We start from the raw sequence: 69,992 nt of genomic DNA, 5'->3' as shown, positions 1-69,992 counted from the left end.
GCAAGTTGATCTTGGTGACAAAGTGTTAGCTGCTCCTGAATATTGTCAAGCAAATTTCACAACTTATTTCACAGACACATTTTGGGATGATTCTGAATTAGCTAAAACATTTCATGGTAGAAAGCCATGTTATTTTAACACAGGTGTTATGATTGTTGATGTTGATAAATGGAGATGTGGAAATTACACACAAAAGGTTGAAGATTGGATGGTTATACAAAAGCAAAAAAGGATATATCACTTAGGTTCTTTACCACCTTTTTTGTTAACCCTAGCTGGGGATATTACCCCTGTTGATCATAGATGGAATCAACATGGATTAGGTGGTGATAATATTGAAGGAAAGTGTAGGAGTTTGCATCCTGGTCCTATTAGTTTATTACATTGGAGTGGTAAAGGTAAACCATGGTTAAGATTGGATTCAAGAAAACCATGTACTGTTGATCATTTATGGGCTCCTTACGATCTCTATCGTTCATCGAGGCATTCATTCGACGAATAATGCATGCTGAAGAAGCAGTTTAATATTTTATCTTCTTGTTACTATCGAACAACAAATTGTATGAACGGGGTTCATAATTTATTATTTATTGAAATTTTTAGTGATCTTGGGGTTAAAAATGATTATCCGATCCAATTGAACTTAAATTAACCGATATGACTTGGGTAATAAATCTAGAGGGGTGTAACTGAACTTATTTCTTTTGATATGAATTATGTAAATACATCATAGAAATATTAAAATGTGTATATATGTATAAGATCACCCACATTATCGATGAACTCACACTGTAAATATAAAATTTACCTCCAAAATTAGAGATACATGGTGATGTATCTATAAGGATTGGGGTTTAGATTAAATACGCCAATTTAATTATGAATTTAGGCATAAATAAAGTGGACGGTGGATTGATGCTTTCTTTCTTTATTTATCTAACGAGGAGAGCCAAATTACTCAAAAATTACATACTTGGTGATATATCTATGAGAGCCAACAAAGTGAATGACAAATTGTAAAATTGTGATAAGAAAAAGATGAAGAAGCAAAAATCGGAAGGAAAATAAGAGAGGGGTGGGGGGTGGGACATGAAGATGGAGAATAAAGGGCGCGGGATTAAAAAAACTATTATTTTCGACTCTGGCACACTTATTTTACTTTTATAATGATATGAATTAGATCGATTAGTAAATTTACCTAAATCATATCATGATCAAAGAGTTCATAATTTTCGAGGTTCAAAATAGAAGAATTCTAACTATACTCTATCTTTTTTAATGACCGTAATATCTTATGTAATAAAAAGAATTTCTAAAGAACTTAACGTATCGAACTTCGTTTTTTAATTTCCATTTTAAGGAAGAAACATAAATGACCTAACCTTGGTTAAAGTCGGCTAACCCACAGTTCCATTGCGACTCCAAGCCGCACTATCAGAGGAGCATAGCAAAAGAGCCAAATACACACTGATACACAGTATTCTGCACTCAATAGCCTCTCAAACAGCAAAAGAAGTAGAAAAGAATTCACCGCATTTGCGATTTTCGTTAGGAACAACATCTCTGTGAGTGATCTTTCTGATTAAAGTTGTTTTTTGGGGGTGTGGGGGTGGGGGAACACCACAAAACATGCAGAAAAATGTGTTTTCTTGGATACCCTTTTTGATTTTAGGTTGAATTTATGCTGTATCTAGCTTTGTTCTTACATGGGTTTATGAGAAATGTTGTTTTTTTTGGGCATTTTACTTCATTGTGGCCATTTTTGCTGTTGTTGTTTGATTGTATTTCTACGCCGAGTAACTTTGGGTTTTGGATTTTTTATTGGGTTCTGTGAAAGATTTTGAGCTGAGGGTTTTAGTGGGTTTAACGTTTGATTTGTTTCTTGGATGCCTTATTTGTAGATTCATCATTTATGGGTGTTTTCCCCTTTGATTGTTTTGAGCTTTTCTTGTTGCTGAAAATTTGATTCGTTGAAATTTTCACTTGTACTGTGTAATAGAGGTATGCTTGTTTTGAGAACTTTCAGTTCAGTAGATAATTTTGAGTAGTGTATAAAGAATGATGATTAAGAAGATACATAGGATGCTGGGTTTAGAAGGGGAGTCTTAACGTAATTGGTAAAGTTTCTCTGCATGTGACTTGGAGGTTACATTTTGAGCTGTGCAAACAGCCTCTTGCAGGAATGCAAGGTAATTCTGCATGCAATAGACCGTTATGCTCTCGTGCTTTCTTGGACCTGGTGCATAGCGGGAGCTTAATGCATTGGGCTGCCTTTTTTTCTATGTAGGATGCTGGCTTTGGTGCTAGTGAAGATGAAATGTAATTGATCTTATTCAGGCATGAATTTTGTGAAATTAATTGGCATGGACTATAAATGTGTAGGACAATGAGGTGAGTAAGTGGAGATAAAATCAAAATGTTGGCTATTATGGCTCTACGAGAGATTTTTTATTCCAGAGTCGCAAATACGATACCTCTAGCTAAGGGAAGAAGGATTTCATCCATCCCATCATATACAATAATTAACATTAAAAACTCATACACTATGATTCGACGTGAACTTTTGAACTTCAAGCTATTATTGTAGTAACTTATTAAAATAAGTTGGAAGAAGAAAAGGGTGACTTGACTAATCAGCAATGCCTTAAAAACACTGAGATTAGCATCATATAGTTAAGTGATAAATGATTGAAGGATACCAGAAAATACGCAAAAGAATGTATTTTTTGGATACCCTTTTTATTATAGATTGAATTTTTGCTGTATCTAGCTTTGTCTTACATTGGTGTATGAAAAATCTTTTTTTTTTCCTTTTCATTTTATTTCACTGTGGCCATTTTCCTCTTGTTCCTTGATTGTATTTCTCAGCTAAGTTACTTTGGGTTTCTAAGTAGTGGATCTTTATTGGGTTCTGTGCAAGATTTTGATGTGAGGGTTTATTAGGTTTTATATTTGGTTTGCTTGTTGGTTGACTGCTGCTTGATTTGTTGCCTCATTTGCACATTCTTGAGTTATGGTATTTTCCCCTCTGATTATTTTGAGCTTTTTGTTGCAGAAAATTGTTTCTTTGGCAGCTTCACCTGTACTGTGTTACAGAGGTATGCCTGTTCTTCATTTATTTGTTTCTGAACAAGTTTTTTTTTTTCTCGTTATTGTTATTTTTTTCTAGAATCAGATCATCTGATGAGAATCTTTAAAATAGATAACCCGTAGTTTGTCTTAAAAGAGCAAATGTTGAGTATTGAAATAGCAGAATGAATATAGAGGATTTTGTAGACCTCCACTAATTTTGGGATGAGGTGTAGTTGTATTTTGATAATCTAGTATTGTTCAGTCAATGCAAAAATCTATCTCTTTGTTTTCTCTCTCTGTCTTATTTGTTATGAAATGAGCTTAAATGAAGATGTGGTGATTCATCTAGCCAACCCCAACTTGTCGGGACCTGAGCTGTTGATGTCTATTATTCTATAGTCTCTATCTTGTTGCTGCTACATTTTCTTTTTTTGTTTGTTTCCCCTGCGCCTACCACATTATTTCTGAATGGTCTTTCGCTGCAACTTCTGGAACTGCAGATAAAGATACGAGCAATAGGATTTGTGCAAAAAATTTCATTATCATTGAAAAGATAATGAATGTAGGTGATCATAACAGCAGTGATGGTGCCAATGAGAAGTCATTGGTGATTTCAGCCCAGGAAAAAGGTAGTAGGAACAAGAGGAAGTTCTTATCTGAGTTTCCTCTAGACGTTCCTATTGATACACCTGTTCTGTCCCTTACAGAATTCCCAAGGTATGAGCTATTAGAAGAAAAACTCTTAAGCACCCCTAATGAGGCCAGTTCACTTGAGGGCAGGTGTCATCAGTCCAATGAGAAACAAGGAGTTGAAACTTTACAACAAGCCGACTGGGATGATACAATAGCGTGTCAGCTAATGGAACTTTTATTTCATAACTTGTCCGGAACTTTTCAGAGCGCAATCAAGAGGATTGTTGAATGTGGATATAATGAGGAAACAGCTGAATGGGTCCTTTTGAGGAGTGGCCTTTATCATGGTAGCAAGGATGCTGTCTCAACTATCGTGGATGGTGCCTTGGCTTTACTAAGCAGGGAAAAAGAATTGGATACTTCGACGTATCTCATATTTGAGGATTTGAATAGCCTGGTAGAGTACACGATGTTGGAGATGATATGTGTGCTGAGGGAGGTTAAGCCAGATTTTACCGTGGCAGAAGCAATGTGGTGTCTGTTAATATGTGATTTGAACCTGTTACATGCATGTTCCATAGAAAGAGATCTCTCGGTTGACTCATGCAGTTTGGAAAGTCCGAGAAAAAGCTCATCTGGTTCAAAACCTGCCCAACCAAAGGATGCTTTTGTAGTGAGTCAATTGGGCCTGGATAAACTACAATTGTCAAAACCTTCAATGCCAATTGCTAAAGGTTTGCAGTCTGAAATTCCTTGTGATGATCCAGTCGCTCTATTGTCTAATTCTATATACTCACATCTTCATGGAGTGGACATTACAGCAAACAGAAGTTCAGCTCGTTTTCCAGCAGCGAAGAGCAACTCTGCAGGGGTTAGCGGAGAGAGTGTACTGTCTATAACGAAAGCAGCAATTTTAGAAGAAAAAAATGGAACTGGGAGAAGGGGGTCTTCTATGATCTCCAAGAAAGATATGCTTAGACAAAAGACATTTCATTTTGAGAAAAGCTATAAAGGTCGTATGGGTAAGGGTTCCTTTAAAGCAAAACTCACCACCTGGAGCAGTATGGTTTTGGACAAGACGCTGAACTCTGAATCTTGTTCTTCTGGTCTCGCAATGAAGAGTACTAACTCTAAGGTAACTACTACAGTTAAATGCAATGGCCCTTTAGAAGTAGGCAGTTCTCATAGTTCAAGCACCTACCCCTCCATTGCACCTTCAAGTGAAACGGCTAGTGTGCCAGCGACCCAAGATACTGTTTGTGCATTGCCTGCTGTAAACACAAATATTTCTGTACCACTGACTCCGGACCCCAAGTCTTCCTCAAATACCCCAGGCAGCACTCCTGCCCCTCCTAAAGTTCTAGACTATTATGCTGGTATCCCATACGATGAGTCTTTGGGGAAATATGTCCCACAAAATGAGAAAGACAAAATTGTTTTGTTGCGAATTGCCCGTATACAAACACTGCAGAAAGAGCTCCAAGGGTGGACTGATTGGGCCAATGAGAAGGTTATGCAGGCTGCTCGGAGGCTTGGCAAGGACCAGGGGGAGCTTAAAATGCTGAAGCAAGAGAAAGAAGAGGCCGAGAAATTGCAGAAGGAAAAGCAAATGGTGGAAGAAAACACCATGAAGAGGCTTTCTGAAATGGAGTGTGCGTTGTCAAATGCCAGTGGCCAGAGTAAGATGGCTGACTCTACTCTTCACCGACTTAAGGAGGAGAATGTTTCACTAAAGAAGGAGATGGATGCTGCGACGCTGGCTGCTCTGGAGTCTGCTACAAACGTCCACCAAGCAGTTGCGAGGGAGCAGGAGATGCTGAAGAATTGTCAAGCATTGGAGATGGAGAACGGCTCTCTGCAGCATAATTTCTCAACCCTGAAACGAGAAGCAGTTCATTTTGAGCAGGAACTAGAGAGAGCCAAAACGCGCCAGAACCAGTTGAAGGTATGCTTCTGTATGAATAAATTTATTTGCCTGCTTGATTGAGGTTGTAACTCTTAACAAATATTGTTACCCCCGCCGTTTCAATTTGTTTGTTATACTTTCTTTTTAGTATGTTCCAAAAAGAATGCCTCTTTCCTTTTTCAGTAACTTTTTAATTTCAATTTTTAAAAGACCTCAAGATTAAAGGATATTTTGGTACATTCTATATATTTTTAATTTAAGATCTCAAAATTCAAAAGTTCTCTTACTTTCTTAAATTTTTCACAAGACCTCAAGTCTTAAATCTTACTTTCTTAAATTTTTCACAAGACCTCAAGATTAAAGGATATTTTGGTACATTCTATATATTTTTAATTTAAGATCTCAAAATTCAAAAGTTCTCTTACTTTCTTAAATTTCGTGCCCAGTCAAAATCAGGAAACAAATTGAAACGGAGGGAGTAGTATATATGACATACCTTTTGTTCAAAATCTAGTAGAACATCTGCTGATTTACAATTCGAAGTATTATTAATTTTCTTGATCTGAGGGTCTATCATAAACAACCTCTCTACCCCACAAAGGTAGGGGTAGGGTCTGTGTACAACCCTTCCCAGACCCCACTTGTGGGATTATACAGGGTGTGTTGTTGTCTGCTGATTTACTTATAACTTCCGGTAATAGTTGCTCTAGCATGTATCAAGCAGTTTGGCTTTTGATTTGCAATCTGATGTTCTTTCTTGTATAAGCTATAACATAAAAAGAAACCTGGTAGGGTTTTATTTGAAATGATTTAATTCAGTTTCAAGTGATTTTTACCATACTGTGCTGCATGCTTTCAACTTGCACTATAAAAAAACATGAATTGCAGGTTCTGTTGGAGCAGGAGGAGAGGGAGAAACGAAGGGTTCTTCAGCAGGCTGATTCCCTTAAAGCTGAAAGGGAGAAACGGGGAGTTCAGAGTAAAATGGAGGAGGATAATATTAGAGAAACGACAGAGAGAAACATGCAAAAATGCAAAGAAGATATCAAGAAGCTTGAAAGTGAAATCTCTCTATTAAGATATCAGTCTGAAGGTTCAAAAATAGAAGCTCTCAGAAGAGGTATCAACCACACGAGGCCTCAATCTCCTAAACTCACAAAGAGCTTGGCAGTCTTCGAGGAAAATCTTGGCTCTGCTAGTGTGGAAATCGAGAGGGAGTGTGTTATGTGTTTGAGTGAGGAAATGACAGTGGTTTTCCTCCCATGCGCTCATCAGGTTCTTTGTGCACAATGCAGCGTGCTTCACGAAAAGCAAGGAATGAATGACTGTCCTTCTTGTAGGACGCCAATTAAGAAGCGCATTAACGTTCAATTTGCTCGTTCATCTAGAAGTTAACACCAGAATCATCTTAAGAATGATGTCAAGGGACAGACAAGACAACTTATCGTTTCATATTGTCCCCTTTTTTGGCCTTCACATCTTACCTTAGCTGAAATAGTTGATACAAAAAGGTATAGACAGGTAGTATTACAAGATTGTAAATTTTTAGTCAAAAAGTCCAAGTATCAAGTGTTAGACCTTATTGTACTTAACAAGAGAACTTGGTTCAATGTCTTTTGTATAATGGTTTCTTTTTGCTTGCTGATTCCAGTTTCCTAGTGCTATTAGTACATATTATTTTTGCTTTGCTTTGGTTATTATAAAACATGTTGTTACTTTTTTCATTATTTCTACTTGATTTCATTTTCACACTATTTTTTATACGTTTTGCTTGAGCTGAGGGTCGATCCCTCTACCGTCACAAGGTAGGAGGATTAAGGTGTTTGTGTACATATCACCCTCCATATCGATGCCATTTCTGCGATTAGTCTAAGTATGCTGTTGTAAAATATTTTTTATCTTATTATATTCGAAATTTATTCGTTGGTGTTTATTTTGGCAATCTAATATTAGGAAATGACTTGTTTTATTTTCTTTCAAAATATACATTATGAAAAAATATTTTCCTTTCATAGTAAATAGTTTTCACGAAAATGTTTTACTTTAAAAAGCTATTTCTTGATCATTTCATTTTTTTTTCCTTTCATAGTAAACTGTCCATTCTTTTGCTTCTTTAAATGTTGATATCAAATTGCTTATTAAAGTTTTTTTGCGTACACCCTTGAAGTCTACGTATAATGTTTAAGAGTTATGAAATCATTATTTAATTGTATATATCATGTAAAAGGCTTTTGTAACGAGAATTACGTCAATTGTAGTTGATGTAAATGATAAGTCGGGACCGTAAGAAATGAAATTTTTATTTTTTTAAGAAATGTAATGCTTTTCATATTATTTATCTTGGCTTCTTTACTTAATATATTAATATATATATATATATATATATATATATGATTGCTTCAATTTTTCTTTTTGAGACGATGATCTTTCGGAAATAATCTCTTCATCTCCACAAGTTAATGATAATATACGTGTACATACACACCACTCCTCAAATCGCGCTTGCGGAAATTTATTTCTAAAGGATATAAATATTAAATGAAAATACAAAAATAGGCTTCAACAGGTCGATATGTCCGAGTGGTTAAGGAGACAGACTTGAAATCTGTTGGGCTTCGCCCGCGCAGGTTCGAACCCTGCTGTCGACGACTTTTTTATTTTTTCCCCTACATAATCGATGTTTTTCGTAAAGCTTATTATTAAATGCATCGTTATGGAAAGGTGTTTCCGTCATTGATACAATAAATAGATAATATATAGGTTAGTATGATCCAACCTGACGTTATATGTATAGCTCGAGCTTAAATCAACCTTCTAGATGCATCCATCCATTAAAATCGATTTCTACAGTCTAATTTAGTGGATGTTTTGATGGTGTTCAACTAGTAGAGAGGTGGATTTGGGTGTTACTTTTAAGATTATCGATATTTACTCATTGCATGTTGAGATTATGAACACAAATTTTGATATGAATCAATATATTTCTATTTCATGTCGAAAAACCTATATTTAGAGAAGTTCATAGTAAAAAAGCTACATTCATCTCTTTTCACGAGCATGAAAGGTGTTCAATTGGAACAATATTCACAATCTCCGTGAGATAAAAGTTCCTCGTTATAAACATCTCAACCTTCGACTAAGATCTTAGTAAAGTTTGTTGGATGTGTTATGTCCTAAAAACAATATATGGGCCTCATGAAGATTACTCGTGTATTACGTAAATAATTTTGGCTAAGTACAATCACTCTATTGTCTATTTCTAATAAACACAATAAATCTAATTTCGGATCTTAGTAATGAAGTACTAACTATTAGTAGCGACTACCATTAAGGATGGATTAAATAAGTATAATTAGTTGCCTTAGAAAGGCGGGAGAATCCGGAATCATTAGTATCAAGCAAAACTCTTTTCCACGACTTTCTCCATTTACCAAAACCTAATTCACTAAGCTTCAGCTATGCGCGGGATACAGTAAGCAACCCATTTCTGCAAACAACTATTGATAACTCAAACTAGTGACTTCCTGATCACATGACAACAATTTTACCAATTACGTGAAGACTCATGTTCATCACCTTTCTTCTATATTTGGTTAAATTGGTTGATTAAGTTCAAACATTACATGTTGACAATGACAAATATTTTCCTACAATATTATTTTTATAGTATAGTATTAAAAGGTTAATTTTATGATAAATAAATTTATGCAACAAAATGTCGATATGTCCGAGTGGTTAAGGAGACAGACTTGAAATCTGTTGGGCTTCGCCCGCGCAGGTTCGAACCCTGCTGTCGACGATTGTTATTTCCCCCGCTACTTTTCGACGTTTTACTTGTTTCTTCGATTTCTATTACTATTTTCATCTTATTTTTTTGTTGTAGTTACTATTCTTTTTTCATATTATTTAGGATTTGGCCTTTGATTTCTTTATTCCTATTATTTTCTTTAAGCCAAGGGAAAAGCGAAATCAGTTTCTCTACCTCCCGTAATAAGGGTAACATCGACATACACAATCCCCTCCCCACTCCTCACTTTATTGGACGATGCATCTAGAAGTCAACAATACAATCATGTCATTTTAAGCTTGAGTTATATATCGGAATCAGTTTCTCTACTTCCAAGATAAGGGTAACGTCGACATATTGTCGAAAAATAGGGAAAAAAATAAAAAGAAGTCGTCGACAGCTTTATTGGATGATGCATCTAGAAGTCAACAATACAATCATATCATTTTAAGCTTGAGCTATTTATCAGAACCAGTTTCTCTACCTCCAAGATAAGGATAACATCGACATACACAATCCTCACTTTATCGGACGATGCATCTAGAAGTCAACCATACAATCATGTCATTTTAAGCTTGAGCTACATATCGGAATCAATTTCTCTACCTCCAAGATAAGGGTAACGTCGACATACTGTCGAAAAAATAGGGAAAAAAAATAAAAAAGTCGTCGACAGCAGGGTTCGAACCTGCGCGGGCGAAGCCCAACAGATTTCAAGTCTGTCTCCTTAACCACTCGGACATATCGACATTTTGTTGCTTAACTATTGTTTAAATATTATTATTAATTCATTCTTTTTTATAAAATAATATAATATTAATCAACTAACACATTTAATCAAATGATGAAAAATAATAACTGAAAAGAATGAGTAGTAGCGATGACTGAAATAATACCCTATTAATAATATAATATTACATATTTGATGAGATGTCGTTAATTCAAATACTCATTATTACTTTTTAGAAAATGCATAATGCCACAAGTCAACAAGAATAAACTTGCAAGCATGTTAGTACAACCAAAACGAAATATAGTTATTTATTATTCCATTCTAGTTAATTCATTTTTTTTAAAAAAAATAATAATTCAAAACTATACTAAAAAATCATAAAAGATAGGTTAGATTTAGTCTTTTATATTCAATCTGAATAAAAATAAAACGATTAGTTCGATTATATATAATGATTTTTCTTCACGTGTATATTGAACTAGTTGACGTAAATATTTTTGCTTGTGCAATAAATTGAGCAGGTCATGTTTGACAGAGTGAAGATGATGGATGCCACATCCAAATGACAATTTTAGTTGCAAAAGTCAAAAAAATAAATACCACTATGGGGTAGGGGTGGAAAAAACTATTTAGTGACGGATTTAATTGAATTTATTACTTTTGACGGTAGTTCACTTAAAGTAACAACAAATAGTAGGCCTTAATATGTCACTTTAATCTGTTCAATGCTTTAAAAGGTGAAAAATGTTAACAAAAAATTCAAACGGTATATGAATTTTTTTTAAACCAAAACGGTAAAATCGCTCATTAAGTAGCGATTTTGTTCGCTGAAAAAAGTAAAATTGAGTTGTTGAAGTTGATTTTTTTAAGAAAGAAAATTTTTAAAAAAGGAGCGATTTTCAAAATAATTTTTTTATAATATTTTTAATATGTCGCTGCCTCAGCAACCACTAAAGTTCAATTTTTTTTAAAATTATTTTTTGCTTTTTTTTTTTTTTTTAAAAAAGCTTAAGTCAAAAAAATTTTAAAATCAAATCGCAGCGACTTTTAATTAAATTTTTTTATTTGTTTTTTAAAATCAAATCGCTGCCAAGGCAGCGATTTTAAATCAAAATCTATTTAGCGATTTGATTTTAAAATAAAAAAAGAAGCAAAAAATAATTTTAAAAAAATAATTAAACTTGAGTCTCTGCCTCAGCAGCGACATATTAAAAATAAATTAAAAAAGAGAAAATTTTATTTTGGAAATCGCTCCTTTGTCAACGATTTTATTTAAAAATATTATTTTAAAAAAAGAAAAAATTAAATTTAACAAATCGCTGCTATTGCAACGATTTTACTTTTTTCAGCGGACAAAATCGCTACTTCGTGAGAGATTTTGCCGATTTGATTAAAAAAAAATTTCATATACCGTTTTGAAATTTTTGTTAACATTTTTTACTTTTCAAATTCCGAACTCTTGAATTCATAAAGCTCAAATCTCGAACCTGTCTCCAATATTAAAGAGTAAAAGTAGATATGTAACAAAATATTATAGTATTAGACCTACCAAATTATTATTTCACCCGTTATTGAGTTCCTATACTATCTTGTCCACGCTCTACTTTTCTTACCCTGTGTGGGGGTGAGGGTAGAGTGTTACTCAAGTCAACTCTAATTAATTTGAACATGTATGCCTTATAATCCATGAATAATCTATGTATATCGATTGGGAAAAGTATACATGGATATCCCAAAAAAAGCAATCAAAACTAAAAGAAGTAAAAAGATATATAGACCTATATATTTTGGTGTAAACCAAAGCAAATTCTTACATTTGAATTTGAGTAATCGATCGAGAAACAATCAAACCAATTGATATAGAAAAATTTAACAGACATAGATACTACCTCCCCGAGAGGATAGACATTGTATAAGAGCGAAGCGAATTAGTATCAGTAGATCTAGCCATGGCTGCAGCAACCCTAGGTAACCCGGGATGATGATCAACACCCTCGTCCAATAGATCAAGGATCATCATTGTTGTTTGTGTAGGCGCTTCTACTAGCACACGACCTTCTAACATTTCCACGACTCGTGCCATTGTTGGCCTAAGGCTAGGCCGTTCTTGGATGCAAGACAACGCCACACACGCCAGTCTTTTCACTTGCATTTCAACAGCTACACCTCCTGTAGCTGCTTCGTGGACGAGCCTCTCGTCCACGACTTCCATGATCTTCCCCTGCTCCAATTTCTCACTCACAATTTTAGGGAAGTAACTAAACTTACTCTTTGAATTAGTACTCTTTCCATTTTCAGCTAAAGTGATGTTTCTCCTCCCTCCGATCAACTCCAATAACACCATTCCGTAGCTATAAACATCACTTTTCTCAGAAATCCCGTTCTCCAGGAGCCACTCGGGGGCTAAATACCCTCGAGTACCTCTAATCGTTGTAACAACTCTACTCTCATCTTTCCCCATCAACTTAGACAACCCGAAATCAGCTAGAATAGCACGATGATTCTCGTCTAGAAGTATATTCTCAGGCTTTACATCGAGATGTAAAATACACGATCTACAATCATGATGCAAATACGAAAGTGCTTTAGCCACATCTAGACTAACTCTACACCTCAAATCCAACGACAAACACCCACGAATTCCCCTCTTTCGAAAAATCCAATTATCAAGTGATCCATTAACTATATACTCGTAAACTAAAAATCGAGGTCCTGATGGAGGAACACTACAATATCCAAGTAAACGTACAAGATTCACATGTTGAACACTAGCAATAGCTGCAACTTCTGATTTGAATTCCTTATCGCCACGCTCTTCTCCATCGATCCTTTTAACAGCTACTGATGCACCATCACTAAGCACACCTTTGAAAACACAAGCTGATGATCCACGACCTATCAACGATCCAAAGTTATCGGTTGCTTCTTCGAGCTCTTTAAGCTTAAATCTTGTTGGAACACCTGCTACTTTCCTTAAGAAACTATACTCGATCCTCAGCTCGCGTCCATCAGAGTCTAACTGATTTTCTAACAATAACTTCCTGTTGTTTAACTTCCTTCTTATCAAAACACCAGCAAGAACACCAATAATCAACGCGATATCAGCTCCGAAAATAAGGAAAAATGCCTCGGAATATTTCAACGTTATACGTGCGATAACGATTAGTGTGATCAATAATATCACAAGTGAAATAGCTAAGGAATAAGCTTTTTTGTCCTCCATCAATTCATCATCATAAAAATTGAAATCAAACTAAAATTTCAAAAATATAAGTCAAAAACTATGAATTTATTTCTGGTCCCATAAGTCCCTATCTGTATTTATTTATTTTCTAAAGCCACTTGATAAACTATTAAATTGTTTTGAAGGTGTTCTCTACACGGTTTGAATATGTTCACCAACTATTACTCTTCTACATTAATGTCTTTCACTTTACTTTTATTGTTTTGGGCTGACTAATTTAAATTCGTATTCAGGGTTCGAACCTGATACGCTTAGTAAACAGAGGTCTCTAACTAATTGAATTTGTATTCAGGGTTTGAACTTGATACGTTTAGTTTAGTTAAGGATGAAAGAGAACTTACCACCTGATCTAGACCTGATTTGAAGTTGTTCACCTACTATTACTCTTCTACGTTAATGTCCTCGTTTTTTTTTCCTATTTGGTATTGAATATGTTCTGGGGTTGACTAATTTAGATTCGCGTTGTAAAATCTCGTATTTTGAGGGTAAAGGAATTTATAATTTGGGTTGGAATATGAGATATTTAGTTAAGGATGAAAGAGAACTTACCACTCGATCTGTACATGATTTGAAGATGTTTACCTACTATTACTTTTCCATATGACTTTCGTTTTGGGGTTGACTAATCCAAATTCGCATAGTAAAATCTTATTTTTGGGGGTAAAGTAGCAATTATTATTAAAGGGGACTCATTTTTCGTGGTTCAAACTTGAGATCTTTATTTAAGAATGAAAAGGTACTTACTCTTTTAAATTAATGTCTTTTCCATATGGTATTTGGTGTGCGAATAACTTTGATTCGTACAACGAAGTCCCACTTTTGAGGGTAAAGCGAACATTATCAAAGGCGTTTCTATTCTCAAATCTCGAATCATGGACTTACAATTAAGAATGAAAAAAGACTTACCACCGAATCATCGCAAAGGTGAGCTAGGATCTGAACTTTACACGTTTTAAATTCTAGGACAACAACAGTAGATGTTAGTAGCAACGAAATTCAATTTTTGGGGTAAAACGTTCAATATCAAAGGTAAGACTCGAACAGTTAAACTTGAGATCTCTAGTTAAAAACGTAGAGTACTTACCATGACATTAGATGCTAGTAAATGGAATCTAAATTTAGTTTATTATATGTACAATTTTCTTCTCTTTCCATTGACTTCCTCAATTCTTTTATCAGTCGACATCTACTATGGATATTTGACTAATCAGTAATAACAAATCTTAAGAATATTTCAATTTTTTTTTAATCATAAAGTATTCAACCGTATCAACATTTCTTTTTTCTATTTATAAGAATATGAATTAGTCAAGGAAATAGAACAAGAATTATTTATAAAAACTTCAAGAAACATAGTACATATATTCAAAATATTGATATTTTTTAACCTTTTAAATGTATTTTAGTCGTACATAAGAGTTTGTAAATTCAACTCTTAGGCAATGAATCGGATTCATCTGAACACAATACTTGTACTTCAAACCATACATAAGTGCAAATACTCTCTAAAAAGGCACGATATATACAATGCTAAAAACCGTATAGGCTAAGACCATCAGATTTAAATCCTGAATTCGAAACAGAAGGTACCATCAAGTCAAGCTAACATGAATTCATACTTTTATTTGAGCTTGAATTTATTTGTATGTAAGAAGTCGTTGCGTCTTAGCACATCCCTTTTCTTACAGAAGTGCTAATGCACGACCTTACATTTTCTTCCGCTTATCCTGCAGTACGAGCCATGCATACAGATCACACGATTCCCAAACGATCCGAGTACTATTTACAAAATGCAATGTACATGCTCGCCTTTATTTATGTACAATATATGTAAATCAAAATATCGATCGTGTTTCAGCTAAAATTCGCGTTCAAACAGTTACTATACATGTTGGTGTAACATCGTGAAGTTCTTACCGTGTTTTTTCTTTGATAACCGAGAAATCTCCGAGGGCAGATAGCATTTAAAAGAAATGCCTTCTTCTGATCTGCTTCCTTTTTGGAGGGAGTGGTGCTTCACCATTTCCAGGGAATTCCCATTTGACAACATCTCCATCCCAAGAAGAGCTAACAAGCATTGGATAAGTAGGGTGCCAGCTACAATCTCTAATGGTCGACCGGTGGTGCTGCAATTTCGCGACTTGCTCTCCACTTACCTAGAAACCAAGAGCATCGTTACATAACACGTATTGATAAGAAGAATCCTTGTCATTTGGTATGGGGGATAAGGATAATAATCCCGAGATAAAATGTAGGATAACTTTCCCGAGTTTAGTTATAGGTATTAATTAGTCCTAGGATTATATTATCACACTAAAATGATGGAATTAGTTATCCTATACAGAAGGTGGGATATCCTTGTCTATCCCACGCCGCGTAGGAAATGACCCTTTATAGTATAATTGCAGGAAAATCATTGAACTACTCTTTCTAACCACAAAATCACTCAAGTTTCATTAAATATCCTAGGATATCATTTAGACAAGAAAAAGGTTTAAGGATTGGCCGGAAATCATCCTACTCTAGAATGGCTCGAATTATACAATCCCTCCGTCGATGAAAGGGGTGATCTCGTAAGAAATTCCTTTTTAGAGATAACTAAGTTAATGTATAGCCTCATACTTACCAAATCATAGATGTATACGCAGGCATCATGGGATCCTGTGTAAATGTATCTCTGCCCAGTGCTGTAAAACATAACACAAGAAATATTTAAGCACGTATTACGCTAAAATAAGGGTAATTGAAAGTTGTCATAGACAAGAAACGGAGAGTCAATGCAGCATATTTTCTAGCACTAACCTATATTCTGGTGAGAAGTAGCAGCGAATTAGAGTACGCAAGACAGAATGACCCTTATAAGTGGATATTGACTGATCATAAGGGTGCTTCACGTCTCTAGCTTGAGCAGGGTAGTCCATCCATCTATAGTCCCACTCATAATTCCTGAACCAGATATTGCTGAAAACAACAGTGTATGTGTCTCGTTTAGTCATATAAGTAAGAAAGTGAAACAACAACATATCCAATGTAATCCCCACAAGCGGGGTTCGGAAGGACCTTGTGTATGCAGACCTTACCCCTACCTTGGGAGGTAGAGAGGCTGTTTCCGATAGACCCTCAGCTCAAGGAAAAACAGTCTTGAAAAAAAAGCAGCGCAAGTACAAAAAACAGTAGATAAGAAGTTGATTTCGGTCAAAGTACCCAAAATCAGTTGACCAAATCCAGTATGGATCCCACACCCATGTCATGTCGACACTGGTGCGACACCAAAAGCGAAGAGGCCGAGCAACTTAGCTGGTTTTCGTGAATTCAATCTGCTTCATGTATTAATAATAAAGCTCATTGGATCTCATGTATTGTACTAGGTTCATACCCCCCCTAATCTTATAAGTAAACCAAAAACAATAGACATAGACCATCACGAAGAAGAATCATAGAGGAGATGCATAGCCAGAGAATAAGCATACCGAGCAGCATGAGAAGACATTTTGCGGATATCCCAGAGCTTGATGGACTGATCTTTACTGTTAGAAATGAAATAACGACCATCCCCCCGACTATCAAGGAACGTAACGCCTTCTAGGTGTCCCATCAAGACTCCGGCTGGCTTTTCTTTGGCCCTAAAACAACGTCTATCCCAGACCTACACAGAGCAACAACCTCGTTACTCCTAAAAAAAGATCTGAACTCATGAAATAAATTAATATCATGGAGGCATACATGTACATATATCAATTCATCCAGACTCAAATTATTTGGTCCTTGGAGGATCAAGAATAGCTATGCATTTTGTTATGAAAAACAGCATATGCAATGTAATCCCACAAGTGGGGTCTGGGGAGGGTAAGGCGTACACAAACCTTATCCCTACCTTGGTGGAGTAGAGAATATGTTTCCAATAGACCCTCGGTTCAAAGTAAGTGTAATCAAAGCAGGATTGAAAGAAAAATAACAATAACAAAATTGCAAGATAAACAAAGCAAATGAAGCAGCTGGTAACAGTACAAATGAAGAGTGAGATACCATGCAATTTGCGAATACCAAATTAGGAGAAGATGAAAAAGGAGACTAGCCCCCTGCCTCTCCTACATAAAAGTACGACAACACTCGACTACCTACCATTCTTCTACCCTAATCATGGACCTCCAAACCTTCATACAGAGGTCAAGTGTTACACAAAATGAATCAAGATAGCAATCAGCAGAATATGAGAAGATTTAGCATCAGTTCCTCGACCTTAAATCACTCAGAGCCGCAATGATTATTCCACAACCCCCCCCCCCCAACCAACCTAGCTCTTCCATCGACAAAAAAAGAGTAAGTGGAAATATTTTCTAATGTACATAAATATGGTATCAAAAGGAGTATGGATAATGACTCTTCCCATAGTTTTATAGTCCATTAATACCCCTCTGTTTTGTCAATTTATCATTAATTCAACAAGTATCTTCGCTTAGCATCTTTCAGAAAGAGACCTTGATTCTTAAGCATTTCTTCCAAAGTAAGATAGGATGATGATCACCTTACACAGATTGTCATCACTTCCAGAATAAATGAGATGGCCACTTTCGTCAGCAAAACATACAGAATTGACATCAGACTGCAACAGAAAATTATTTCAGCTCATCAACAGAAAGAGATTTGTGACACGCATCTTTAATAAGTATATTCATACATTGTGTGCGGATATTCGAAGAGAGAGTTTGTTTGCTTCAAGATCATAAACATAGATCGCATCATCACTACTTCCAGCAACAACTTCCCGACCTTCAGTAGAAAATTTCACAGAGAAAATTCCAAAATCATCATTGTCAGTAGACAAAAGCAAACCATCATGAATTTCCTGCATTTAAGTGAGCTAGCATTAAGTTTTCATCAAAAAAAAGATAATAGTGAATTAGTGTTAAATTGCCACTATAACAGACTAATATATAACCCAGACAGCAATCATGGTAGTTGCATATGTTACTCCTATCGAATTTCCAATAATCCTTTTTGGACTTAATCTTTATGCCAAATATTAATGGTAGTAGCATATAACAATGCAATCAAAACTCCAGCAAGCTCCTTAACTTACAGGATCTAAGATATTAAGTAAGGTATGTCTGAATTCATCTAAATCCCACAGCTTTATGGAGCTGTCATTTGCAAACTAATGCCATAGGATAAATACTCAATGCGTTAATTTTAATCAAAAGATAGATTAGCCACACAAAACTTCATATCAAACAGCTTTAATGTACAAACAACATCTTATAACAAGTCAAACTCTCTGAAATAAGTTACTTGTTCGGAATCCATTTCCAGAAAAAGAAGACGATGTTCTTTCATACTTGACTTAGTTCCTGTTTTCAGAGTTGAGTCCAGTTTTTTTAATAGTTCATAAAGAGAGATGTAAAAAAAATGAGTATCATTTCAAAGTCAAATACAAAACTTGGTTAAACTGCGCCTCAAGTATTAAACGAGTCATTCTTTAAATAATTGAAACCTTTAACAACACGGATGTGCAACTACTGCTACCTTGCTGGAGTTATAATTATCCACTAGACGAACAGAACTGTGGATTTCTGCTCCTAGGCCTAAAAGGGCTTAGAAATGATACTTCTAAGTGATAACTGCTAGATATTGCAGTCCCATGAAGTTGTTATGCATATGATGATAAGAAATCCAAAGGAAGAGAGATAGATAGTCATACTGTGATGTTGGCTACAGATTCAGAGGCAGCAGATCCTACATCTACAATATGTACGATGGGTGACATAGTAGCATAGACCTGCAAAAGCAACACAAGAGTTACTCTACAACACAAATTTAAAGATGTTCTGTGATAAAGTGTAAATTTATCATTTTCAACAACAACAACATACCCAATAAAATCCAACAAGTGGGGTCTCAGGAGGGTGGTGTGTACGCAACCTTACCCTAACCTAATGAGGGTAGAGAGGCTTTTTACATAGATCATTGGCTCAAGTAAAGCATAATAGAACAAGAACGAAAGAAGAACACAGTAGAGAATACTAGTAGCATCAACAAATAATATGATAGCCGAAGTGAAGGAAACAAGAGGTAATAATAAGTAGAAGAAAATAGGAGGAAAAAAAGTACTATTACCACTGATAAGAAAAACTAGACAGCGCAACTACCTACTAACCTTCTACCCTGATCCTCAACCTCCATATCCTCCTATCTAGGGTTATGTCCTCAGTAAGGTGTTTCAGATCCTGTCTAATCACCTCTCCCAAATACTATGCCGTCCTACCTCTAGGCTCTACCTCTACTCAAACCCACCATAGCCGACCTCTCACATCTCCGCACTTGGGCATCTGGATATCTCGTCTTCACATGCCCAAACATCTCAGTCTCACTTCCTTCATCTTGCTCACACAAAGACCCTCTCCCACCTTATGCCCAATATCTTTGTTCTTAATCCTATCTCGCCTAGTAATGCAAATCTAGAAGTAATATCTTAACTTAGATTCTTTTAGTTGAAGTAATATCTTAGCTTAGATTCTATTAGTCAGAAGTTACTGGTCATGGTCAATGTCCATTGCTATCACCTAATGTTGCAGTGGTCCCGGTCTACCTTTCGATCTAATGTGCAACTTAAGATTTTTTAAAGTTGGTTTCACTTTGGAGTTCCATGAATTTCATGTAATGCTCTCGATTTCCAATAGCCTTATATTCTAAATGACTAACAGAATTAGCAACACCAGAACAGATTGAGATAACAACAGTGATGAAGCTCCTTCAACAACAAAGATAATTTGTTTTTACATTTTCTGGAAGACACCAAAAATAGCTGTACAAACTCTGAAAGAACTTAACCACCAATCCTTATGGTCTAGAGATATCAGTGGGAGTCTCCAAAAATAGGTGTCTGTTCAATTCTCAGTATCCCTCTTTCCTAATCCCCCAGTATAATAAAATCTTCAAGAGAAAAAGAAATCTGAAAGAATTTTAGACCATCAGCAGCAGTTTTGAATAGAACACATGCCTCTTTTTTTAATCTTTTTGATAACTATGGTGTACGGGCCAACTTTCGTGCAACTCAATTAATTCCATGGGGTTACTACTACCTGCCACCAGGACAAGTATCAGGAAAGGCTTGAAGAGATTGGATGAGATCCCCTAGTGTTTTCGTCTCTGCTGAGATTTGAACCACATGCCTCTTTTCAAAGACATTCTTGAACATATTTTAACTAAACCCTTCAAATGTCACAAATTAGGAGAAACAGAATACACACGACTGAATACGTAACATGGCATGCTCATAGCAATGAGCTCATGTTATTATCTGTACTATGGCTCTTATGAAAAGAGAAAAACTGAAGCCTGAACGAAAGCAAAATTTAGCAGTTGCAAACTTGATATCTGTAAAATAGAAACTCACCAAATGACGTTGATCCGGAGAAAGAGATGTATCAGTAACTGTCCATCTCAAACTTTTTGCATGAATATTCTTGTGAACTTTCCACCCTCTTTCCACATTGTATATTCTAATATGACTTCCCTGTTTTAGACAAGAAGAAGCATCAGAATGCAACATAACTCAAATCTGTCTAATGCATTGTTAAGAGTGTAGTCTTTAGAGAACTTTGGGATGTCATATTATAAAAAATAACAGGCTTCTGATTCGATATGGAAAAGTTTTTTTCATGACCGTGATGTTTGCGCCAGCTTTCGCGCCGCTCGACTAATTCCACGGGATACTTGGCACCTCCCATTAGCAACAGGGACCAAGTAATTCTGTCCACCAAGGCTAGGACATATGGGAATAAATCACCTAGTGTGTTTTTTTTGTTTGAAGCTGACTTAGATATGGAAATCTTAAAAGACAAAAATGTAATACTGACACATGTCATGCCTAATTTTCTCAATGCCACAAAAATACAATACAAACTACTGCTAGTACCTGAAAGGCAGCAACAAAAAGGGAACCATCTGCTGAAAATTGTGATACATAAGCTCTGGTTTCCATCTGGTCCACAATCCAAGGACCACTAACTGGCAAATATTTACTTAGAACATGACAACAATCTGCCTTCGAAAACCTTCCTCTACCGGAAATATTGGCTTCTCGAGCAGCTAACATCTTGAATGCGGATACAGGAACTTCCTTTTTCCCTGGTAGGATTCTACTGAGATTTTCATGGGGTCCTGATCTAAGCTTAGTAAGTTGAGAAATTTCATGGTCCAAATAATTTGTTGGTCTTTCATGATGAACACTGCTAGCAACCCCATGATTGGAACTTGAACCATCAAAGAGTCCGGTGTCTACTTCTAACTTACTTAGAGAATACCCCATGTCTTCAATGGACTCTGGGTGTAAGAAATCAAAATACATTTTCACATGTAAGACAGTGCAGGGCGATTGTCTGAGAGCCGCCTTGAAATATCATATCATCCATAATCAAGATCCTACCATGCCAAACCTGCCAAAAAATAGTGGAAACACACAGAATATATTAATCAAGACCAGTGTATATGGGAAATGATGTGGCGCTATTTAGAAACCATAAACATCACACTTCAGAGGACCAACAACAACATACCCAGTGTAATCCCACAAAGCTGGTTCTGGGGAGGGTAGAGTGTACACGGACCTTACCCTTACCTTGAGGTAGAGAGGTTATTTTTGATAGACCCTCAGCTCAAGGAAAAAAATAGTCCTAAGCAATACAGAGAAGGAAATAAAATGAAGAAGCCATGACAAATGCTTCAGCGGAGCTTCAACAAATTAATCAACAACACCTCAATCCCAAACTAGTCGGATCAGCTCTATGGATCGTCCGTACTCATTCTTCTTAATAGAATAGACTAGAGATTCATAATTGTTATGAATGTTTTTGACTAGCCATCAACCTACTGCTATCCTACACAACTATTTGGCAATTCTTAGGAGGAGTTAATTTAAGAAAATTAGCTCAAGTTTGCTATTCTGAATGAAACCCTACACGTATAACATGCAAATTCTCTTTAGAGTTTAGAAGGAAGAAACTGCCACCCTCAGCTCAACAAAATAGTAGAGATATTAATATACAGAAATTTTATTGGGTGTATAAGTTCCATCCAAGCTTATGTTGCAAGCTATTGAACAAAGCAGATAAATGGTAAGCCAAGGTTTATGTGAATTTGCAATCACGAAGGGGAAATATACATGTTTCTCATTCCTTACCAATAGTAGTAGCATTATTCTCCTAGTTCCCGGTCCATCGATTCATGTTACTACATGTTGTTTCTTGTGCTTCAGTTATCGAGTTATTTGGTTGTTGCTATGCTATGCAATGTTTTCCTTATAATTTAGTATGTCCTCTTTGATTTTGTATGTTTCTTTTCTCCTAGCTTTGATATCCGTTACTTGAGCCGAGGGTCTTCCGGAAACACTATATACCTCCACGAGGTCGGAGTAAGGTTTGTATACACTCTACTCTTTGTAGACCCCACATATGGGATTACACTTGGTATATTGTAGCTGTTGTTGAAAGGGCTTTATAGTTCAAACTCGAAAAGTTTAAGCTGAACTCTGCTATTCTAAATGAGAAGGAAATATTGTTTATAAGCAAACTTCTCTAAGACATGGGAAAATACCATCTTTAGCTTAACATAATTTGGCAGAGATACTAGTACATAGAGATAGTCTTAGGCATATAAGTTTCATAAAGCTGATGTTTTTTCAAAACAATCAAAAAAAGCCAACAGAAGGAATAAACTGAAACTAATGTGAATATGCAATCATGAAGGGATATAGCTCTAAGCTCAAAATATTTAGTTCAACTCTTCTAAATGAAAACCATATTGCCTAACATCCAAAATTTTGTTAGAAGCCAGAAATTACAATCTTTAGCTCAACATAATACAACAAGTATATCATAATAAAGGGACTGTATTAGGCATATGAATTTCATTAAAATTGATGTTTTTACAAGAAACTGAACAAAGTAGACAAAAGGAAAACCAAGAATTCTGTGAATTAGCAATAATGAGGGGTAGGGGTAGGGGCGGAGCGGAGCTAGGTAGGAGCGAGGGGTTCATCCAAACTCCCTTCCCTGAAAAATTACATTTTATATATTTATATATATATATATATATATATATATATATATATATATATATATTCATATGTTCATTCTTCGTATTTTGAACCTTAGTGAAAATACTGGTTCCGTCACTAGGTGGGGGAGGGGGGCATAGCTCAAAATCTTAACTTTGCTTTTCAAAAATGAAAACAAGTCAAGATTTATGTAAATTTGCTCAAAATCAAATTTTTCACTTCAACTTCACCATTCTAAATGAATTAGCAAAACCCCATATGAGATTAACACTTTCTACAATCATTTTGATTATATAGAAACTCTATCAGAGCTGACTTCTCACAAGCAATTAAGCATAGCAGACAAAAAGGGAAAATCATGAACTCTGTGAATTTTGCATGTATATGAACAAGTGAATAAACTGAAAAAAAATCAAAACTTTACAAACCTGATTGCTAAATCTTGGAGTTGTTTAAAATTTCCAATTCATTCACTTTTTGTTTACTCTTATCTCTTCCTTCATTTCTCTTATTTTCTTGATTTTTGGTGGACATGTCAAACACCTAACAAAGATATTGAGAAAATGACAGAAATGATCCCTTACTTTTGGTAGTAAGTTCAAAAGTAGTCCCTAAAGTATTATTTTTAAGCAGTTTTAGTCCTTTTAAATTTGTTAAATACAAATGTTTTTAGTCTTTGTTATATGTTTATTAAGCTCATAATGTCTCTTATAGTTGAATTCAGTCAGAAGTATAAGAAATATTAAACCCTAAACGATAAAAAATCTATCAAAATTTGAAAAAATGCATCACAAAAACGAATTAACTTCAAAGAATTTGTTCAAAAACTAATTTTGTGCTCAACCCAGATTGATCCACACTTTTAACAAGTATATAACAAGTTAGTTTGGGTTTTTTTTTCTCTATTTCAACTGTTTATTTTCTGAGAAAATAAATTTTCATTCTTTTTTGTAGGTTTAGTTTGTTGTTTTGGATGTATTATTGCCTATAGAGGTGGTCGTTGAGTTGAGTTATTTGTTGTCTTAATTCATCTTGACTCAATCCATTTTGACGTAAGTAAATTTTTGATGAATACAATCTTAACTCGATAATTTGCTTCACTAACATCGTTCAGATTTAATTCAATTCACCCTTTCAACACCCCTAAAGGCTTCTAAGCCAATTTTGAATAGAAAAGCTTTTAGCTCTAAACTTTTTCCTACATGCTACAACCTTTGGGCCAATGTAACAAAAAATCATTTGGAAGTTGATAGATGGTCCATAGAAAATTGACAACAATTTGGAAGCCCAAATAGAAATAATTAGGGAAAATTACGTGGAATGACAAATATTACTATGTTATTATTCAGCATGGATATAGTTTAATTTAATTACTTTGAATTAATACAGTTTTAGAAATTTTGCCATCAAATAAGGGACCCACCTACTATTTGTATATCGAATCAAATCACCTTCTCTTCCATTGTATAAACATTTATACAAATCAAAGTTTATCTCTCTTCTATATGTTTCCCTAACTTTCTCCTAAATTCACTCACTCACTCTTATTTTGAATTTTGTTCTCTTTCTCCTAATTGTATTTTCACTTAATATTGCTGGCTTATGTTTATTTTTTTGGGTATTTTTTCTCTCAAAACATGAAGTTTCATTGCATATGTTAAAGAGGACCTATTATGTCCTATACAGATTGTTCTTATCATTGATTCAACTCCGAAAACAATTATTGTTATCAGATCATATTGAGCCAAGTCTGAATCATATGAGAAGCATTATAATGCATCAATCAACAATTGTCGATGACCAGCTACAATTACTGATCCCATAAGAATAGACGTCCATGTCCATTCAATACTTTGTTATACATGACATCGTTTGAATCTGATTCTAGTAATTAACAATTTTCATTTTCTTAATGTATTTGTATTATATATACATTAATATCAATGTTTTATACTTTTCAAGTAGTTCGTCAAAGTGTCCAGTAATTTCAAACTGAAATATCCTTTTGTTTCAATGTCCGAAGCGAATGAATCATCATTGTATATAACCTTCTGAAAATGGTTGAATAAAGGCCTAATGTTAAGCATTATACAAAGTAAACCATATCATTATTTGTATATATAATCAAATTAAACCATAGCATTATACAAAACAATTTAGCCCTATTTATACTTATTCATAAATGATTAGTTTACATATACATATCAAAACACTTGTATACTGACAAAGTTATAGATACAACCTTCTTAAAATGGTTAAATGAATGCCTAATGTTAAGCATTATACAAAGTAAACCATATTATTATTTTTATACATAATCAAAGTAAACAGTAAAATTATAAAATCAATTTAACCCTATTTATACACATTCAAAAATGATCTATATACATATACAAATCAAAACTCTTGCATAATGACAGAGTTATAGATATACAATTATTTTACATGAAAAATATTTATATTGTTACTTCCATTACTTTATACAATCATATATGTATGTATATACATAATATAGCTTAAACAATATGCAAATATTACTTAAATCACAATTTTGGTAAAACTGTTTGAGGGATTTGTTTATATACAAGTACTATATGTTACTATATTTAGGGCTATTGTTACTATTTAACAGGAAAGTAAAATATTGTACAAATTAAAATAAATGTTTTATACAAATTAAAAGCTACGTAACAAATTAAACTATACCCATAAAATGTAATTATGTAAACTATACTCATATAGTGTTATTTCACACATTCAATTTGTCACATATGAAATTTTCCTTAATAATTATTAGATCATAATTTTATTCTTTTCAAATTATAAAATTTTCTTAAATTTGGATAGAATCCGGATACATTTCAAAACATCCTAGCACATGGCGTTCCGATTTCGAATATATCCCTCAATGTCTCGATACATTGCATCACGATTTTGGATACATCACTCAACGCTCCGTTACATCGTGTACGCTCTAATACATCACATAAAGTGATGTATCCGGCCATTACACATCGGTGAAGGAATATATCCTATCGATACATTGGGTAAAGTTATGTATCTGAGAGAGTAGAAATTTTTTTTATAATTTTTTCAAATCATAGAAAATTTTAGAGAATATGGTAATATATTTTTTCAAATAAATATTAATTTGCGATCGTTGTAAGAATTCATTAATTTCAAATTCTGATTTTATTTGTGCATTTTACAACGGTAAATTGTAATCATCATGTTTGAATAACTCAATTTTCCAAATCCTCTCCCTACCCCGCCCACCTTCCACCCTCTTAAAAATAAAATGTAAAAATAATATCATATTCAGTGTAATTTCACAAGTGAAGTTTGAGGATTCAAACTAAGGTGAACGTTATTATAAATCTAAAATAATACATAAACATTGTTTTTAACTTGATCTCAATTGTTATATACGCCCTCCAACTTTGGTTGTGCGCTGTAAGCATTTACACTTGTATAAAATTAAACAAGTGGACATGTGTGTTACAGGGCATATACAAATCAATTAGAATGTATTTCAAGTATATTGTCACGTATAACACATGTGTTTATATGTCAAACTCTATACAAATTTAAATATCTATTTGAACACATTCAAAAATGAAGATCATATACATCAGAAAAGACCAAGTTAAAAAGACAATAAAATGTTTAAATTAATACATATATACTTGATTATTGTTGTAACAAAATTAAATAAGTTAGATAAATAGAACTAATGTTTGATAGAAGAATTAAAAGAGTGAATTATGTAAGTGTTCTTAACCTTAATGATTATCAAAAACCTTGATTTCGCGCTTGAGCATCATATAATTATTTTTTATTGAAATGATTTATATTTTTTAAAGTGAAATTTTCTATTAAGAATTTAATTTAGTTAGACTTTAAAATAAAATATGATTTTATTTGTTGACTCATTTCATGCACATTACTTCACTAAAGTTGTATGTTATGAAATTTCATCAAATTTAAACACAAAAAGTAAGTTATAAAGTTGTTTTATTTGTTATGGTCAATTAATTTTTGCCTTTATATTAATCCCACTAATCAATTCATCATCAAGTCCCATATTCCATTGGGTATAAAAATGGAGTAAAAGTCAAGGAATAGAATCATTGGTAGATGAGATACATGCACCTACTAAAAAAGTTTGAAGTAGTTGTTCTTATGGAAAATTATAAATTCGAATTCTGAGCATAAAATCATTTCGTAAAAAACGTCTTTATCTTTAACGCGAGACTGAATTGAATTAGAATACGAATGTCAAATATTAAGTTTATTTTATTTATAAACTATTCACGAACTCCTAACTTTAACAACAATATATTCACTAAGTGGAATATGAGGAGAGAAGATAGAAATGTGTTTACGAAAGACCACAGATTGCATTGAACAAAAAAGAAGAAAATATAGTTATTAAAAAAAAATAATATAACCAGAACTCTAAATATAATTTTTTTTAATCATAAAATGTATTTATTCACCCATATATAGCTTTTTGAATCGTCTATTTTTTTTATTATTAAAAAAGAAAAACAAGAAAAGAGAGATACTACATGAGCTTTAATATTATATGAATTGAATTCAAAGAGTCAAAATAATATATAAAGTAAAATAAGATGCTGTCAAGTAATACAATAAGGACAAAATTTATTGTCTTGGTGGTGGGGTTTTATTTAATTTATTTTGTTAAAAAAAGAAAACAATAAGTCCAAAATATGTTGTTACTATCATTATTATTTTTATTATTAAAAACATGAAAAATTATTGCCCATTTGATGACAAGGACTTGAGCTTTGTCACCTTCAAGTTACCCACAATATTATTTATTATTTTAAAAAATTAATACAACATGCATCCAGCTGCTAATATTCATAAAACAACATATAATAGTACGTATATGAGATCCTTAGGTATAGGTCCCCCACCCCCAACAAATCTTTCAAAAATCTACATTCGAAATTTAATATCTATCTGTTGTGCGGAATTTGAGATAATACGAGAAAATATAAAACGCGAAAAACAAAACAACAGATTTACGTGGTTCACCAATAAATTGGCTACGTCCACGGGAAGAGAGGGAGCAGTTTTATTATGGAGAGGCAAAAACAGAATTACAGAATAGGATTTGACATAGCGTCTATATATAGTGCTAAGCTACGCCCTAAAAGGCTTGGGCCCAACATACAGAATCAACAGAAAATTAAGGGCCCAATACAACAACATTGTATACCGTCGGGCCGGGGGCGTCTCCGCCCCCCGGACCCCCAGGCCAGGGGGCGCGTCGCCCCCCTGGACCCCCCGACTCGCTGACCGGGCAGCGAGATCCCCGTCCTTTCTGTTTGTAGCGGGTCCGATTCAAGGCATTCAACACTATCTTAAAAATTCTGATTAATTTAAATCTATATTACGAAGCTTGAAATCATACTTCTGATAGTAAACGGAGATCGTATCACTTTCACCACATGAATCATGTGATGGTTGTCTTTAATAATCCTGACCTCAATACACAATCATTCATCGACGTAAACCCTCCATCTTCCAATATCAATTATTTCGATTTAATTTATGTACTATCACTTCACATAAAAGCAAGTATATATTGTCATATCATATTTAAGAAGTTGGAGTTATTTGAAAGAGAGAAAAAAATCGATACATATGATAAAAGTTTAAATTTAAGTTTATCTGAACTTTCATACATTAAAATTCAAACCTTTTCTTTTTTTAAAAGTAAACATTTATCTAAGAAATCATTTCTAATATTTAGATAAAAATGAAATTTATTTATACAAACTAAAATAAAATTTAAATTTTGAATTCACCGATTGATCGAATGATTTATAGAATGAAGGGGGATAAAATGTCAATGTCAATCATTTGTAGTATATATCCCAAAATCCAAAAGAAGATGCATGAGCTGACAAAGGAGTATATCAAATCAGCTACAATGATTATATAATTGACAATTACATCCATCTCTTTTTTCTTGGGTGGACACATACTCTTTTGGCATTGGCTTTTTATGGTCCACTGTAAGGTACACACAAAATTGTGACATGTGTTCATTATATTAAATCTTTAGTTGGTTAGAATTATATAAATATTAATAATATGTAGTTTAGTTATAACATGAATAACTTGTTTTCTTATAAGCTATTACACGCAATGTTATTTTATGTAAAATTAACTATCTCCAAATCAGCTATCAAATGACCTCTTAAGGTGTGTTTAGTACGAAGTATAAAGTGTGTCACGGGGCGAGGATGGAAATAAAGATGAGAAATAGTGTATGGTGGAGAAAACATAATTAATGTGAAACGTGAAACTGTATTTTATATAGAAAATGTTAAAATTTTTTGCTAGTTAAACATGAAAAAATTGAAAATAACAGTCTTCATAACACCTTCACTCCCTTAATTACAATTAATTAATCTAATTTCACTTTTAACTTATATAATTATGACAATTTAGTGATATTTTGATATAAGCTTCATATGTCGTTGATTATCGTTATCAAATCATCATTATTGCTATTAATCATTCATCATAATTATCACTCGTCATCATCAACCATCATAATTATCAACGGTCATTATCTATCACCATCATTCATTACTATTATCGGTTGCGTTACCTTTATCAATTAAAATCTTTTATATTTCTTAAATTTCGTGTCAAATCGAAGAAATCAACTTATTTTTAAACTTTTTTTATAGGATAAAGGGGAACCCAATTGATGGTTGTCACCTTTAAGCTACACTACAAGGAACTTAAATTCCATAGTGGGATACCAAAAAAAAAAAAAAAGCTTTTTAGAAAGATAAAAAAGATGAATAAATAAATAAATAAAAATCTTTTAAATTAACAAAAAAAAGTTAAAAAAAAAAAAATCAACATCCATCACAGTAATATATCCACTCACAGCAGAATAAGTTGAAATTTTGGAGACAACTTTTTTTTGTGGATGCTATTAAAAAGAAGTGGAAGATGTAGACATTGATTCTTTATTTAGCCTTTTTGCATAAGAAAAACATTACATGTCAAATCATTGTTTTTGTATATACTACCTTATTTGGTTTAAACTTAGGATTGTTTAGACCTTTTGAAAAAAAAGTAGTTAGCAACAAAACTTGTAAAACACTCATTCCATAAATGCAAGAAAAAAGAAAACAACAATTATTGGAATAATGTTTGTTTAGTATTTTCGTTAGCAGAGATATCGAATAACTCTATTCACAACCCTTATATTAAAAATGCAAGTACTAAACTCTGTAAAGACAAAAATGCCCTTCATATATAACAATCATAATAGTCGTTCGTATTGCATTGGTGTAAACACCAAGCTGATCAGAATAGTAAGATAGAAGATCAAATTATGGCTCATAGCTAAATAAAAAAGATGCAATGAAAATGAACAAACATCTTTATATATATATATTCCTCAAACACAACATACAAAGTTGACAACAACATCATATTCTGAAAATTACAATTCCACAAGTCACAATTCTCAGGCAGAAAGAGAGCTAACTTCACCTAAGAAAACACGTTAAATCGGGCTTTAGAATCGAGAAGATCAAGCCTTGCAGACGATGAGTTGAAGGCTTGAACGCTCGAGTGAAGTAATTCTACTATCATATAACTAAAAAACAACATTCTATTGACTAGAAAGAAACGAAGAAGAAAATAAAACGCGAGTGACATATGTCAAGCTTTTGTTATGTATAGCTGAAGTTAACTTAATCTATGAACAGTTAGGATGGATGAAGTTGGTTATCTCCTCCATGAGGCAAGGAAAATGATCGTTGTTTGGCAAGAAATAGAAACCGATTGTTGCCTGTTTTAGATACAAGAGATTTACCTCATGCCCCGAGTTCTTCAAACCATCGACATATGCCAATTGCCAATCCTGACTAAGATCCAAACCAGCCACCACTACTAGACTCTTTGGAAACTTTAGTCCTTTGAGGCTTCTACTCCTCGAGCCAAATATGTTACATGCCGGATGATCTCTATCTTCCCCTTCCGGTAGATAGGCCCTCCAGTACCAATCTCTGTCTTGTACGGTAACAAAGTATTTCCCGTCTAATCTCTTCTCAGATTCTGTCCTGTTTTGCCCACCAAACATTGGATGAAGATGTATATTACCTAATACTTCGACACCTGCTTCAGCAGCCCTTACAGCAACGTGGTGAGCAATATTACCACCTGAACTATCGCCAGCCATATAGACGTGGACTTTCGAGTCCTTCCCACTTTGAAGCCATGTCCTTGATTTTACCCATTTTAGAGCAGCCCATCCGTCATCGTATGCACAAGGATATCGATGTTCTGGAGATCGTCTATAGTTCACAGAAACAACAACAGCCTTGCAAATCTTAACTAGGCGGCGACAAAATGTATCATAAATAGCACTATTGGCTGAGGAATGAGTAAAACTTCCGCCGTGGAAATAAATTATAACAGGAACAATTTCCGTGGTGCTCAGAGGTTTCTCGAGCTCTATTTTACCCCAATCAGCCTCATTTTCAGGAGCAGGTCGATATATTCGATTAAGAAGACTCGTTACACGATCAAATACATCAAAAGAATAAACACCATCAACTGGAATCGAGTTTGTAGGGACCTTCCGGTCTATAAACTCAGCTAAATCACGATCAAACGTGCCATCAGGACGACGAAGCATGTTGTAAGAAAGCTTGAAATTGGATATAAGGATCCATGTATTAAGTGGAACCACCCTCTGCCAAAGGAGATATAATGCACAATTAGTACAAAAGATCTACCGACAGTATGACCTATAATAGACATCTCCTCATGACACTAAAAGTAGATTGATGATAGCCAAATAAATTTTAATGATTTCACAAAGGAGGCTAAAATCAGTATAAACATGGCAAAAGAAACACATGTATGACTATACACACACATTCAGAAAGCTCATATCATAAAGTTAGTACCCCTCCGTTCACTTTTACTTGTCACGTTTGGCTTCTCGAGAGTGAAACTGCATGGACTTTAAGATTTCTTTTTTTTTCATCATATTAATTAGAGAAGGATTACTTGTAGTATTTTTCATATAGTTTTCGACATCAAAATTTTAAATTTACAGTATCAAATTAATCCGATTCACTATAGCTTTTTCGAAGATTGGTCAATTGACTCTCGTGAAGCGAAACTTGAAGGAGAGATTAGTGAACTCAGGGTCTGGTTTCTCAAAAACCTTATCACACACATAAAGTAATCCCTAAAACAGATTATGAAACAGACTTTGGGTTCAGCAAAAACTCAGTTTTTCTTGCATACCTAAAGTCAAACCTCTATATCAGATTATTAGACTAAGCTAAAAAATCAAACAAAGCATGACAAATCATATGCATGCATAAGTAGACCTCAAATCCTAAAATCAATAGCAAAGATTCAGCCTTTATACCAAATAAAACTTTGGTTTCTCAAAGAAGAAAAAATTGAAACAGAAAGTCAAACTCTCTAAATCATAGTATTGATTTCTCAAGAAACTGATGTTTTTCTTTAAACACCTAAAAAGTCAAACCCCTATATATGATTATGCCAAATCATATTGCATAAACAGAGGTCAAATCCAGAAACTAATGGTAAAAGATTCAATCTTTCCTCTAAAAAAACTCAATTAAGACACCTAAAGTCAAACCCCTACAATAGATTACAAAACCATGGATTAACAAGCAAATTGATCTCTTGATTAGCTAAAAACTAACAAAGTTTACTACAGATTAAGCAGAACACAAATTGGTAAAAAGGGGCATTAACTTCATTAGTGAGAGCCATGACTATTACTCAAAAAAAGAAGAAAAAAATCAAATCTTGAAAAAGCAAAATTTGATCCCTTTTTCCTTGGTGGTAGGGAAGGGGATAATAAGGTGGGGGTTGAACACACAAAAAAATTTTCGATAACCAACCAACTAAGCTACTAAAATTTCCCGCAAAATGATCCTTGATTGGCCAAAAAAAAAAAAACCAACAAATCATACCACTAACAAAGTTCACTATAGATTAAGGAGAACACAAATAAACAAAAAAGGGGTATTTTAATTTCATTACCCCCAGCCATAACTATTACCCAAGCAAAACAAAAAGGGTGCCAAAAAAATAACAAATCTTGAAAAAAGTCAGTCTTTTATCACTCATAATTTACTGAGAAACTTAACTACTAACACCAATAGAAAAAAAGGGGTTACCTTAGATTCATTAGCATTAATTTCATTACTCCCAGCCATAACTATTCCTCAAGCAAAACAAAAAGGGACCCCCCAAAAAAAATCAAATCTTGAAAAAGATGAGTTTTTTATCTATCATAATTTGCTGAAAACTGACCAAGAGTAGACAGTTTGACTGTTAATTAGACAAAAGGGTATATTTACATATACTGATTTTATTGATTCCTAGTTTTTGGGTTTCAATCAGAAAAGAAGAAAAGACAGTTTCTGAAACAAGAACAGAGTAAAAAAATAAATAAGACAAAAGAGGATATAGAGAAGAAGAAGAAGAAGATGATGAAGAGGAAAAAAATATAGAAAGAAAGTAAAATTTACAGCTTAAAATAGAGATAGAGATGGATGTAAAGAGAAGAAAAAGACAAAGGAACAAGATGAAGAGAGAGAGAGAGAAGGGGTCAAGCACAAAGGGACAAAAATGGTGGAAGAAAAAAATGAAAGAGACGACAAAAGCAGGCGGCCGAAATAAACAGTTCAATGGGACCCAAACTTTTTTTTCGATATCAATTTGAATCATCTAAATTAATTTTACGAATATTAATTAAATTATATTTTTATCGATAACAGATATCATGCAACTATATAACAACGTTAGAATAAATATAAAAATAATCGCCAAATAAGTTATAAGAAAATACTAAAAATAATTTTATTTTTTTTCTCATTTTACTAATATGATCATACATTTTTAAAATGATATATAATTTATAAATAAAAAGAATAAAATCAAATTTTCATATCAAGATAATTTATGTTCTCTCCAATTTATCTATTTTAGTTATTTGTAATATAGCATCTCATTCTCGTAAAATTAAAGATCATTTTTGTAGATTTTGTATATTTTTAATTTAAGCTATAAAAAATATTTAAAAATAAATTAAAACAGAGAAAATAATAAAGTAAATTTATTTATACTGGTAGTTTCTTGGTGGTGTAAATTATTATTATAATCTAAAATGTATTTTTCTTTTCCTCTTTTTTTTTATCTTCAAAAATCTGTCCTTTTTAATCTTAAAAAGAAAAAAAGTTGATAAAGCTTAACCCTGACCATTCCTTTTTTCATGAAAAAAAGAGACTAATATAGACCTTACTTTAGGGTTCTTAATATTCTTATCGATTGAAGAATTTTTTTTATTTATATCAAATCGTAATTATTAATAGTATCTATTATTAGTACATTATAAGTATATATGATTAATAATATTGAGTTTTTCCTGTATTTAATAATTATTATTAACATATCATTTAAGTCATAATTATTAAATTTGATAAATTCGTATTCTTCATATGAAAAAAAGACAGAGGTTAAATCTTTTTTAAAAAAAATATAACTATATAACTTATTTAAATAACATATTAATAATTATTTTGACAATTTAAATTTATGGCTTATAATTAATTAATTAAAAATAATTTCATCGTTTATTTAAAGCTTGACTTTTGCAGCCAAACAATTATGGAACTTGCATGTATATATGATATAAGTTGATTGATTATCGTATATATGCACAAAAAAGGTTCAAAATTGAAGAAATTAAATGATGATGATTAAGTAGGACCATTAATGATAGTCAAATTATAATAGACGAAAAAATATTTGATAATTTATTCTATTTGATGAGTGTGTATATATATATATATTATTTTATTTTTTCGAGTAAGTTGTTTGCTATTTATTTTTTAATTTACGTGATATATTTTTATAAAAAAATAATTTAGTGATTACGAATATAAATTTTAAAAGTGACGATTTAAATATGAAAGAGAAGACAAAAATATTCAATAGTAATTTTTTTTTACTTGCTTAAATTTTGATAGTAAATCTAAAAAAATAAATATTTCAGAGAATAGTTAAGAATTAAGATATAAGCAAATTAATTTGGATTTTTTTTTAATATCTCAAATTTTATCAATTGAATATTGCTCTGCGTATTATCTAAATTTTTGTCATTCACTTTAAATTTTTATATTTACAAATTATTTTGATTTTAAAATTTTTATTTTATTCTCAATAATTAAATTTATATAATTTATTTTAAGTTGTAATTTCTAAAAGTCTCTATTTTCTTCTTAAATTACATGGTTTAATCAAATAAAGTTCCATAAATTAAAAAAACAAAGCAAGGAGTATATAATTAATAATCTTTTCTAATTTTGACTAATTACATTTTAGTCTTCAATATGCATTAAAACTAAATAATACTATTAATATACTACCAATAATTATTAAACACATGTATTTCTATTTTTCACACCACATAAATACACAATAAGTACAAGTGACTTCCACTTTCTTCTCTTCTCTCCATCTGTTTATTTTATTTTTTATAAATTTTGTCATTTTGTCATGTCCTTATTATATAGATTATTATTTTTTTGTCTTTTTCCATGCACCTTCTTGGGATATACATTGGATTTCTTGTGGCTTTATACTACTATATAATATTATAATAATAAGGTGTGAAATGATGATTTCATATGACATATTATAGTTTAATTTTAATACATTATAATATCTTTTTTAATTAATCAAAATTTTCAAAAAAGTTGAAAAGAAATATTTTGTATTTAGAGATAAAGTTTGAAAACGTGTTGCATATTTTTAAAAATATAAGGTAAAAATTGTTAAAGAATGACAAAAGTCTCTCGATGGTTACTGAGATATGTGGATTCTTTATAAGACTTGGACAATACCCCTCTCTTTGAGCTAGTTTTTGGGGTGTGAGTTAGCCTAAGATCTAATTTTCACATGATATCAGAGCAGGTCCATCTCACTTGATGTTAGGGCCCCAAAATCAAAGCACTAGATGCTAAGCACGCCCGTGTTAAAGAATGACAAAAGTCTCATAATGCTCCTCCCTTTGAGCTAGCTTTTGGGGTGTGAGTTAAGCTTAATACCTAATTTCCACAAAAATAGCTTTTATTTATAGACATAAATCTTGGTTGTGCATTAATTTTAAAGTTTGAATCAGTAATAAATCACACAAAATTGTAAATATAATTATATATACGATCTTCCTTTAATATTATGCATAATTTTAAACAACATCTTTTTACTTATTTTCGAATAACTGAATGCATTATATTCTTCCAATATTTTCCTTTCACACTATGAAAGAAAAAATAAAAACAAAAAGATGAAAAGTGGAAGCAACCATATATTCTCTAACGTTATTCTTCCATTTTATTTTTATTTCATACTATGAAAACAAACAAACAAATAAAAAGATAAGTAGATTCGTTTGGCATTTATTTATATTTGATATCAGAAGATGTCGCGTTACTATAATTAAATTAAATTTATCATAAATTTGATTATCAAACTATGTTTTTCTAGTTGTTTTTTTTACTGGATCAAAGTTCTTATTTAATAATTACTTTATCTTTTTTTAATTAAAGATAAAATATAAATGCAGTCTATCTTTTTGAGACTTCACTTATAATATTATACCGAATATATTATTATCGTTATAATTTTTTTTTAAAAAATGTTTGACTCACTAAATAATTAAATTTATTGTTTGTAGGAGAGAAGAAATAGTAAAGAAATAGCTTTGGCATTTTGGTTGAATGTATCTAACTTTCCAAGAAAAAAAGAAGTTGCTTGTTCTTGTGGACAAAGCTATGTACAATGAATATGAACAAGAAAAAATATCCTCTATGTATCACACACCCTCTCTTTATAGTTTTGTCTACACATAATTTTAAACAATATTTTCACTTTTTTTATATATATATTTATTTGAGTTCAATTAATTTAAATACACGATGTTCAAAATGCGTTCGATAAGCAATGTTCAAAATGCATTTGATAAAGTACTTTTACTCATTTTTTTAATATTAGAATCGAAATCAAAATTGTATTTAAGAGAGGAATAGAACTATCTGTTGTATCACATTTTTTTATGATGAAAATATTTCTATTACCACTAGACAATCGAACATTTATGTTATTCTCTATGGTTTATCAAAAGCGTACACTTTTTTTTATATATATATAAAAATAATTTTTTAAGATCACTTATTATAAATCACATCATTTACTCCCCTCTCAATTTTTGTGATTATAAAGCACATGTAATATATATGAAATGCACGCTACAATATACTTAAATGACATTAAAGTGTATATCATTTTTCTTTTGTTATATCGTATAAAATTTAAAATAACAATCTTTTTTTTTATCTTTTTGATATGTGGAAAAATTCTAATCAAGTGGCGAGATGTATATAAGAACTACACAGTTCACAAGATCAAATCATTTTTTAAAGTCTTATAATTGAATATAAGGAAATTCTTTATGTGATTTAAGTAATTTTCTTAAGGGCAACTTTCACATATACCAAATAAAAAATTCATATTTATATGCTATACAAAGTTTGCATAATTGTGCTCTATAGCAAATATATAACTGTGTAATTCGCTATATGCATACAATTATATGATTCGCTGGTCTAAATTGTATAATTCGCTGGCCTCGCTATACATATATAATTATATGATTTGCTGGCCTAAATTGTATAATTCGCTGGCCTATTTCGCTGCAATTGTATAATTCGGTGACCTATTTCGCTGTAATTGTATAATTCGCAAGCCTATTTCGCTGCAATTGTATAATTCGATGGCTTATTTCGCAGCAATATCTGTATAAAATTTGCTTTGTATACAGTTGAATCGAAGTAAAATGTTTGTACATTGTATAATTATAAGTGTATAGAAAGACGATATATGTTTTTCTCTCGCTTTATATAAAAACAGAAACATAATTTGTACACTTCTGTTGTATAAAGCGAGAGAAAATTGTATTTTACTGCAATTGTATAATTCACAGTTGTATAATTCGCTGGCCTTTTTAGCTGCAATATTTGTATAAAATTTGCATTTGTATACAATAATCGAAGTAAAATGTTTGTAAATTTGTATAATTAAGTGTATAGCATGAAAATATATGTTTTTGCATGTGTATATACAATTTTCTCTTGCTTTATACAATACAGAAACACAAGTTATACACTTCTGTTGTATAAATCGAGAGAGGCAAGCAGAGGGAGAGTGACGAGCGAGAGTTTAGGGAGAGAGACGGCTGGCAAACGTTTGCTATGAGGCACAATTAAATCAAACAGTAGCTACTCAATTTATTTTAAATTATTAATTTGCTATTGTATACAATTATCCCTTTTCTTAACATGTGGAAAAAATTCAAATCAAGTGGCAAAAGGTATTCAACAAATACATGTCACAAGATTAAACTATAGTTTTATTGAATTTAATAATCAAAATTTGATAATATTTAAGAAAGCAAAGAGATATTTTTGTTATTTTATGGACAAACTTGAATATTCATAATATGTTCGCAAATTGAACTTTAGCTCTTTTTAGAGCTCAACTTATAAACAGAAAAATTAGCTTCTCTTTTGATTGTAGTTTCGCTCCATTTTCTTTCTCCGATAATCTATTTTTTAAGGTGATCTTTGAATTCAAGTTTGTAAGTTCTTATTTTTCTCTCATTTTACTCCTAGATTGGGCGAGAAAAAAGCTTTAATTTGTTATGTATATGGATTTATACTTATAGTAACTAGTGACACTTCTTTTTTGATTTGGATAGTTTTTGCGATTACATGGATTATATCTGTTTAAATAAATACCTCAATGATTTTCACCCGTTAATACATAGAGTCCAATAAGCATATCTTGCGTTGGTACGAAATTGACATAACCAATAGTCGGAGACAAAAGTTTCATATAAGAAAACGAGCATCTACTTGAGCCAAATTTGATCGTTGGATCATGCTAATTCCGTACGAATCAATAGTGAGAAGTATGTGTCCATCACTCCAGTAATGGCACCAAAAATGAAATAAAGAGCCCCTAGTTCCTTAACATTAGTGGAAAACAACCATCGGACTGAATTTATCTTAGAAATCAGATTATTTCATTTTCATCCTTATTAGAAAGGGCCTGTGAGGCTTATTTATTAAAAGGGGGAGTGGGGAGGGGGAGAGGGGGATGGAAAGACCGATTTTATATCACCCTTAAACTCGAATGAGCAAAAATAATGCCTCCTTACATAATATGAATTTCAAACATTCATCATTTAGATGTGAATAAGTCGAATGACTTATCCCTCAATTTATTAGTGAACCACTCTTCAGAAATTGTGAAGATATTCTACTAAAATTTTCTTATTATTATTTCAACTCATATTATAATATATATTCCTACAAAACTGAAATTTAATTTACAATTCTCTTTGCATTTGTCCAATTACATTTGTTAAATGTCATTTAAGATTTGCTATATATATTTTTTTAATCACAATATTTCTCATATTCATTAGCCTGAAATGAAGGGAAAGATTATAGATTCATATAATAAATTTTAACTAGTTCAAAATTAAATTATAGTTAACCGATAATTTGGTGACAAAGACAACTCAAAAATGAATGACCTAAAATCAAAATTTAGAAAAAGATAATTTAATTAGTTTGAGTTTAAAACATTTTAAAGAATTGAAGACAATATATCTTACAAAACTAATATTAACTAATTCAAATTGAAGTAAATTAGATAAATTAAGAAAATAAAAAGTAACTACGAACTTAATTATATGTAATTTTTAAATATAATTACATCAACAACAAAATTTTAAAAATATGTACATAATAATTAGTAAGAAACTAACAACAAACAATTAAAAAATATTTAAATGAATACTCCCTCCTCCTTTTTTTTTTTTTAATAATTACTCCTTATATTCAATAATAGTTATTTAAAATTAACTTGGTATAACTCTTACGAAATATTATAAATAAATAATAGAAATTATAACTATATTATTCTTTAACTTTATTAAATTTAATTTTTTAAAAAATATGTTAGATCACATATAATATTTAATATCACTAGTAAAATAAAATTTTCCTTGAGTATAATGAATACATATTTTGAAACAAATATTTATAGTATACGTGACAATTAAAAAAGAACTAAACTTTTTTAATATTCATACTTAGGTAGGTATTTTGTTTTAATTCATCAGATCTGATTCTCTTTTATGTATGTGTAGTGTAGCTCAGTGCTGTTGCTGGAATTTGTTCATCTTCGGTATGTTTTCGTAACTGAATTTGGGGGGATTTTTAGGGTTAGGGTTGAGCCGCCTTTGTAAATCATACTCTATTTTTGGCATATGAGAATTTGATTGTTTGCCATGGAAACTGAAGGAATAGTTGTTGTTAATCTGTACGAGTTTGTGTTTAGGAGTTTGCTATAATTTGTTTCTTTCTGTATGTTTTCGTAACTAAATTTGGGTTTTTTTTTGCTTCTTTGGAAGCCTGCCATTGCTTTAGTAGCTTTAGGGTTGAGCCACCCGTGGCCACTGACCCAAAAAAAAGAAAAAGGAAGTGAACTGTAGTAATATTTGCTATTTGTGCTTAATTTCTGGGTTGAAGTGTCAAATTTTGAGTTGTATAATTAAATATTTCAGATGATCAAGATGGAGTTAAGTTTGTAACTGTTGCAAATTTGATAGTTCTTTTTTGAAATTTGGGTAAGTGGATGTATTTGTATTACCAAGGGAAATATTTACAATCGAAAGAAAAAAACTTTGCTCAAACTAGGAGGTTATGGTGGGCATGGATTAGGATAGAAGGTTAGTACATTGTTGCGTGTTGTCTTGTTTTTTATTCCATACTAGTTAGTTGTTTTATTGCTCTTGTAGTTTCTGATCCTTTGATGTCTGTTAATATGTGTTGTTTCTCGTAATTCTGTTATCGTATTATTTTGTTGTAGCTACTGTTCCTTTTTTAGACTGCTTTGTCATAGTTTCTTAAGTATTTTGTCATGGGTTATTCACTTTCGTTATTTCTATTTTGAACTGCTTTTCCCTAAGCTGAGGGTCTATCGGAACAACCTTGATACCTCTCAAGGTAGGGGTAAGATTGTATCTTGTTGTTGTTGTTGTTGGGGTCTTCAAGAGTTTCATTTTTTTTTTCTTGCAGGGTGTTCTACTCTTTTGTGTGTACAGAATGCCTCGGTATGTTTAATCCAATGAATTTGATTATATTTTGTAAAATTTCTTCGATTTTCCCTAATTGATTCTCACCCTCTTTCTCCTCCTCAGGTATTACTGTGACTACTGTGATACTTACTTGACACATGATTCTGTAAGTTACCTCAAATCATCCTTCAAGAATCTCTGATTTCAACGCAGGAATTTTGTATGCGTTGTTGGATATTGGATTGGGCACGCGGTCTAGAAGCTCGAGTACGAGTTTGGCCAGACCCAATAGCTTTTGTTCAAACAATGTTTTTGTGTTTAAAATCATTAAATGGTTGTTTCTAAATAGCAGAACCCATAAAATTGAAATCCTAGCTCAAGGCTTAGTTGCGTTTGTCCCCCCCCTGCACTTGATTTGCTAAGTGCTGCTTTTATTGAGCTTAATTAGGTCACACATAACATTAAGTTCTTTAATCACTTAATCTTTATGGTGCCTTCTATGTAAGATTTTATTCACCTGAAATATTTTCTTTGAGAAAGTTTAACCTGAAGATTGTTAAGTGTCTGGATGAGATCTAACACTAGCACAACATAAGTAATAGGTAACTCCATCCACCAATGTTTGGACAAATGAGAGAAATCACCTAGTATTTTTGTCTTTGCTGGGATTTGAACCTGAGGCCTCATGTATCTCAACTCACGTCCTGCTAGATTATGTTGGATTGCATAACTTCCAATATTAAAGGTTGACAATAGATAACAGTACCTGGAAAACGTACAATCTCTTAGAATCCATGTAGGCTTAGTGAAATTAGGATACAGTGGATGGAAAAAATATCTTATATAGATGATATCTATTAGTTGGCAATATGTCATGCTAGTAGGATTACTCAAGTCCTATACTTTCTAGGTGTGTTTTAGTCTTAACAGATTATGTTCCAGTAGAAAATTACAGAGAACTTTTAGTAACTTTTATTTTTTAAATTTATTTTTTTGTATCATATTGGCCTGAAATGAGCTTAAATGGTGTGACATGGTCAGTGATGATCCATATAGCTGACACTGCCTTTAAGTGCACTCATAGTTGTTTTTGTTGAAAGGTTGATAATAGTGTTTACATATTGGTTGAAACAAGTAAATTGAGATAAGAAGAGTTGAGAAATTCTCTTAGGAGAACATTCCGAGCAACCAAACTATGAAATAAAAACATTTCTTGGGAAAAGGTTTAAAGAATACACTAACCTATTCTAAATGTAATCCTTTTGTAGAAGTACATTTGAGTTGATTGCAGGTTTCTTGTGTCCATGACTCCTCGTTGGAGCTTTTCAGAAAAAAAACAATAGTTATGTGTTAAAATCCATTATGCTGTACCTGCAATTGACAACAGTACTGTCTTGCTATTTTCAGCCTTCTGTTAGAAAGCAGCATAATGCAGGGTACAAACACAAGGTATTCTTTCCATTTCCTCTGAGATTAGGCTTATCACTTTGAACAAGTCTTACAAATTATACTTTCAGGGAAATGTTCGAACTTATTATCAACAATTTGAGGCACAACTGAATCAAAGTCTAATTGATCAAAAAGTCAAGGAACATCTAGGGGCCTTTAGACCAGTTGGCCTTCCTTTTCCTCAGCTAAGGCCTGGTCTTCCTGGTCTTCCAACTCCTCCAATGCAGATGCCCGGCAACCCTCAAATGCCAGCTGGTGCCCAATGGGTCCCTGGTATGCGGCCTCCGGTGCTTCCTAGGCCCATGCCCGGTCTTCCAGGTATCAGTAGCATTGTGAACTCTTATGAGTACCTTGTTCTTTTATATACCTCTTGAAGATAGTTGTTTTATATTAGGTCCTCCACCAAACCTTGAAGATGATTGTCGACTATGCAAGGATTTCCAATCTAATTTTTGTTTTTTAGTTGACATCAGCGGCGGAGGGAGAGTGTTGGCTGCGGTTTCAACTGAACCCAGTAGCTTTAGTTGAAACTCGCTATTTAGTTAAAAGTTATTGAATATGTACAAATTATTAATTTAGAACCCAGTAACTTGAAAAGATTAGAATTTAGAACCTATAAACTTCAAATCCCATCCCCTCCTCTGGTTGACTCCTAGATTGTCTGTTTGTGTACATATGTAGGTTCAAAGATTTTACAACAAATAAGCTCCCATAGGAAGGAGTAAATCCCTGTGTTATCACTATTTGCTATCCAAAATGGAATGTCGTTCTTGTTTGTAGTTTGGAATTTTTTTATGTGAACTTGGCATTAGAGTTCCTTCTCAGAAGATGTAGGTTGAGTTCTCATCAGCTGCTCTATATTTTGATCAAGTAGGTTTATCCCATCATTGAAATTACATATCTGTTTACTATTATTAGAATGAAATGCACCCTCAATAGCGCGGAATAGATATAAAGGATTTGTATAACCAATACTGATAGCTTAGGATTGAGTCCTTAATAATTGATCGAAACAATTTGGCAATAGGTCTTATCAAATAAAGGGAAAAGAAAAGAACAATTTGCAATAGATCTGTTAGGAAACAACGGTTGTCTAGTCTCAAGGGTTCAAATCATAAGGATTTGTTAAAATCTATAGAAGCCGTAGGTCACCATAAAATATTTAATGTTCCCTTTGAGTGGGAATCAAGGACATATGTGGTGAAAGAATACAAGTTTCATCTGTGTCCTGTGAGACTACTCTAGTTTTGAACAACCACAATTGGTTCGTCAAGAAATGAAATTAGTTACTATGCTTTTGCATCCAGCTTTGAGCGTTCCAATAGCCTAGGTTCTGGAATGCATTGTGGGATACATTAATCAACTAATTTCAGTCCTTAATTAGTTGTGTTTTTTTTTGTGTGTGTTGGGGAAGGGGGGGGGGGGTTGTTTATATGAAAACCTCTGCATCTTTGGATAATTTTATTGATACTTGACTATTTTTCTGCAAACTGGCAACCCCCCTGAACAGCCAACCTCTATGTGAGCGTGATGCGATAATTTGTATTCCGCAACTACTGCACATTGTTTTGGGAGGATGTACAAGCTAGTTTTGTTTGACATTTCCCTTTTAAGCATAGAATTCACTAATGCAGTTGAACTCCCTTTAGCTCATAATAATTTGAAGTTGCATATGATACTATCTACGTATTTGTTTCTCAAGCCATTTTGTATTCTTCTTGTTTGAATGCCAGAGAGAAATCGTGTCATGCTGTAGTTTTGGAAGTTTGCATCCTAATTATAGTATTTGGATTATAGACCTTTAAAAACTGGAGTGTCTTTCAATGGTTCCAGGTTATGCACCTCCACCAATGCCTCAGATGTTGGCACCTCCCGGTGCTCCTATGCCTGGTCAAGTCAATAATATGCAAAGACCTGCCGGTCCACCAAGTGCAGTTCCAGGAAGTATGGGAATGCCTGCTCCTACTGGTGGCCCTCCAATGTTTGCACCACCTCCCGTGTATCAAGGAAGTACCACTGTGCCAACAACCGGAGGAGTTGATAATTCCAGTACCAACGCTCAAGCTGCCGACTCTAACCAATAGGCCAGTCTATGTACATAAAATCCAGATGCTACCGTCCTGAAGCTATTCTTGATCCTGGCTTCAACATGTTTTCTTTTCTTTGTTGTGATGTTAACTGCTAGAAATCCATGATATGGTTAGATGTAAGGTTTATTTCTGGGAAAGAAACTGGTCAGGGAAGAGAGAGACAAATTCATTTACTCGGGGAAGGTTTTTGGCTAAGCAACATTGATTGTACCTTTGAAATGTTTGTATGGTATTTATTTAGTTCAGTGAAACTATTTTGAACTCTAAAGCCTTAGGGGTTGTTTAGTGAGAAGGATAACATCATGGGATTAAATTATTAATTTGTTATTTGGTAGGCAAGTCCAAGATAACTTTATTTCGGAATTAATAATTTAGTAATGACTAACTGAATAAGTTATTCCTCCCTTTTGGGTGGTATAGTAAATCTTGGGATGATTATTTCAAAATAAAATAAGTAAATGACAAATTTATTTCTTTGAACTCTTCACATTCATGAAGAGTATTTTTTTCATAAAGTTTATGCAATACATATTAATTTGAATACAACAAATCAATCACTCAATGAGAAATAATATTAGCACAACTTATCTCATTATATTAATTTCCCAAAAACTCATCTAATCATAATTTGTATTCAAATCAAATAATTTCTAATATTTTTTGTTGTTATGATATTGAGTGTAATACACTTTTCAATGTTGCATTACTAGTAGTTTTTTTCGTCGAAAATTTATATCTTCCTCCTTGAGTTTTATGAAAATGTCTGTACCTTGTAATTCTCCAAAGTAAATCCCTAGTCATAGCATTTACCACACTTTCTACTAACATTGACATAATGAGTATAATACACTTTTCGATGTAACATTACTAATAGTTTCTTTGTCAGGAACTTTTTTTTCTTTCTCCCTCAACTTCTATGTAAATAAAAGTATGCACCCTATTGTACTGTTCACAAATAAGTTGCAACTCATGTCAAACATAAAAAAAACAACCTACAATGGAGTAAGCAGCAACAAGAGCCTTTTTTTTTTTGTCCCTTGAGCAGTTAAACAACAGAGACTTAATCTTTCGTATAAAAGTTGCACTATCACAGTTGTGTGTTCAGGCAAAGATTGCCTTTTGGGATGCATCAACTTTATCTTGAGGAAACATCAGATAATCTATGTAGAAACAGAAAATATTGTACATATGAAACCGAAAAATAAAAAATAAAACAGGAAAATTTGAACCAAAGATCAATGTCTTGGCTCATCATTGCCATTTAGATGGAGATGCACCTCTTCCACAATGGGCGTGATATGCATCTCTGTTACATGGGGTGCCATAAGATGGTCTCACGAGAGAGTACTAGAGATAGACCGAGACAACATCTTGCAAATCTCGACTATCCTGGCTAGACCTTCACAAACTAAGCAGCTGTAGCATCGGCACACACAACTGCCCATCGTAGTTGCAGATTTCAGCAGGACCTTACTATAGGTACATCAAGCTGTCTGAATAACTGAGGCCGAAGCATCCAGCGAAACCATCAGGACTGTTTTCCAACATGTACAGGAAGGAAATGTGAAATAAAATAGAGTAATATTTTGGATTCTGGAATCCATTGGAGCCACAATGGGTATCATACAGGAATGGATATACTTTGCAGCATACTTTCAGCGACGTGATGCAGGTGGGCCAGCAAAAGGATACTGACGTAAGCCTGACAATGATCTTCCAGGTTCATCTCTAGGATGCTGATATATGTGGCCATAACCTGATAGTGCATTAGGACTACTTGGTGCATAAAATCTTACATTTTCAGCAGGCAATCTTCCTGGATGGCCTCTGATGTCACTCACATAGTTGGAAGCACTAGCAAATGACTCTCTGCCTGTCAAAGGCAACTCTCCAGGTGTTATCATTGTCCTTGGAAGAGAAAGATACCGGTTCACAAGTGAGGTGGTATCCTCGTCGTAAGGATTTACATTTTTTAGTAAACTATGATTGGCAGCTGCAGACATTCTATTTCTACTTTCTGCAGCAGGGGTAACAGTACCAGGTTGCCCATGGAGACTATTGAGGCCGTAACTACGGTATTCCCTTTCATTTGGAAAACGAGCATCAGAGTGAACATGTTCATTCCGTGCAAAAGCTGCATCGCTTCTCGCACCAGCAGGGGCCCGCAGTAGCTGCTGTATTCCTTGTTCTGATCCACAATGATCCAAATTGTGGGTCACGTGTACTGCAGAAGTACAGGGCTGCACATGTTTTGCCTGTTGAAGACCATAGTTTCTGTATTCTTTCTCAGTAAGAAAATGCAGATTACGGGCGACCTCTCTAGGCATGACATGATGGTCCACAAACTGCTGCCTTCCATGATCATGTGAGAAATTCTGACCTGCTTTACTACTGCCGTATTGCGCTCCATATACATGCTCCCTGACAGGTTCATAACCAGATAAAGGTGGTGCTGCCGAGCGCTGAATAACTGGCTGAGCCACAGGATCCTGAAGTACTGGTTTGAGAGTTGGATACAGACATGGTGTAGGTCTAAACATCTCTGTTAACTTCTCCACCTGCTCAAAGATATTGAATTCTGATTTTCGGAAAACAGTGAATAAGTTACTAATTAGGGAGGTCATTTGGTACCTGCATAAGAGTCAGCTCAGTCTTAAACTTGTGTGTCTTTTCATCATAGTTGTCTCTAATTGCTTTCTTGAACACATTCTCTGGTAGTGGAATACAGTCCTTGTGAATCCTAAAAGGAACCTGTTGGATGACCAACCATCAATAAAAACACCTCACAGATAGGAAGAAGATGAAATTCATCAATAAGAAAAGCATATTTGACCTGAGCAGGGAATGCCCCACCGAATGCCGCTGGTTGAAGTCTCATTCCACCAGCAGAAGATGCCTCATAGACACCATACATGAGCTTAAGATCGAAATCAAAGAGGAAAAGCTTAAGACCAGGTTTGATTCCCATCACAAAGTGTTGTTTGCTTGCAGAAACACCCATCACACGATATCTGAAACAATCTTCTTTCGTTCTCGCATTGCACATGAAAATTACTCCACCAAGACTATTCAAAGTTTTTGCATCCTTATTTACCTCTCCCCGTCCTTCATTTAGATCAAGGCTCTTTTGAGTTTTTTCATACTTAGTCATCTCTCCACATCTTTCACTCGTGTCCAGTTCATTGTTTCCTTTATTGATATTTTCAGACTCACTTGCATCTTTTTCACCAACATGATTTCCTTTGTTGCCATTTTTTGCCTTCTTGTGTTTGTTTCTGGCTCGCATTTGTGAACTAATCTTAGCTTCTTTGATTTGTGCAGAGTTTACATGAGAGAATTTTTTTACAAGCTTATGTTTACCCTTCAGTGCTTGAGGATTTTTTTTTTCAGCAACTGTACTTTTAGAACTAGATTCAGCAGCGTTATTGCTCTGTTTCTTTTTCTTTTTTGGAGCCATAGTATTGGTCAGTTTCTTGTTCTTTTTTGGAGCCATGGAATTTCTTCCTGTCAAATTCAGAAAAACAATCAATTTCTCCCAATCTACCGGAAACTACGAATAGGAATAGGAGAGGTTACATGTTGGGTAGCACATCTGTTTCAGTTATAGAGTCATCCAAATTTCCTTCCCCTTATGCATGAGTACAAGCAGCAGAAAGAGAAATTCACTAATAGGAAACAACATTCATGTATTGCTAACTATAAGTTGGTGTCAATCAAGACGTACTGTCAAATCACAAGGCCATAAAATTTGAGAAGGAAATTTCTTTAGGATTTTTTTTTGAGAAGAAATTTCTTTAGGATTTTTGTTCAAACAATAATCCCCTCCTGTCGCTGTATTAGCATACTACTCTTTTTTCCTTCTCCTGCAAATATCAATTTGATCCCTAATTCCCTGCATAAAATTATCTTTAGATCAAACGATCCCTAACTGTGTGTCAATAACCACTATGCATAGGTTACGGGGTTTCCCATATTCAATTATCCATAAGAAACAACAATCAACCAGTCTAATCCCACCCCACAAGTGGGGTCTGGGGAGGGCGGTGTGTAGGCAAACCATACTACTTCCTTTATAGGATAGAGATGTTGTTCCGATAGACCCTCGGTTTAATAAAAACGTTTTTTTAAAAACAGGTTTGAAAAATACAAAAGTCAAGAAGCAATGATTCATAGGCTTTAGTATTCTTTCAACATGTGTCCTGCAACCTTTATATGAGATAAAAAGTAACAAGGAAATCCAAATGCCTATGGAAGAATTCAAAAGGCACAAAGGGGGGTCCTGAGGAGTTTAAGGTCATCACCACAGGGAAAGCAAATCATCGATCAACTGCACTTCAATCCTGAACTGATTAAAATCTGATTTATGAATCATATGTATCCATTCCCTTCAATTCAGACTCATTTTTTTAAATAACCGTGGAGTGGCCAGCTATTGCGCACCTCAAACTAATTCCACAGGATACCTGTCACCCCACCATCAATAGGTATCACATAACTCCATCCACCAAGCTACTCAATTCCTAAGTTGCTCGGACTCTCCAAAGATGTTGCCACACCATGCCAGATCACTGTTTTTGGAGGATCCAACAGTGTTATCAAAAGCATGCTTTAAGCGCAAAGCAAGGCGCAGCTCACCTACTTAGCTTTTCTTTCCTGAAGCAAAGCGACGATCAAAAGCAATCGCTTCAACAGTTGAAGCCAGAAGCGCAAGTAAAGAAAAAGCGAGAAAAGCGCGCTTAACTTAAAAGGCGCTAATTAGGGTTTCCTTAGAAAAATCTGTAAGCCTTCTATTTTAAATTTCTGAATATACTTTTGCTACTTCACTATATTTCTTTTTGCGACTTCAAAATATTCCCTTTGGACTGCTGCGAGGCTGCGACTGCTGTAAGGTAGGTCTCTCTTTCTTCTCTTTGGTTGCTGCATCTGTTGACTGTTTTTATTTCTATTTCTGGTTGCTGCTGTGTTTTTTCTCTATATTTCTATTGTTGCTCTGTTTTTTTCAATTTCTATTGCTGCTCTTTTTCTTTTTTTTTTCTATTTCTATGCTGGTTGCTGCACCTAACTGCACCTAACAATCTTTATTTTTTTACTTAGTTTATTTGTTGTTTTGTTACTAAGTTACACTTCTTTTTTGCTTATCCCTCAACAAAGTCGATTGCAACAACTTCCCTTATCCCTCAATTGATCTCGCTTTTCAAAACACTGATCCAACATTTTTGAAGAGACCGAGTACATAGCTCAATTCAGATTTTTCAGATTTCCCGTACCTTCTATCTCACACAACACCAGCCATAGGTATCAGCCTATCAGGTAATCCTTTATACCAAGCTACTCAATTTTCAATTTTTTTAATAGCAGTGGTGTTGGTGCAAACTTTCCCCCACCTGAAACTAATTCACAGACACCTCACACCTCCCACAGGCCACAGATAACTCTGGCCAACAAGCTATTCAATTCAGGTTCTTTTATTAGAGATGTTGAATGCGAAATCAAAATCCGGCATTGACACTTTTATCACAGGAAAAGCAAATTCTGCTCAGCGAAATCGAAATACAGAATTGATACTTCACTAATGCAATTGGAGCAAATACAACGAGAATTTAACTTAAATCCGAAATTATTAGTAATATACTAATATCAATCCATCCGAAAGCGAATTAGGTTTTGTTTTATGTATAAAAATTGGAAATTCAGTTAGAGAAAACTAATAAACTTACACGCTATAAATTCAGAGATCGCCGGGGATAATCGCCGGAGAGGAGCCAGTATGTAACCGAGAGAGTCCGATTGTTGTTGCAATCGACTTTGTTGAGGGATAAGAGAGAGAAAAATGGAGCAGGCCGAGACTATAAATGAATTGGGCTTCTGAATTTTGAACAATCCATCTTTTATTTATGGGCTTTCTAAGGATTCTCCCTAAATAAATGGAATTTTATCCAAATTTAAGAGCTAATTAGATATTATTTATTCTTACTCTTTTTTAAATTACAAGAACCTTATAAATTAGGTGAAATTCAATTACATACCAAATTGTCCCGATACATCACTTAATGTTCCAATCCATCGCATTTTGATTTCGAATACATCACTCAACGTCCAAATTTTTTTTTTTAAATATGGTAAAATTAAGTTGTGTATTTAAGTAATAATATATATAGTTATTATTGATGCATGTTCAATGTATTAATCAGTACTTATATATAGACTAAATTTTTTTACAAAATACAAATTAGGATGATTGTTGTTGTGGAATATGTTAGACTAATATATAGTTTAAAATCTCTTTTTTTTACAAAATAAAATAAAATAAAAATAAAAATGTATAGTACTATTATATACTACTTTCGTTTCAATGTATGTATCTTATTTTGAAAAAAAAAATATATCTTAAAAGAATGACATATAGTTAGTTTCAGTTTCAATATTTTCATTTTACTATTAGTGACACAAATCACTACTTCATAAAAAGACCTGAAAATAACACGAATAGAGCTTAATTGGGCTAATTTTCTTGTTTTTATAAAAGTGTATATAAATTCTATGATAAACTAATAAATTTTTTAAAAGATAAATATATGTAATCCTCTATACAAATGTTTTAGAAAGATAAAGCAACCTTTTATAAAAAGTTAAAATGCATTGATATTGTTATAAATTATTTACACCATCAGTAAAAATAACTTAAATTGTTTTTTTTTTAATTATTAAATCCTACAAAAGAGAGGATATCTTCTTATTCTGGGATGTTGTGAGTTGGGTAATTTCCTCAGTAAAATATTCCATAGCTGTTTTCTCAACGAATCCAAAACAAAAAAGAAAATTGAGAATTTATATTTGTTCAAAAATTAGCAAACGAAGTGAATTTACATGGGAATAGATAACAGAACCTTTTCTGGACAAACTATGAAAAATTAGTTACTATACCAATATGATACAATACCTCTGTCCAGCTAAACTTTCGAGTATCTAGTAACACAATGATATCATCATCTGTTACTTGGACTAGTAGCAATTTTAAACCGATCCACAAGCAGTTGGGCACGAAGCTTTCTTCGTGAAAAAGCTGGAGAGATTTTCATTCTTTACAGTTTTCGTCATGAAACTTTGTGAAAAGCTGATGCCTGTATTTGAAACAACAATAATGGAACTCAACCAGTTAGCATTCTCATATAGATAGTACAAAAAGCCAAATAAAAAGCAGATGACTCAAAATGATCCTAGAACAACGGCATCCAAATGTACAATCATTTTAACTATAGCTTGGTTCACATAAATAGGATCATTTCATTCCCGAACAATATTGTAGGATAAGGGCGTCATAACTTTAGTACAATCTTCATTCTCCTATTTTGTTAAATTGCTCATAGGTCTTGTAAGATTGTAGGGCGTGCCTGTGTAGTAGCAGTGAGGCCATTTTTGCACAATTCTTAAACAGCAGCCACAAAGTGATGGATTTGTGCAAGTTTTCTCAAAAGTAGATGTCTACAACAGCTTTCATGGCATGACCAATTGCTCAACGTGAAGAATTCCAATATATCAATTAATTAGCACATAGAAAGCAAGTTTGCATTTCATGCAGATATATTAGAAGGGCCAATTTTTTCATGGGATTTCACTAAATCCTCTGGTTATGCAAAATATTGCTGCCCATAATAGAAGAACACCGAACACTATAGTAATTTTGGCATTAAAGAGAAAACAGATGGACAGTGTCGTCTTCTTATAGAAATACATACCTATTGTACTCCAGTTTCTGGATAACAATCCCATTAAGCAAGAGCTCCGAACTATAAACAAGAGTTCCTAGAATAGTGATACTTGTTGGCATTAGTCACAAGAAAGCAATTACCAGAAGGACAAAAAAGAAAGAAATGAAATCATACCTTTTTCCAGATATGGAATGCATGCTTTGTAATCTTCTTCACAGGAAAGAATTAATAGATCATCACTAGTGATTTTACTATTACATTCGTCCACCACCTGATAAGATCAAAAAGGAAATGAAAGATCCTTAACAGAAATCAATTTGTCATATTTCAATAATACATTGAAAACAGCAATTTACAAACTTGGTTGATTTTTTTGCAATGCACATCAGTCAGACATCAAGAGTAGAAACTAAAACAGCATCAAAAAAGTCAAATCAATGCCATGGTTGTGTGTACCTCACCACGCACTGCCTTGACCAAGGTTAGAAGGGTATCTCTATTAGGTTTTGCATTTGGAGTAATAATGACTCTTTGACCCTGTTAATTCAGACGAAAAAAATGAACTTTATGATAGGCTGAATATTCCTCTTTAAGTAACTAAAAGTGTACGCTCTCAAGCAACTTAAGCTTTTGGATTAGGTGGTTACTCAATTATACACGCATACCTCTAGAAGGGGATGCTTTCTAGCATGAGCAAGTGAAACAGGCATACTAAAACCGAGTTCCTTTTCCTTTTTGGCATCTCTTAAGATATAACTTTTCTCATCAACAAAACAGCTTGCTCTTCCACAGCTCTCAAGCCACAAATGTGTTACAATTGGTTTTCCACAGGCAATGGCTTCTAGCATATTCTTTGTTCTAACAAAGCTGTCAGTGACGAAGTGTGTGGCATCAGAACAATTTGATGTGGAAATAAATCCGAGTCTTGCCAAAATCTGCATTCAAGGGAAATTAGGAAAACCGTAAATCATTGTCCAACACTTGTTCAATTTAAAGTTGAAGATATCTCAGATAATGGAGAACAGTACCTTTTTCTGCTGCTTGATTAATTTGCTATCCAAGCCCTGGCTGAACAAGACACAAATGTCGCCTGCACCTTTTCGTCGTCGTGAACCTCTAGGCAGAAAATCAGGTAATTGCTCTGCATAACCTAATCTAATAAGCTCTTGAGAAAGGGGTGATCTGGAGAGACTTCTCATGTGTTGCTTGCCTTTCTTATGATCATTAAGACAGTATGATGGATCTGAGATTCCATTTAAAAGTACGTCAGATTTCATCTCTTTTGTCAAAACATTAGTACTTGCGGTCTGAATTGACAAGAGTCCTGACTGGGTCTTTTGTAAAGACTGATTCTGACTTTTAAATTCCACAGGTTGGCATTTTCTCTCTGCCTTATGATTCAAAACTGGAAACTTAAAGTCATTTCCCTGATCAGCAGGCATCAGTAGAGGATAGAGATTGCTTGATCCATTTGAAATCCGTCGCACCCCTTTATGTGTCCTTTTCCCCTTAGAGACCCAATTTTCCAATTTCACTTGACTCAATGTGGCTGCTACACTAAGGCAAATTTCTCCTCGATTATTCATGCTAACTTTTCTAGATTTCCTTGATGTGTTAGTACTTGATTTGGAAACTTTCCCTCTTACAGTAGCCACTTTGAACAAATTGTCATTTAACTCTTCAAGCTCATGTTGCTTCCTTCTTTTCTTTGGAAAATTAGACTCTCTGATGGAATTGGTTGCTGGGTTCTCCAACCTCCTCAAGTTTAAAGATGCTTGATGCCTAGTTCTATGAACAACAGAAGACAACTCTACTTCAGTTGAGCTACATAAAGTAGGTTCTGGTGAACTATCACCAATGTTAAACTCTCTTGAGATAGCGATCTCAGGATATTTCCTTTCTTTAACTAGGCTGGTTTTTGGAATAGGAGGGGCCAAAAGCAGATCACTTTTCAAAGGAGGAGCGTGTAGTAGAGTTTCCATAGCTTCAGCAGCCAGTTGAGTATCAAGGCCAACATCGTATGTGTCTAATCCATCTGATCGATTTCCGTCATAATCAACTTGTTGCTCAAATGTACCCATATCAAATTGCTCATCCGACTTCCTCAGGAAGTTGGACTCAACATTCATGTGAGCTTCCGGGAGAAACTTTGGTTCCGCCTTATTTAAATCTGTCCTACTTTCCATTGGTTCCTTACTGGATTGAATACAAGATACTTTTTGTTTCTTCAGTCCGTAATTCTTTCTGTGATAGGTCAATATCTTTCGGTGTCTTGAAAAAGAACCATTTGCACTATCACTTTGCCTCTCAGGCCAGTCAAAAACTCCAGAGTTTTTTACTGCATTTTGAACGTTCATTCTGCTTGCCAATTTTTGCGATCCCACACGGCTGAAAAATGGAGGTGATACAATCTTATTCACTCCTCTATCTTTGACTTCATTGAGTGCATCCTCATTGTAAACTGATAGGTAGTGGTCAACAAAGTCCAGAGCATTAGCTTCTGACAGCTCTCCAGATACTTGAGATTCAGTTTTGTTTAACTTGGGTAGTTCTATTTTACAAGAATGAAGTGGAAAATCTTTATCTCCATTCACACCATAAACAGTTGAGCCTTCCGTTTCCAAATTTCCCTTGTAGATTTCTTCATTGGTTAATTCACCAGCCTGACACCAATCCTCTTCAACTCTTGGTTTTGCATTAACACTGCTCTTATCTATTTGTAGAGATAGTCTGCCATTAATCTCAGAACACTGTTTCTGTTGATCAGTTTTCTCAAAATCTGAGGTGCTTCTGGCTGAATCCAAAAACTTAAATAGATTCTTTGACCTCCGTAGACATCCTAATAAAAACATAGACAAGATTCAAGGTGCAATTAAAATAGGAGATACACAATTGAAAATAATTAATGAAATGTGCATTGAAAGATGCTATGAAGATCAAGGAAGCCATAAAGATTCGGATTAAGAGGGTTTTTCCAAATAGACGTAGAAATACTCAAGTCAAGATTATGTTGATAGCTATTGATCAACTTAAACACCTACACTTCAGATACTTTTACTCAAGTCAAGCTGAAAATTGAACTATGCCGTACATGACGGACAAGTCATTAGTTTATTAGCTTCTGTCATAAAGGCTTCCTAGTTTCTATACACTTTTTGCTTTTGATCTAAAAACACAACTGGTTATCTTCCATAATTGTGAGAATAAGACGGTATTCAGTCATAGGTGAGGAATGATAAATCAGAGAGTGTGCTATTCAACAATAAAATATGAGTCCATTCACAATTTACACAGCCCAACAACAACTTTTCCAATGGCACTGATGCACATAAACCTGTACAACAAGTCATCCTCCTTCAAAATGTTGCAGCTTCTAGAGTATTTATCTAGTGCATTCAGGAGTACTTTGAGCTAGAAAGTTTTTAGACACAGAGTAGGATTACAAATGGACAAATGAGCATAAAATCATACATCATCAGTTTGATGATTATAAGAATGATATTGAGTGAAAGGTCATGCTTGTAAAACAAATGCTTACCCACATAGGTTTGTTTAGGAACCGGTGAGAGTTTCCACTCACCCAGCTGCTGTTTATACCTTGTATCATCAGAGGATCTCAACTTTGAGACACTTGCGACTTCAGTACCATGCATTCTTTCATCATCACTGTCAAGGACAACCTCTTCCTCACATTCATTTGCAATATGACTGACCTCATTTTCAACACAATCAGGGACATCCAAGATCATTGTAGGAAAATCAAGGTTGTCCACTCCATTTGAAGGACTCTCAATGTTAAAAGTATCATAAAAGGGAAGTGTGTATGCATTCTTAGCTTCCATTCTACTCTGATTCTGTCCGTTTTTAACTTGCTCTCTGATAACAATTATACAAAAACAACAACTACCCATCAACACCAAGCACGTTGGAGTAGGCTATATACTCACTAATCATTGCATTCATTTTGCTCTCTCATCACAAAATCATGTACGGTATTCTCTGATAAAATGACCTAAATCTAGCAGATTGTATGTTAAAATGTATAGAACTCATATAACCTACTGCAACAATCAAAAAAATGAGAGGTCGTTGCTTCTTAATTAGCGTACACTAGCTGAATCTACTTGTTTTTTTATAGGGAGTGTGTGGGCTGTGAGAACAAGCAAAGATACAGAGATTTGAGGAATATATCCATAATTCCTCACCTTAAACCTTATTCATAGATTTCGTAATTTGCAGTTAAATTAATAATCTAGAGAGAATTAATACCTTAATAGCTCATAGCCAACCCATTTGAAATCCCTAGCCTATCATTCAGGGAGCAATGCCTTTGACCAACCTCAACCAAAATCTAATTTTGTTAACTTTTCCTGCAAAATCAACAGCAGAATTAGTAAATACACATACTATCAAGTTGAAATTTCAACTATTTTACTAGGAGACTCCATTTTCAACAGATCATCAGCAGCAACAACACCAGGATAATCAGAAGAAAAATCCATCACAAGCAATGAATAATCTTGAATCCCCATTTTATTGAATAATCATGGTATGCCCCCGAAAAAAAATAGAAGTTCATTCAAGCAGCAATGTGTTTGATCAACCTCAACCTCAATCTAACTTCATTATCTCATCCTGCAAATCAACAAAAATAGCAAACACACAAACAAAAATCTACATTCAAGGAACAATGTGTTTCAATCAACCTCAACCAAAATCTAATTTTGCTAATTCCTGCAAAATCAACAACAAAAATAACACATATACAAAGAAAAATGTTCAAGGAGCAATGTGTTTTGATCAACCTCAACCAAAATCTAATTTTGTAATTTTCCTGTAAATTCAACCACAGAAATAGCAAAATACACAAACATGTTGAAACTTCAACTGTTTTACTAGGAGACATTCATCTTCATCACGAATTCACGATCGTCATCAACAACAACATCAGGATAATCAGAAGCAAATGTGTCACAATCAATTAACAATCTCGAATCTGCATATTACTGTATAATCATTGTATGCCCAAACAATACAATGTTCATTCAAGGAGTAATATGTTTGATCAACCTCAACCAAAACCTAATTTTGTTAATTCTTCCTGCAAAATCAACAACAAAAATAGCAAACACACAAACAAAAATGTACATTCAAGGAGCAATATGTTTCGATCAACCTCAACCAAAATCTAATTTTATTAACCTCTCCTACAAAATCCACACAAACATATACACATTTGATCATCTTAAAACTCTTAACTATTTCACCAGGAGACATTTATCTTCATCATGAGTTTAGAGGCAGAGCTAGAAGCCTAACGTACAGGTTCAGCGTAACCTAATAGTTTCAGTTCAAAACCTGTAATCGTATTACAAAATTAAACTTAAAACTTACTCACTTACTAATACCCGAATATCAGTTATCACTATCCTAGAATTTTAGAACTCATAAATTCCAAATCCTAATTATCCGTCCCTGTTCACGATCATCATCATCATCAACAACAACAACAAGACCATGCCTAATGAAAAACACAATCCATTGAAGAAATTAAAGGCAGTAATTGACAGTTTCGGCGATACATATACAGTTATATAGAAGCGAGAATTAATCACCTGAATAATATGCGATTACAGAAAACCAGTTGAAATCATTGATATGGATTCCACTTGAGGATTATGGAATCGCCGATACAGTGTAAACTGTAGAACTGTGAGTTTTTGTTAATGGCGAATTTGGGTTTTTTTTCGAGGAGAAATGGAGAAGACAAAAAGTTAAGCGGCAACTTTTTGGAGGGAAATATTTATTTATTTTTTACTACATATGTACTTAATAAATTTGATTAAAAATTAAGGCACGAAAAAAATAATATCGAGTGTTTTAATTAATTCTAAAATTTAAACTTTGATGGTGAATTGTGATATCGAAAGAGGTTAAATTCGATTTTAAAAGTTTCAACTGTCTTTCTCTTTTTGTCCTATAATTGAAAAAAAAGAGTATCGGAGAAAGGCAATTTTTTTTCTCTATTGGTTTGACGAGTGATAATTTAGTCTTGCTTATTGCCGCATTTTCTTCTTGAAAGGTTTATTAACTTCTTTTTTAATAGAGTTATTTCAAAAAACTTGTTATAACAAGCTATATATGTAAAAATTATTATAAAAAGTATCATAAATCACAACAACTTATACCTAAAATACGTAAAGAAATTCCGATCAAAAAAATTTTAATTGCGTTCCGCAAAAGTAAATGGAAAATGACAAAAAAATAATTTTGGGGCGTTCCGAGAATCGAACTCGGGACCTCTCGCACCCAAAGCGAGAATCATACCACTAGACCAAACGCCCACCTATGTTCTTCAATGGTAGACATTTTATATATAGCAATAATTATGTATTTAATTTGACACCAACTAGCAAGTTGTATAATATAAAAAATGGTAATGAAATTCCTCACATGAAATTTCATTTAACAAGTATGTTTTTTTTAGTCGAGGAGGGGTAAGGGTTGGGTACATCCCACCTATCCCAAATTCCATTTATGAGTTCACGCTCGATGTGCTTATTACTATTCCTTTTATTAGCACCTATAGAGGAAACATATTTTTACTTCATTTATATTTTTACTTGTTGCTGCATATGCTTCAGGATCAAGGCCTTACATTCGTGAACTCAAATCGCAATTGCACACTCTACATCGTGACAATGCCAATATTGAGTCATATGTACAAAAGGCAAAGGGAATAGCAGATAAGTTGCCTGCACTGCAACATCCATTTCCCAATGATGATTTGGTTGAATTTGTCCTTGTCGGATTAGGACCTTCCTATCGTTCTTTTACCAGGTCACTTGAATCGCGTCAAGAGGAGATAACCTTTGATGCATTGTATGGACTCTTGTTGAATGAAGAACGACAGCTAAAAAGAGATGAAGCCCCTACTATCATTGCCCCTAGTGCACAATATAGTCAGAGTTCTTTTGCTACTATATATGGACGTGGTAGAGGTCGAAAAGGTCGAGGTCATGGGCGCTCCTCAAATCAACGATTCCAGCCATCTCAAAATCATGGGTTTCATAACTCAACTCAAACCAATTCTACACCATCTCAAGTTTCATATATGTCTGGAATTATTTGTCATAACTGTGAAGGTAAAGGTCATATTGCACGTGTGTGTCCATCTTTTAGGAATAACAATGGCAATAGAGTTTCTGGACACCCTGTTTCTAATTTAGCAAGAACTCCTCCACAAAATTGGTTAATGGATAATGGCACCACACATCTTCTTACGGCTGATCTTGATAACTTGGGTATCCATTCTGAGTATCAAGGTCCTGAGGAAGTTACTACAGGTAATGGTTCCAAAATTCCTATTTCTCATATTGGTAAAAGCTCAGTTGTTGTTTCTGGAAACAAATTTAATCTCAATGACATCCTCCATGTTCTAACCGCTGCTCAAAATTTATTGTCTATTAGTTCTTTTGCTAAGTCTAACCAAGTTTCAATTGAATTTTTTTCTTACCATTTTTTATTTAAGGACTTGGGCGTCGAGGGACATACTGCACAAAGGCCCGAGTGAAGAAGGATTATATTCTCTTCTTGTGTTAAAGTCATTTGCACCTGCTTCATATGCTGCATCCTTGGGGGTTTGGCATGCTCGATTGGCTCATACATCCTTTCCTACTGTTCGTCAAGCATTGTCGTCTAGCGTTATTGTCCCTTCTTCTAAGTCTTATAGTTTACGTTCTACATATGTTGTTAGTAAAAGTCATAAAGTTTCTATTTGTGAGTCTAGTTTTCAAGCCTCCGGACCTTTAGATTTAATTTGTTCAGATGTTTGAGGTCCTGCTCCAGTTGTGTTTAATGAGGGATATCGATATTATGTGATTTTCTTTGATCACTTTTGCAAATATACATGAATTTATTTTCTTCGTTTTAAATCTGAAGTCCTTTCAATATTTAGGCAATTTTGTACAATTGTTGATAAGTATTTTGGTTGTCCCATTAAAAGTTTTCAAGCAGATTGGGGAGGAGAATATAAAGCATTAACAAATTACTTAAGAGTAAGACTGGGCGACGGAACGAGACGTACCGGTACCATTTTGGTTCGTTCTGGTTCATCCCGTTTTGATTGCATACGGGACGGGACAAGAAAGTCTGACACTTGGCAGGCGACAGCTTTATTAAAAGCTGCCCTGCGCCCTGAGCGCGTGACCACCTGCCCCTGCAGCTTTTAATAAAGCTGCAGCCCCCCTCTCCAACCCCCCATTCGACATTCCCATTTTCCTTTTTCTTTTCCCAACAGTCGTTTTAAAATGAAAAAAATAAAACAACTACTTTTTTTGTTTTATAAATCAGAATTGATTTCTAAAAACTATATATACATACATAAGTTTGAGAAAATATATACTTCCATTCATATTTCTAAGTTTTAGCGATTACGGATTATAAATTATAAAATTTCAGATTTTCAATATTCAATTCAAGTTCTAAATTCTTAATATCATTTGGTGATTTGGTCATTTGGTGTATTTCGGAGGAAACATCTTCTTCAAATTTCAAGTTTCGACATCAATATTTTAATTTTCATTATAATCGTTTGTTCTTACACAAATGTTTGGTAACTTCGTTCCACTCTCTAATCTTATATTTTTTGTATTTATTATTTGTAACTTGTAAGTTCTTCTTATTATATTATTGTTCTTGTTAAGTTTCGTATTTTTTAGTTTATAATTTTATATCATCGAGTCTTCTAAAAAAAGTGGAAGTAAAAAAGGTCTAGTAGAATTAGTAAAAAAATTAGTTAAAAAAACTAATAAAGGTGCTAGTTCTTCTAAATCTAAAATTCCTCTTGTTAGAATGAATACAGATGAATTTATGCATGTGAATAAAACTAGTTTTTTCCGTCCCGATCCTATAAATATTAATTCGGATACTCATATGATTCCCCATGAACTCTATGAAAGACATTATGGTATTAATTAAGAAAATGAAGAAGTGAAAATAGATGAACAATTAAATTTAGCTGAAGAAGTAGATTTAGATGATACACCGACTAGCCCCGACCTCAATACTATAGGTACTGAAGCTCCATCTCCGGTTGGAACTACTCGTCCTCCTATTATTCCAACTAGAGGTAAGACCAAGGTACAACGTTCTTTAAAATCACATGTGTGAAAATTTTGTTATTTGAATGAAGAAAAAACTTTTAGTATATGTAATAGTTGTAAACAACATTTTAAATATACAGCTGGTGGGACTGGAGGTTCAACGGGGGACTAAAAAAACATTTGATCAACAAGCATAGTCAAGAGTGGTTTGCATATGTGTCTTCTCTTGAAGTTGGTGAAAATTGTAGTGTTGAAGCATCGGCTAGAGGATCAAATATGGTTCAAAGTGAATTAAATACTTCGAACCTAACATCGAACCTATAACAAGGATCATGATCGTGAAAACTTTGCTAAAATGGTTGTTGTTGGTGGTTTACCTTTTAGTTTTGGAGAACATTCGGTTATTATTGCATATATTCGTGAAACATATAATCCTAGTTATAAAGGTTTATCAAGAAGCATGGTAAAAAGAGATATTTTTGAATCTCAAGAAAAATATTATCAATATTTACGTGCCTATTTTGAACTAATGGATTGTAGAGTTGCTATTACTATTGATATGGGTCGTAGTCCTAATGGTTTTGATTATTTAACTGTTACTGAAGCATTGGATAAATTATAATTGGAATTTACAAAAAAAAATTATTGCTTATAAAATTTGTCAAAAGAAAAAAATCAGAATTTATATTGCTACTACTGTGTTGAAAATTTTAAATTTTTTCGGTCTTTGTTATAAAGTCGTTAGTATTACCTTAGATAATGCTTCTGCTAATTTAAATGTTATTAATATGCTAGAACCTAGACTTTGTCCCATTAGTAAATATGTTTTTCATGTTAGATGTGTCGCGCATATATTAAATTTGGTTGTTAGTGACAGTGTGAAATTATTTGAAAATAATTGTGATAAAATTGATAATGCTTGTTTTTACATTTTTCATATGAATAGTAATAGTAGAATTAATCAATTTAATAATCATAATGCTTATCCTGAATTAAAACTTAATTGATAGTGATTGGGATAAGTAAATGAACTTAGAATATTTTTGAAATCATTTTATGATGCTACTAAAAAATTTTCTAGAATATATTATCCTACTATTTTTGAAATTTTAATACACATATGTGAGATTTCGTCTATCTTTTCTGAATATAAAACAAATACTTTATTTACCACTGCTATTGAAGTTATGATAAAATTTAAGAAATATTTTTTTCCTATCCCTCAAATTTATTTAACTGCAATTCTTTTCAACCCCGAATATAAAGAATATGGTGCAAAAGTTTTAGTTGAATGCATTTATCAGAATTTAGATATTCAACCTGAAGAAGAATCTGATTTGGTAACATTCAAAATAGTATAAAATTATTTGCTAAAGAAATGTATGATAAATATTCTTTCTTAGATAATGTTAAAAATCCTCAAACGTCTATGAATCAAGTAGGTGCTCATGGACGAGTGAAACATAAACTTGGTCTTGACTCTTCGAGTAAATATGAATTTGTTAAATATCTTGAACAGAGTTCGGATGATGTTACAAATGATGAAGGTATAACGCAACTATTGAACTGGTGGAGGAATCGTGGAACTCAATTTCCAAAACTTAGTAGGATGGTGAAGGATGTGCTTATAATTCAAGGATCATCTGTAGCTTCGGAGGCAACTTTCAGCGCGACAAGATTTTAAATTGGAGACCACAAATATTCGTTATCAGAAGACAACTTGGAGATATCAGTGTTATTTAGAGACTAGATAAGTGCTGATCGTAGAAATCAAGGACTTCTAAAGTTAGATAGTCAATTTGAACTTTTCATAGATTCAGCTATTGGATGTGGTAGAGATGATGACATAGAACTTCAAGATCGTCAACGAGCTTTACCAAGACCAAAAATTGATTACAATCAATCTATAGTTGAGTTAGAAAGAGGATTTACGGGACTATACAACTATTAGTATTATATTCGAGACTTAGTTGAAACAGAACCCTTCCTAGAAGATGGCTGCTCAAACTATATACTCTACTAATAGTTGTAAATTGAAATTGTAATTTGTTACAAATTTAAATAAATTAAATTGATATTTTTTAATTTTTGTTATTGTTTTATCCTTATTTTAATTTAATTTTTTCAAAATTACAAATTTTATTTATTTATAATTTACAAGACACAAGTTATAAATATAACTTATAAAATAAATATTAATGAATAATAAGTAATAACTTATAAAGTATAACCTTCAAAAGATTTAAATTTAGAAAACTTTATTAGACTTTACTTGCAAACTTAATAACAAAAAAAAGTTTTAAAATATCTTTAAAATAAACTCAAGTAAAAAATTATAGTATAAATTTAAAAACTATTAATTTAAACTTAGAAAAATAAAAAAAGATACTTATATTTTCATAATCACAAAAAATGTCATCCCGTTTATCCCGTCCCGTTCCATTTCGGTTCGTTCCGATTCCATCCCGGTATATAGGTGAACGAGATGGAATCAATTATTTGTCCCGGTAATTCCGGTCCGGTTCATCCCGGTACCGGTCAATGCGTCCCGTTCCGGTCCGATATCGATTCGTTCCGGTTCAATAAATCGATTTCGGTCCGTTGACCAGTCTTACTTGAGAGATAATGGAATTGTACAACGTTCCTTTTGTCCCTATACCCTGAACAAAATGATTGTATCGAAAGAAAACATAGGCATATTGTTGAAACTGGTCGAGCATTGCTTCATCATGCCAATGTCCCCATAAATTTTGGACAAATGCCTTTGATATGACTGTGCATATAATAAATCGTTTATCAACCCCACGCTTAAAAAATAAAACCCCATTTCACGAGTATCTTTTTGGAGTCTAGAATCTAATTAAAATTAATATCTTATCTTTTTTAATGTAATGATAAAATTTACGTACATTCCTACTTTCTCAAATTTCATTATGAGTTCACACTTGACGTGCTTCTTACTTTTCCTTCTATTTGCACCTTTAGAGGGTGTTTACTTTTTACGTCATTATATATTCAAACATATATGAAGAAATATATATATATATATATATCGAGAAAGATTATACGTAATCCCCTCTATCCCGAATTACTTGTCCACTTTTGAATTGACACACCTATTAAGAATACGATTTGATATATTGCATTTATCATTTTACACCTATCAATTTTGAAATTGATGAATTTAAAACTTAAGATTTAATTTTTAAGAAGTTCTACATTTTTCAAAGTAATTAATTGAGGATATAATATGCTAAAAAAAACTTTCATTTCTTGATTTGTCAAAATGAAAAAGTAATTAGGGACAACTAAAAAAAACGTAATTAGAGACATTGGGAGTAAAATTACATGAAGTTACCTAAGTATAATATTATATATTGAAATGCATAGCCTAATATTCTATGTTGCCCGTTGGATGGTATTTTTTAAAATTTTCAAAATTTTGTTTATAAATTAAGTTTGACTAACACTTTTATGTCTTGTGAATGATCCCCAATATATTTTTGTTTTTGTCCCTTTTTATAGCGTTAGTGGAACTAAGAATCAATATATATTCTTTAATATTATGAAAATAATAATTAAAAAAAAACATTTTTTCCAATTTTCAAATACTCTTATCATTTTTACTTTGAATTTTTTTTATTTATTTCAATTTTTTTTTAAAAAAAAATGGTCAAACATTTGTTAAATAATTTCACCAAAAAACTCTAATAGGATAAAGTTGTAAGATTTTGCACTTCAAAGATAATTTGGTCCCCAGTTCCTTCTAGGTGACCTCTTTATCTTGGATTAGAAGTGAAGTTAAATAACCTCACCACTTATGAGGTAAAGATAAAATATGTGTGCATTTCATTTTTTCGAAACTCATTTTAAACTTCATTAGACATGTTGTAAAAGGGTGGTTGAAGAAAATACAAAAGGCAAAAGAAAAGAAAAAAAAATAATGAAAAAGGAATTGAAGCACTACTAGAAATTTGACTTACTGCAACGCTTATTTAGCAACGGTTATACCATCGTAGCAATAGCTCACCTATTACAACGGTTATAACCGTGGCCAAATATCCTTGAATCTAATAGAACAATTCTTAAAATAAACTGTTGTATGATCCCTATAACCGTTCCTATAGAGAATTTATAGCAACAAGTTTTAAAACCGTCACTATAGATAACTCTATGGCAACAATTTTTTAGAAAAATAATTCTGATTTTTTAGCCCTAAATAATTTTTCCTCCTAAAAAAATATATTTCCCTCCAATATAATTTGGCAAAGATACATTAGTCCCTCCTAAAAAAATAATTCTGATATATTAACTTTTCAAAAAATGTAAAAGAAAAAGAATGAAATTGTTTTCAGAAACCCTTATTTTTCAAAAACAATGTGAGAGAGCCTTTTTCTGGGTGAAGCTGTGAAAGGAATTTCTGAAGATTTTGGTGAGAAAAATGAAATTTGTTGGTGAAGCTGTTGGTGAAGCTCGTTGGTGAAGTTTGTTGGTGAAGATCGTTGGTGAAGCTGTTAGTGAAGCTCGTTGGTGAAAAGCCGTTGGTGAAGTTGTTAGTGAAGCTCGTAGGTGAATCTGTTGCTGAAGCTCATTGCTAAAGCTCGTTGGTGAAGCTAGGTGGTGAAGCTATTGCTGAAGCTCGTCGAGGAAAACAACCAGCTCGTTCTTTTTGGTGATGTTTTTTAGGTTCGACTACGAATTCATCTTAAATGTTAATAATGTTTAAGTTTTCTATGCTAGTTCATGATTTCTAAGTCCCCATTGAATTAATTTTGAAAAATCTTAAAGAATAATATATGAGACTAAATCTATGTTATTTGCTCCAATATAGTTAGTGTATAAACTTCCCCTGTTTGATTCTGTGATATATAAGAGAGTCGAAATTTAATGCTCCAAGTTTGTGGATTTGTAAGTATTTCTCTCTGCATTTTTTTTGTTCCAGCTGAATTCTTCCTTAATATTCCCCATTTGATGTGAATCTGGACAAAAATTACTCCCAAATTACTTCCTACTGGTATTTGTTTCACTTTTTGTTGACTGATATAGCTTAAGCTAGTTCGTTTTTGAAAAACTCTCTTGTCCTTTGACTGACTACAAAGCTTGATGTAAATATTTTAGTTGTGTGACCCTGTGTTCTCTCCTCTGTTTTTTGGTATTCATATTGCTGATCTCAACTTGTTTCGGATCAAGGCTTAGTTATCTTCAATTTTGTTTTTGATTATTAACAGATGTTTAAACTTGAGTATCACTGTCGTTTTACTTTGAAATACATTCGGATTCTGATATTGTCTATGTCTTTTGCTTGTTTGATTGAATGTTATCTTCCCTTATGAGTCACTGCCAGCATAAACTGTGACACATAATGCAATTCCGACAATATCATTAAGCCTTTCATCTGCAAATATTTCCGTTAGTCAAACTATGGCATGCTACAAGCACAAAATAAGAAATGATAAATGTTGTATGCATTAACATTTACCTGGTTTTACATAATCAGAGAGACCGAAGTCAATGGCTTTTAAGAGTTCTCATCCTTAGAAACGAAAAGAAAATTCTGAATAGAACAGAAGAACATCTGTCAATATAATGAGCTTGGAAACCAAGCATACAAAACATAGAGTGACGTAGGAAAGAAATGACACTACATTTGTTCACATATATGGTGGGATTAGAAGAAACCCTGGAAATTTCATATTAGATACCGTAAGAAAACATGCAGATCATAACTAATTTCTTCAGTGGTCTGTCCGAGACACAAACCTCCGTAAGCATTTTCATTTGGTTGAGCTGATTTAACTCTCTCAATACTTTACATGGGCTTATGCAAAATTGTAATTGGGTTGTCAGAATTCATCATGTGATATTATGTTACCAAATAACTCATAAATGATCTTTTAATCACCAAATTAGTTGGGCAGGATCCTAGGTATCCATAATGAAATTACACCTATAAAATGGAAATCCACGAATACTCACTCCGTCTACTGTGAACTTGTTGCACATGATTTATATATCAGTTATTAAGTTTTTTTTTAAAAATCATATCAGTTATTAAGTTGAGAGTCATATAACTACTATGATGACGATGCCTTGAGTGTTTTCTTTTGATACTTGAGGTTATTAATCATGCAGCATGCTATTGTTCTTGCATTCATGCTCTTAATATCCATCAACAAAATTTGTGCAAACTAGTAAACTTGACTCTATTCCTTAGGTTCATTCAGAAGTTCTAAACATAAGTAGAGTGTTCATTGCAAATGAATATTTGAGTGTTATATGTAGATTAAAAATAACTCCATTACCTCAGGCTTTAGGTCACGATGAACAACCCGTTGAAGATGACAATACGAGACCACGCTTAGAAGTTGTACCATGACAGCTTTGGCATCGTCTTCCGAGTATTTCCCACCCCTTCAAAAGAAACTGGAGTAAGGAAATTCACATAGGAGAATACCAAGCATGCTAAGCTGAAAATATTTTAAGTACCCACCTTGCAAGTATCCGGTCTAGCAATTCTCCTCCTTTACATAACTTGAAGAAGATCTCACAAAGATAAGTACAAACAAATGCAGAAAACATAAAAGACAAAAATGATAAACTAAATAGATTTCTCTTATGATAATACGACAAGCCATGCAAACATTTGGAAGGACGTAGACCAAATAAGACAAATTCTTTTATGTCAGAATGCTGAAGAATGACAAGTTACCCTGAAACACAACTAAAAGCAGCATTAAGGTTGACAATTTCAACTTACTCCATGACTATATAAACATTTTCCTCGTCCTCATAGGCATCATAGAATTGAACCAGATTCCTATGTCCTGTTAAAGCGCGCAATATTTTGACTTCTCTCCTTACATCCTCAATTGCAATTGTTGTAGTCATCTGCAAAAGATTCCTCAGTCTCATTAAACAAAGAAATAATTCAATCAGGTGATACTGCTCTTGGCATGAAAATATAGTCCTTGTCTTTGTGCTTCATAAAATATTGTATCGGTTGTTTGAAGTGTGACTATAACAGTGTTTGAGCTTTGGTTGAGTCAAAAAGAAAATAAGAAAAATGGGGTTGATTCAAACCAAGAATTCGAAATGGGGTTCTTATATTTGGTGATATTTGTATGATGATGATAAACAGAAGATAAAAATCCAATCTTGGGTTTCAAATAAATACATTTTCTTGATTTTAGTAACAATAGAGTCATTGTGCCACTGTTTTTTTGTATGTGTGATTTAAAAAAAGGAATTTCTTGATGGAGTTTCTAAGCTAAGCTACTTATCTTGGACTTATATCTCTTATATTTTTCCCTCTCTTTGGCTTGGTTTCCTAATAATATTGTGTGATTATGTTATTTATAGGCTTGGCTGATACAGACCCAAAGGTAACACTTCAGGATTATTGAAGTAGTTCGTTTGGAACCCGAGAAGGCTGATTGGTAAGAAATTGAAAGTAATAAATTTTTTTTGCTATATGGTAGATAGTTGTTAGATTGACTAGCTAACTCCCTTGTGTTTTTTTTTATAAAGAGAATATGAGTTGTTATGGTTTGTCCGAACTACTTTTTCCATGTGAACAATCAACTTTGTTATTGTTTTAAGAATACATGAATTGTTTTGCTAGAATCAAAACTAATGTATTGATAGTTATTTTTTTTTACTTGTTGCATTCTATTGCTATAATGTATGTTATTTACTCTAATCTAGGTCTGCCCTTATTGCTTTGAAATGTTTTTTCGTGTGCCTTTAGTCATTCATTTGTATAAAGTTTATTAAATGGTGGAAGCTGCTAATAACTTAACTTGTCAATATTTTTTGGTTCTACAATTAGTGTTGTAATTGTTTGTTGTTGAATTGATGTGAAGGTTAGACTATTTTTCGACGTGTGTAGCATATGATTATTAATTCAGAAAATTTAACCGAAGATTTAAATAAATAAGTTTTGC

At 33.2% G+C, this 69,992-nt stretch overlaps 8 protein-coding genes and 4 non-coding genes across 18 annotated transcripts in view; 5 read left to right on the top strand and 7 right to left on the bottom strand.

The window, feature by feature from the left end:
* The window catches only part of LOC101254301 (probable galacturonosyltransferase-like 4), a 1,694-nt gene extending 1,088 nt beyond the window's left edge, over positions 1–606 (top strand). Inside the window, exon 2 of the mRNA XM_004240481.5 lies at positions 1–606. This exon is cut by the window's left edge and continues 316 nt beyond it. Coding sequence (XP_004240529.1) covers positions 1–502 — 502 coding nt within the window. The 3' untranslated portion in view covers positions 503–606.
* Positions 607–1,385: 779 nt separating this feature from the next.
* LOC101268285 (putative E3 ubiquitin-protein ligase RF298) lies at positions 1,386–7,256 on the top strand. 3 transcript variants are annotated; one of them, XM_069299019.1, is made up of 5 exons: positions 1,391–1,565; positions 3,056–3,098; positions 3,573–3,701; positions 3,780–5,650; positions 6,500–7,256. In XM_069299019.1, exons 3-5 carry the CDS (start codon positions 3,629–3,631, stop codon positions 7,004–7,006), a joined length of 2,451 nt encoding a protein of 816 aa, XP_069155120.1. In that variant the 5' UTR covers positions 1,391–1,565; positions 3,056–3,098; positions 3,573–3,628; the 3' UTR covers positions 7,007–7,256. The 3 variants fall into 3 exon arrangements, with proteins under 3 accessions (XP_010321841.1, XP_069155120.1, XP_069155119.1); XM_010323539.4 differs by having other exon boundaries at positions 1,386–1,565; positions 3,573–5,650; XM_069299018.1 differs by lacking the exon at positions 1,391–1,565 and adding an exon at positions 2,288–2,391 and having other exon boundaries at positions 3,573–5,650.
* Positions 7,257–8,177: 921 nt separating this feature from the next.
* TRNAS-UGA (transfer RNA serine (anticodon UGA)) lies at positions 8,178–8,259 on the top strand. The gene has a single exon. It is a non-coding gene; the product is annotated as a tRNA-Ser (tRNA).
* A 1,069-nt stretch (positions 8,260–9,328) lies between these two features.
* TRNAS-UGA (transfer RNA serine (anticodon UGA)) lies at positions 9,329–9,410 on the top strand. The gene has a single exon. It is a non-coding gene; the product is annotated as a tRNA-Ser (tRNA).
* Positions 9,411–10,065: 655 nt separating this feature from the next.
* TRNAS-UGA (transfer RNA serine (anticodon UGA)) lies at positions 10,066–10,147 on the bottom strand. Its single transcript has one exon. It is a non-coding gene; the product is annotated as a tRNA-Ser (tRNA).
* Positions 10,148–11,883: 1,736 nt separating this feature from the next.
* LOC101253999 (probable receptor-like protein kinase At5g20050) lies at positions 11,884–13,536 on the bottom strand. Its single transcript, XM_004240480.5, has one exon. It carries the CDS (start codon positions 13,352–13,354, stop codon positions 12,017–12,019), a length of 1,338 nt encoding a protein of 445 aa, XP_004240528.1. The 5' UTR covers positions 13,355–13,536; the 3' UTR covers positions 11,884–12,016.
* Positions 13,537–14,978: 1,442 nt separating this feature from the next.
* LOC101253689 (LEC14B protein) lies at positions 14,979–23,973 on the bottom strand. Its single transcript, XM_004240479.5, has 10 exons — positions 23,858–23,973; positions 21,291–21,810; positions 20,769–20,888; positions 19,074–19,151; positions 18,054–18,221; positions 17,901–17,978; positions 16,846–17,021; positions 16,178–16,336; positions 16,002–16,062; positions 14,979–15,531 (listed from the first exon to the last, which is right to left on the bottom strand). Exons 2-10 carry the CDS (start codon positions 21,720–21,722, stop codon positions 15,340–15,342), a joined length of 1,464 nt encoding a protein of 487 aa, XP_004240527.1. The 5' UTR covers positions 21,723–21,810; positions 23,858–23,973; the 3' UTR covers positions 14,979–15,339.
* Positions 23,974–30,858: 6,885 nt separating this feature from the next.
* GID1b-2 (gibberellin receptor GID1b-2) lies at positions 30,859–34,046 on the bottom strand. The gene is made up of 2 exons (NM_001365648.1): positions 33,665–34,046; positions 30,859–32,190 (listed from the first exon to the last, which is right to left on the bottom strand). The coding sequence occupies exons 1-2, from the start codon at positions 33,701–33,703 to the stop codon at positions 31,192–31,194; spliced, it is 1,038 nt and encodes a 345-aa protein (NP_001352577.1). The 5' UTR covers positions 33,704–34,046; the 3' UTR covers positions 30,859–31,191.
* A 6,584-nt stretch (positions 34,047–40,630) lies between these two features.
* Positions 40,631–45,504, top strand: LOC778316 (U1 small nuclear ribonucleoprotein C-like). 4 transcript variants are annotated; one of them, XM_010323397.4, is made up of 6 exons: positions 40,631–40,714; positions 41,699–41,733; positions 41,821–41,863; positions 43,105–43,146; positions 43,215–43,464; positions 44,980–45,504. In XM_010323397.4, exons 2-6 carry the CDS (start codon positions 41,726–41,728, stop codon positions 45,228–45,230), a joined length of 594 nt encoding a protein of 197 aa, XP_010321699.1. In that variant the 5' UTR covers positions 40,631–40,714; positions 41,699–41,725; the 3' UTR covers positions 45,231–45,504. The 4 variants fall into 4 exon arrangements, with proteins under 4 accessions (XP_010321699.1, NP_001234106.1, XP_069154836.1 ...); NM_001247177.2 differs by lacking the exon at positions 40,631–40,714 and adding an exon at positions 40,736–40,805 and having other exon boundaries at positions 44,980–45,501; XM_069298735.1 differs by lacking the exon at positions 40,631–40,714 and adding an exon at positions 40,777–41,349.
* Positions 45,505–46,370: 866 nt separating this feature from the next.
* Positions 46,371–51,174, bottom strand: LOC101252886 (uncharacterized). The gene is made up of 4 exons (XM_004240476.5): positions 50,954–51,174; positions 48,070–48,740; positions 47,868–47,987; positions 46,371–47,794 (listed from the first exon to the last, which is right to left on the bottom strand). Exons 2-4 carry the CDS (start codon positions 48,727–48,729, stop codon positions 46,892–46,894), a joined length of 1,683 nt encoding a protein of 560 aa, XP_004240524.1. The 5' UTR covers positions 48,730–48,740; positions 50,954–51,174; the 3' UTR covers positions 46,371–46,891.
* An 872-nt stretch (positions 51,175–52,046) lies between these two features.
* LOC101267999 (uncharacterized) lies at positions 52,047–58,741 on the bottom strand. Of its 2 annotated transcripts, XM_010323538.4 has the most exons (9): positions 58,561–58,741; positions 57,215–57,315; positions 56,484–56,821; positions 53,974–55,784; positions 53,611–53,880; positions 53,402–53,482; positions 53,120–53,216; positions 52,973–53,039; positions 52,047–52,357 (listed from the first exon to the last, which is right to left on the bottom strand). In XM_010323538.4, exons 3-9 carry the CDS (start codon positions 56,785–56,787, stop codon positions 52,312–52,314), a joined length of 2,676 nt encoding a protein of 891 aa, XP_010321840.1. In that variant the 5' UTR covers positions 56,788–56,821; positions 57,215–57,315; positions 58,561–58,741; the 3' UTR covers positions 52,047–52,311. The 2 variants fall into 2 exon arrangements, 1 of the variants encoding a protein (XP_010321840.1); XR_011221628.1 differs by lacking the exon at positions 52,047–52,357 and having other exon boundaries at positions 53,407–53,482.
* Positions 58,742–59,217: 476 nt separating this feature from the next.
* On the bottom strand, positions 59,218–59,289 carry TRNAP-UGG (transfer RNA proline (anticodon UGG)). Its single transcript has one exon. It is a non-coding gene; the product is annotated as a tRNA-Pro (tRNA).
* Between the last annotated feature and the right edge of the window lie 10,703 nt (positions 59,290–69,992).

The sequence above is a fragment of the Solanum lycopersicum genome, chromosome 6 (assembly GCF_036512215.1).
Source record: "Solanum lycopersicum chromosome 6, SLM_r2.1".
Taxonomy (NCBI): domain Eukaryota; kingdom Viridiplantae; phylum Streptophyta; class Magnoliopsida; order Solanales; family Solanaceae; genus Solanum; species Solanum lycopersicum.
Note: the sequence above shows the minus strand (reverse complement) of the source record. Positions and strands in the feature narration are given on the sequence as shown.

Excerpts from the sequence above, each read along its gene's own strand:
- LOC101268285 (XM_010323539.4), top strand. The coding sequence starts at position 3,629 with ATGAATGTAGGTGATCATAACAGCAGTGATGGTGCCAATGAGAAGTCA. Across the intron at positions 5,651-6,499 it reads CGCGCCAGAACCAGTTGAAG|GTTCTGTTGGAGCAGGAGGA; the intron begins GTATGCTTCTGT and ends CATGAATTGCAG.
- LOC101253999 (XM_004240480.5), bottom strand. The coding sequence starts at position 13,354 with ATGGAGGACAAAAAAGCTTATTCCTTAGCTATTTCACTTGTGATATTA.
- LOC101253689 (XM_004240479.5), bottom strand. The coding sequence starts at position 21,722 with ATGTATTTTGATTTCTTACACCCAGAGTCCATTGAAGACATGGGGTAT. Across the intron at positions 19,152-20,768 it reads CTCCGGATCAACGTCATTTG|GTCTATGCTACTATGTCACC; the intron begins GTGAGTTTCTAT and ends TTGCTTTTGCAG. Across the intron at positions 16,337-16,845 it reads ATGTCTTCTCATGCTGCTCG|CAATATCTGGTTCAGGAATT; the intron begins GTATGCTTATTC and ends TGTTGTTTTCAG.
- GID1b-2 (NM_001365648.1), bottom strand. The coding sequence starts at position 33,703 with ATGGCTGGGAGTAATGAAATTAATGCTAATGAATCTAAG. Across the intron at positions 32,191-33,664 it reads TTAATGCTAATGAATCTAAG|AGGGTGGTTCCACTTAATAC; the intron begins GTAACCCCTTTT and ends CTCCTTTGGCAG.
- LOC778316 (XM_010323397.4), top strand. Across the intron at positions 41,864-43,104 it reads CTTACTTGACACATGATTCT|CCTTCTGTTAGAAAGCAGCA; the intron begins GTAAGTTACCTC and ends TGCTATTTTCAG. Across the intron at positions 43,465-44,979 it reads GCCCATGCCCGGTCTTCCAG|GTTATGCACCTCCACCAATG; the intron begins GTATCAGTAGCA and ends CAATGGTTCCAG.
- LOC101252886 (XM_004240476.5), bottom strand. The coding sequence starts at position 48,729 with ATGGCTCCAAAAAAGAACAAGAAACTGACCAATACTATGGCTCCAAAA. Across the intron at positions 47,988-48,069 it reads GTGGGGCATTCCCTGCTCAG|GTTCCTTTTAGGATTCACAA; the intron begins GTCAAATATGCT and ends GTCATCCAACAG. Across the intron at positions 47,795-47,867 it reads CTGAGCTGACTCTTATGCAG|GTGGAGAAGTTAACAGAGAT; the intron begins GTACCAAATGAC and ends ATCTTTGAGCAG.
- LOC101267999 (XM_010323538.4), bottom strand. The coding sequence starts at position 56,787 with ATGGAAGCTAAGAATGCATACACACTTCCCTTTTATGATACTTTTAAC. Across the intron at positions 53,483-53,610 it reads GAAAGCATCCCCTTCTAGAG|GGTCAAAGAGTCATTATTAC; the intron begins GTATGCGTGTAT and ends CTGAATTAACAG. Across the intron at positions 53,040-53,119 it reads CATTCCATATCTGGAAAAAG|GAACTCTTGTTTATAGTTCG; the intron begins GTATGATTTCAT and ends TCACTATTCTAG.